This window comes from Micromys minutus (assembly GCF_963924665.1).
Source record: "Micromys minutus genome assembly, chromosome: 19".
Classification (NCBI taxonomy): domain Eukaryota; kingdom Metazoa; phylum Chordata; class Mammalia; order Rodentia; family Muridae; genus Micromys; species Micromys minutus.
The window spans coordinates 7628354-7688517 of record NC_137954.1 but is presented as its reverse complement, the minus strand read 5'-3'; the positions used below and the strand labels follow the sequence as shown (position 1 = coordinate 7688517).

General features: G+C 45.6%; 2 protein-coding genes across 2 annotated transcripts; both read left to right on the top strand.

Moving 5' to 3' along the window:
• The first annotated feature begins 3808 nt into the window (after positions 1-3808).
• On the top strand, positions 3809-49842 carry RFTN2 (raftlin family member 2). The gene is made up of 9 exons (XM_080932694.1): positions 3809-4396; positions 16519-16702; positions 18846-18957; positions 23509-23794; positions 25606-25815; positions 32815-32936; positions 33978-34081; positions 38757-38835; positions 48413-49842. The coding sequence occupies exons 1-9, from the start codon at positions 4258-4260 to the stop codon at positions 48683-48685; spliced, it is 1509 nt and encodes a 502-aa protein (XP_080788820.1). The 5' UTR covers positions 3809-4257; the 3' UTR covers positions 48686-49842.
• Positions 49843-55024: 5182 nt separating this feature from the next.
• LOC308433063 (small ribosomal subunit protein uS15-like) lies at positions 55025-55444 on the top strand (the record flags this gene model as incomplete). The annotated part of the gene is made up of 1 exon (XM_080932922.1): positions 55025-55444. The coding sequence occupies one exon, from the start codon at positions 55025-55027 to the stop codon at positions 55442-55444; it is 420 nt and encodes a 139-aa protein (XP_080789048.1).
• Positions 55445-60164: the final 4720 nt, after the last annotated feature.

Genomic DNA, 60164 nt, shown 5'->3' with positions numbered 1-60164 from the left:
AATATCATGATGATCATCCCCACTGTGTCAGACCATCTCTAAGTTGTACACTAACATTTAGTATTAAAAGTAAACACCCCCGCTGGTCAGCCTGTTGTGTTCAGGAACAATAACAAAAATGTGTGTACACGTTCAGTCCAGGTGCAGTTTTCAAAACACACGTTTAATATGCATTTGTTTGACTATCCAGAAGTGAAACCCACAAATAGGAGCAATAATTGTTAAGAGAGAAACATATGCCACATTAATACACAGAAATTATTTTCAAATATTGTTAAAAGTCTAACAAAAGTCTGCTCTTTTGCAATAAAAATGGCCTAAGTGTTATTCAGTTATGACCTTTAGAACCTACAGCTCCTCTTGTAATGATGCCTTTAGTCACAGAACTCTGGGTCTGTGAGTTCAAAGACAACCTAGTGGACAGAGTGAGCTCCAGGCCAGCCAAGGCAATAATGTGCTTCCCTTGCAAGCATGAGGATCCGTGTTCAATCTTCACAAGCAACATTTAAAAGAAAAGCTAAGCACGGTACAGTCACGGGGAGAGGTGGAGACGTGTAGCTGCCTCAGGCTTGGTTGCCAGCCAGCCTAGGCTGCTGGAGAGTTCCAACCAATGAGAGAAACCGGTGGTCTTTAAAAAACGGAGACGCTATGTGCTGGTGAAACACACCTTTGATCCCAGCACTCAGGAGACAGAGGCAGGAGGATCTTGGTGGGTTCAAGGCCAGCCTAGTTTACAGAGCATCTTCCAAGTCAGCCAGGGCTACACAGGGAAACCCTGTCTCAAAAAAAAAAAAAAAAGAAAAGAAAAAAGAAAGAAAGAAAGAAAGGAAGGAAGGAAGGAAAGAAGAAAAGAAAAGAAAAAAGAGGGACAACTCCTAAAATATGACACCTGAAGATAGCCTCTAGTCTCCATGCATACTCACACACACACACACACACATACATACTCGTACACAGTCACACATACACATATACTCACACACATACACACACATATACTCACACATACACACACACATACACTCACACACTCACAAATGCACACACATTCACACATACACACACAAATAATAGTAGTAAGCACACACACGATAATAATATATTATAGCCTAATAATGCATAATTATGGAATACTAACTACATACATGATAGCAAAGAGCTTCATCCAGTCAACATCAGCATCAGCTGAATTCGTCAGCCTCCTTTCTACCCCATCATTGTATTTAAAGCATCTTCGTCAGGCTGTATCAGTGATATATCTAATATGAAAGTGGATGTCCTTTGATTCCATTTGGCTATTTGATTCCCTTTTACCTGATAAAAATAAAAAGCCCTTAGCTTAGCCCTTTCCTCGTTCCCAGATTAGTTGTTTTGTTTTTGCTTTGCTTTCACATTTTGTGTTTCAGCAACAACCGCTTAGTGTTGTTTCTTTGTGCCATCGTGCCTCAGAAGTCTGGCTTCAGTTGTGCTCCTCTTCCAGGAGCTCCCCTCTCTGGAAGTCCCTGTACTCTCATCCTTGAAAGCAGTCAGGGACTGTCCCATGTGTTCCTGTTGAGTCATCTTTTGTAGCCAGTGGTTTTTGACGTGCCTGAAAATGGCAGGCACTTGATAAAGGTAACGGATGCTTAATAAACAACTCAGTGACTAGAGAGTCACTGTGAATGGTACCAGTGACAGCAGAGATCCCAGTGTCACTGTGACAGCAGAGATCCCAGTGTCACTGTAACAGCAGACATCCCAGTGTCACTGTGACAGCAGACATCCCAGTGTCACTGTGACAGCAGACATCCCAGTGTCACTGTGACAGCAGACATTCCAGTGTCACTGTGACAGCAGACATCCCAGTGTCACTGTGACAGCAGAGATCCCAGTGTCACTGTGACAGCAGACATCCCAGTGTCACTGTGACAGCAGACATCCCAGTGTCACTGGAACAGCAGACATCCCAGTGTCACTGTGACAGCAGACATCCCAGTGTCACTGTGACAGCAGACATCCCAGTGTCACTGTGACAGCAGAGATCCCAGTGTCACTGTGACAGCAGAGATCCCAGTGTACTGGAACAGCCCAGTAGCCCATGTTACAAAAAAGGACATGAAATATGGCAACCACGAATCTTTGTAAATAGTCAGATGAGTCACTCTTTCTGTCTACTGTCTGATTCATCTAATTTACCCAGAATTCCCTTCCATTGACTATGCCCATCCTTTCATGGAGTGGTCTCCTATACAAAACACTTTTGAGAAGTAAAATACTTAAAGAACTAAGAGGCAAAAGATGACAGTGATCTACAAACTAAATAATCCACACTCGCTCCCTCTGAGGGTTCTCGTACACAATGTGATGGACTAAAGTTTTTCTGCACACAGGCATTCTCCAGGTTCTCCAAGGAGATCAGGATTTCTTCTGTAAACAGTTGGAGTGCCAAAATGGCTTCTGTCCTATCACAGGAGCACACTTGATAACTGCTTTGCCTTCTGCAGGCAGAGGGCTAAGGCAGAAGATGGGGTTCTCTCTCAGACTTTAAAACCACCCTGTGGCAGACGTCCCACTGCAGACATTAAGAGGAAAAAATAAGTGGTACCCAAAGAAATGAAGTAACCTGACCAAGAGACATGTCTGTGGTGGGCATAAGGAGAACCCGCGCCCAGCAGTGCTTCCAGGGCTCAATGTGGCTGCAGCAATACTTGTGCATCGCAGCGGCTTCTTGCAGCAAATTACCGTTTACGTTACGAATAAGATTAAATGAGTCAAGTTGTCGACATTTGCTTGAGACCGGGAGAGCTGTGGTCAGCCACTACTGTAAGTCCTCTAATAGTGGGCACTGGGCTGGAGACCTGAGGGCACGGTGGTCACTTTGGAGGTGTGGTTCCAGCTCTCACATGGTAGTTTGTAGACTTGTTACCCCAGGTCCAAAGGATCTGACCCCCTCTTCTGGCAGCCAAGGATCCCTGTACCACACACATGCACATATAAACAAACCAAGAACGCTGGGGAAACCAATTCCTCATGTAACTGTCTCTTCTTTGCAATTACATTAAGATTTTTTTCTTTTAACTATTTTTTTTCTTTGTTCATTAGTGCATGCTAATTGAACAAAAGAAAAGAAAACCTAAAACCATGGTGACATTTCTATATGTGTATTCAGTGTACTTTGACCACAATCCTCCATTATCTTCTCTCCTCCTGAAGTCTTCATGGAATGTCTTACACTTTTGTACTTTCTTTATACTTGGTGGTTTTAATCAGTACATTTTTCCAGCAAAAAAAAAAAAAAAAAAAAAAAAAAAAAAAAACCTGCAAACCTGCTGTGTGGAAAGTTTTCAAAAGTTCCACCTAGGACTGAAGTGATTTTCTAAGATTCTCTCTGTCTGTCTCTGTCTCTGTCTCTGTCTCTGTCTCTCTCTGTCTCTCTCTCTCTCTCTCTCTCTCTCTCTCTCTCTCTCTCTCTCTCTCTCTCTCTCTCTTCCTCTCTTGTTCTTCTCTTGGATTCCAGGGTTTCCTCAGAAAGCTCACTTCCTTTTTGGAACTGAGACGTTTCCAAAACGTTGAGATAGTTGAGAATCTATCTCTCTGTCTCTGTCTGTCTCTGTCTCTCTCTCTCTCTCTCTCTCTCTCTCTCTCTCTCTCTCTCTCTCTGCCTCTCCCTGTCCCTCTCCCCTTCCCCCTCCCGCTCTTCTTTCCTCTCTTCCTCCTTCCCTCCCTCCCCTCCCTGTGCTCCCCTCCCCTCCCTTCTGCTTCCTTGGTAGAAGCAGGGAAGAGAGCTTCAGCACAGGACAGACCAGAGAAAACGGAAAGAACCGCATCACTTTGACTGACTTTATCTTCTGTCCGCAGATAATCACACCAGAGTTGCACTTTTGCCTCTGAGTCCGTCTCTGGACACCTCTTTTCCATTCAGCTAACTGGGTGAGACAAAGCCGATGCCCTGAGCCGCAGAACTCTGGTAGGGGGCTGGCTGGCGGTGAATTGACGTGGCATGGAAAATCTCCACTGAGTTGCAGCAGCCTGTGAGCTCCTCAGAGATCCTGGAGCTGGAGCTAAACCATGGGCTCCGTGTCCCTACAGAAGAATGGATAAAGTCCGCAGCTCCTCGCCTTGGATCCACCGCTTTCTCTCTGGTTACCTATCATTTCGCTGAAAACCAAATCAAAGCAGTTAGGTCTGTAACTTTGTTTTCGCAGCTTCAACAACAAAATTGACTGCTCTTGGTTCTCTGGCCCTTCCCTGCAACCTTGACTCCTCACAGACTTTGCCATGGGGTGCGGACTTAGGAAGCTGGAAGACCCTGATGAAAGCAGCCCTGGGAAAATATTTTCTACGCTCAAGAGACCACAAGTGGAAACAAAGACAGAATTTGCTTATGAATATGCACTGCTGGATTTTACTCTACAAGGTACTATTTATTTCCATTGTAGTTACTATGTTTCCAAAATAAGAGAATACAAATTCTCTGAAGTGTGGACCTGTGGATTCTTAAGCTCTTTCCCATAATGAAATCGGTCCACATAACAATGGACGCTTTGTTTCTTAATTATATTTGGAAAGATTTTGTTTTGTGTGCTTTTTTTTTTTTTTAAAACATGGCTTATATGTACTATACAAAATTAAGAAAACCACTTGGAAATGTTCCTTTCATTTTTAAAGCACATGGGACAAACGTTTGATTTCTAGGCCAAATTGCTGGAGCCTTAGTGACAGCTTGTGTTTTGAAAAGATTTGAAAGGCAGGGGCTGCGGGCTATGGGCAGTGTTACTTGCATGCGCTGAGGAAAACTCCACCGGGGCGATTCTGAGGTGGCCGTTGGGCTCAATTTTGTGTGGCTCATGCGATGCTTTTGACCAAACTAAAAGGTTGGGGGGGGGGGGGGAAGGAGTTGTTTTTGTTTTTGTTTTAATGGGGGAAAGTAGCCTACTGGAAGGCACTCCCTCTGGTGGGTGCTCCATCCCTAACAGAGAAACTCTGTTCCAAAAAGTTAAAAACACAAACAAACAAGCCCTGACGGCAGCTCCAGGAAGGGACTGAGGTGCCTCCTCTTGACCCAAGGTTTTGCCTCCCTCCCCTCATGGAAATTCTGAATTCATTTCCCTGACGGGCCATAACAGTGTGTAAAACAAGCCACATCTTTAGTTAGGATGTGCTAACAGAGAGAGAAAGAAATAAAATTTAGAGAAATTTGCTTGCTGCGTTTTCCAAATACTAGTATTAAGTTCCAAGTTTAATTCTTTGATGATACATTCCATTAGTTAATAGAAGACGGCACTATTTATCTGAATACTGTCTTTTGCTCTCCGCCGCCCCTGCCACCCTTTCCTCTCTGGAAACAGTGCATCTTTGTGAACGAAGCAAGAGCGGCCCATTTTTCTTTGTTAAAAATTGAGCTGGCCAGCAAGCAAAAGTCAGAGACACAGAAGATCTGTACCTGTTCTTCAAACATAGTCATCAACTATGTTGATCAAAGAATCCAAGTAAGGACCAGGCTGCCAAAAAGAAGAAAGGCTAATATTCTCAATTTTCTTCTGTGTCGTGTGAATTTAGAGTGGATTGAGTTAATGCTGCTGGAAAAGTAGCCAAACAGTCATAAGCTTTTATATGCCTTTTAAAAAGTCATTCGAGAAAATCCCTTGTGACTGGGTGCTTCTAAGCCGGGCTCTGGTCCTCGTCAATACGGACTGGATTGGGTGGAAACTCAGAAGACGTAAAAGCATGCCTTTCTTATGTCTTCGTGAAGCTTTAAGCCAAAACCATTGTCATGTGCACTGTAGGATCCCGATGCCCAGCTCACCTTAGGACTATAGAACTTTAAGGGGTTAACGTTTTTCTGATTCATGCCGTTCCAAAATGTTAGCGCCTCCAATAAATTTGTATACAAGCGATTACCTCTGAATCAAGAAGACACACAGCTTTTATTCAGCAGTCATTTTTGTTTGTTTTGTTTTGTTTTATCAGAAGCCCTTTTCCATGAAAGGAGCATAATTTTCACCTTCCACTCTAGATGTTGCAGTGAAGGGTCATTTCACTGAAAAGCACAGGCATGGGTTTGGAGTGCGCATGTGCACACTCAGGCAGGCGCAGGACTTTAGGTAGCATCTGCTTCCTATTTGGTTCAGGCGCCTGGTCTCCGGGGCCCATCTTTCCCAGTTCTCTCACATGTTCTTGTTTGGGGTTTTTGTTCAACCATTTGTTTTGGTCTTGCCTTTCTTTGCCTTTGCTTCAGAAGCCAGGACTCTGGGTACCAGCCCAGCTCCTCCCCCTCTTCCAGGCATAGTTAGCCCGCCTCTCTCTCCTAGGCTCTCTCAGCCACCTGCCTGCCACTCCAGTGTCTGTGATAGTGAGTCTGGGTGGGCTAACGCATGCCAGCCTTCTGCTTGGCACTGGCCATGGGGTCCTGGGACTGCTGGGAAGAGGAAGAATAGCGGCTGCTCCTAGGTGCCGGGCTACACCACAGTGAGAAACCTCGGTGAGAACAGAATGGCCTATGACAGCTGTGTGTGTCTACAATGAGCTTGTCTCTTACTTCCCTCAGTTCTGGGGTGGTTTGTTTTGTTTTTTTTTGTTCCCAAACAGAAGTCATGGAACAAAGAAAGAATCAAGTTTGAGGGGGAGCCTTCCAAGTCCAAGTCCCCATGTTATGTTACAGTTTACCTCGAACAAGTTGTTCCCACTCTGTTCTACCTTTCTCCCCTTCCCCAATCACTGCTTTGCAAATTCTGTTGTTCCAAGTTTCCATGATAATGTATGTGTCTTCGTTAGAGTTTTACTGCTGTGAACAGACACCATGACCAAGGCAACTCTTATAGAGACAACATTTAATTGGAGCTGGCTTACAGGTTCAGAGATTCAGTCCATTATCAAGGCAGGAGCATGGCAGCATCCAGGCAGGCATGGTGCAGGAGGAGCTCAGAGTTCTCCATCTTCATCCGAAGGGTGCCAGCAGAATACTGGTTTCCAGGCAGCTAGGGTGAGAGTCTTAAAGCCCACCCCACAGTGACACACCTACTCCAACAGGGTTACACCTTCTAAAAGTGCCAGTCCCTGGGCCAAGCGTGTACAAGCCACCACAGCACGTGCTGTAGCAGAATGAAATGTAGTTTTCATCACTGCTCAATGGCTCAGAGCAGCCCCTGTGTTATGGGTGTGCACCCTCTACACTGCCCTCTTCCCAACCTCTCGCCAAACATCCAGCCAGGGGCAGGGGAGTGCTCAGTCAGCAAAATGCTTGCTGTCCAAGCACACGGACCGGAGCCCCACAGAAAACCCAGGTGTGTCAAGTGACCCCAGGCTGAGGGTCAGGCAGGCAGATGTGTGGAGAGCACCTTCCAGCCAGCCGCTGTCTGTGAGCGCCAGATACAACGAGAACCCTGCCTGCCCCAAATAAGGGACAAAGTGGTTGTGAATGGTGACCAGCATCAATCTCTACCCTCCACATGATGTACACACACGGGCACACACACTCATACATACACGCATGCACGCATGTGAACGCATGTACACGCAAGAACACACACACCAGATCCATGTCCTCTTCACATTCTCTTCACTCTCCATAGCCAGCCATCCCTCTCTGCTTCCTCTGCCCTCTGCAGTGACTTCCCTTTTTTATTAAAGATGTATTTATTTCATATATGTGAGTACACCGGGGCCGTCTTCAGACACACCCGAAGAAGGCAGCAGATCCCATTACAGATGGCTGTGAGCCACCATGTGGTTGCTGGGAACTGAACTCAGGACCTCTGGAAGAGCAGTCAGTGCTCTAACCACTGAGCCACCTCTCCAGCCCCCTACAGTGACTTCTTTGTTTTTTGTTTCTGTTTGTGTTTGGTTTTGGGGGTTTGTTTTGTTGGTTTGGGGAGGGGGTCTTCCTGTCATTCCTCACATCTCAACAAGGAAAACAATAGCGTAGCGATTAAGGCACACTCATCTCCCACCCAGTGCTTCTCACCCTTCCTAATGCTGGACCCTTACCTCCTTATGCCGTGGGGACCCCAACCATAAAATCATTTCCGCTGCTACTTCATATCTGTGATTTTACTACTGTTATGAATTATAGTGTAAATATCTGATATGCGATGCCCCCCCCCAAAGAGTTGCAACCCACAGTTTGAGTCCCAGGTCATGACTTCCCGGGGTCATGATTCCTTTTAAGCTGCTGCCCAGACCCTTAACTGCAAACAGGGATTCTAACACTGCTCACACCAGAAGGCTGCTTTAGATATCAAAGGAAATGGTAGGAGAGTAGCCATGGGGTGGGGGGGCTCACTAAAGCTGCTCTGTCCCTCCTGTCAGAACACCTGTCTCCAAGGCACCTCATCCCTTTCCTTCTTGACACAGTTCTTGCTTCTTCTTGTATTCCTAGCTGGAAGTGATGGCTTGAGGGGCAAAGTCTTCAAAGAGGGGGCGTGGGCCCAGCCGAAGTGTGTTGGCCTGATCTGGGGCACAGCTGTAGAGAGAGTAACTCAAATAACACAGCAAGCCGAGGGCACGGGCTTAGTCCAGAAGGGGTCAGTTATGTGAGGGTTGGGGACAGTCAAGAATAGGAACGTCTCTATACAGAGAATGAACTGAAAGTCAGTAAGAGTTAATACATGGTCAGAAAGAGAGGTTTTTTTTTAAGGCTAGGCATGACGGCATAGGCCTGTAACTCCAGGCCTTAGAAGACAGGAAGGTTGTCTGTCTGACGCCAGCCTGAACTACACCTGTCAGAAACAGAGAAGCGGGGGAGGAGACAAAGGTGAAGAGAAATTTCACAAGCCAAGTTGCACTTTGTATAACTGTATCAATCTGATGAACTCCGGATGTCCCCCAGGCAATCAAAGGAGTCTGAGATGTTAAAGTGCTACTGGAGGTGTGGGGGGGGGGGGTAACTAGCAGTAATGGACGGAATCCTCTTACACATGGGCGTAATGTCTATTCTTCCTTTTACTAAGCTATATAAAGTGTTCCATTCTGTTTGAAATGGCGACACGGCCCACCTGAGAAAAATAACAAACCTCACAAACACAGACGATTGTGGGAAAGAATTCCATTCCGAGTCTGAAGAGGAAGGGGTCTCTAATAATAGCATCCAGCTGACCCACTTTTACAGCTGTCAAGAGCTTAGTCGAGTCTGTGCCTAGTGTGCATGAAGCTTTGGGTTCAGTTCTCTGCACTGCATAAAACAAAGTGTGAAGACACAGACCTGTAATCCCAGCGCTGTGTAAGTGGGGGCAGAAGGATCGAAGGTTCAAAGCTGCTCTTGTCTGCACGGCAAGTCTGAGGCCAACCTGTGCTACATGAGGCCCTGACTCAAAATCAAACCAAGAAGACGGACAATGCGCAGACGTTCCTGACAGCTTTCTTCGTCATCTCTGCGACTCCTTTTCCTGCCTGTGCTTGTGATGCTCGTGAGGGAAGAGCTCGCTCTCAGGCGCCTCTTGCACACACTCTAAAATCGCCCGGCTCCATGCATGTGAGCAGGCTGGCCCTGTAGGAGCTCCTGTGGCAGGAACCAGGCAGGAAGCATGCAGTCACAGTGTTCTTTCACACTGTGCCCTGTGATGCAGTCTGGGGCTGCAGAGGACCTGAGTGGGCAGGTCCAGAAAGGCTCTTGGGAGCCACCTCATCCAAGACGTGAAGAATGAGTGAGACTCTGCCCTGCGTGTTTAAACCACCACTACAAGACAACAAGGAGAAGACAGCCCAATAAAATAGACAAGAATCTTGACAGACAAACCAGAAATCCAAGTGGCCCAAAGACGTGTATTCTGGTCATCAGTTTCAGGAGCATGCATATTAAAACCACTATTACAAAACACCCAGAAGAGCTAAAATTTTGAAAGGTTGCCAATATCAGGTATAGTACAGTGTTACAATCATTTGAAAAACAATTGACATTTTCTACTTGACTGAAGATGTGCCCGGTGCCCACACACACCATGTGATGCACAGAATGTCCAAGCCAAGCAATCGGGAATCCCCAAACCACCTGCATGAGTGACACTGGGCTGCAGACATCCACTAATGGTTTCTGTAAAGGACCAAACTGTGGTAGGCTTCCTGAGCCGTGTGGCCCCAGTCACACCCGATCAACTCTGCACACCGTGCTAGAGCAGCCAAAGGGGATACACTGCTAAACTCTGTGGCCGTCCTTTGCTGACCACTCTCAGTGCAATGGAAGCACAACTCTAACTGTTCACAGGCAAGCCCAACACTGCGCGGTGTAGAGTGAGACACTGAGGAGCCACTGTAGGATCCCATCTCATAAGGCTCAACACATCCTCCAGTTAGCCTGGCAGTAGCTCAGGGGCAGGCTGCTCCTTTAGCTCATTGCCTCTGCTTGACCCGGAACTGTAGAGATTAGGGCTCTACTCCTAGTCTCCAGCACTAGAAGAACAACAAGGAGTGACTCCTGGACAATCGGGCTCCGTACGGTGGAGGGGGAACCAAGGTTGGAAAGGGCAGAATGGGAGGCCTCGGGAGAGCAGGTCACTCCTGTTTCCCATTAAATATCGTGACCTGAGAGCTGTATGCTCCGTGCTCGTTTCCTGTGTGCGCTGTACCCACCCCCGGAGAACAGCTGAAAGAGCGGATGGGGTATGGATGACGAAAAGACAAACAAGGCAGACAGGGCGACTGAGGGCCAGAAGCGGGGGATTCTGTGGCCTGAGGGACTCAGCACAGAAAGCCCAGAGGAGCTTCCGTACGTGAAGGAGAAAGCAGAGGCAGCTCACAGGACTCCCAGGGTACCATGTGTCCAGTGCCAAGCAAGTTAGCACGTACCTCTAAATCCAGCCTGGTGCAGGATGGTTGTCCCCATGTTCAAGGCTAGCCTGGGCTCCTAGGACCCTGTCTCAAAATACAAGGGGACAGAAAAGAAAAAGAAAAATTGTTACTTTATTTAATAATACTGAGTGACTTCAGCGGTGGCCGGTTTCATTAATAAACAAAAATTGAAATGTTATTTACATCATAGCCTGTTTCTTGGTTTCTTAAATCACCACATAATCCTCTTAATAGCCACATGTTAAGATACTTAACAGTCTGTCACAGTCTAAACCAGTAATTCTCAACCTGTGGGCCTCGACCCTTTCATAGGGGTCACATAGCAGATATCCTGGATACCAAATATTACCGTTCACAACAGTAGCAAAATTACAGATATGATGTAGCAATGAAATACTTTTGTGGTTGGGGACCCACCACAACAGGAGGGACCGTATTAAAGGACTGAAGCATCAGAAAGGTTGAGAACCATGTTTGGCTGATCTCATGTCTGAATTCACAAATCTTCAGCAACCGAGGTTCAAACCAATGACGTTTTCCTTCCTGTGGACATCTGAGCGCTCCAGTTCCCACATCCTCCTGCCTGGGTTCCAGCCAGCCTCAGAAGTCACTAACAACAAATCAATGTCCTAATCTGTCAGGCAGTAAAACCCACCATGCAGGGTCTGCTGGGACAAGAACTGGGTGTGACCTGTTCATGTAGGACTTGGTACTTGTAGAAATTAACTCTGTCCTACAGTTGCTGGGAGAACATGAAGATTGTCAGGCCATTACCCCCTTTAAAACTGTGGCAAAGTCACTTGCTGGAGTCTGCACATTTTGTTTTCACTTAAGATAACAATTCTAGATGCATTTCATAAGAACAAGCCAGTCCTCAGAGGTACGTTGGCAGACATGAGCATATAGCTCCCATAGAATTAGTCATCTGAGCCACACTTTCAGGGTTGAGCAACTGCTCGGCTTTATTGTGGAACATGGCTTTGTGTCTGTTTTCGTAATTTGGTTTTTTTTTTTTTGCCTCATGCTGTAGCCCAGCCTAGCTTGAAACTCATTTATACAACACAGGCAGCTTCAGAACTTGTGGCAATCTTCCTGTGGCAGCCTCCCAAATGTAGGGACGACAAGGGCGAGCCACCATGTCCACTGGCTGGCATTTAAAGGTTCGCTCTTTGAAGCTTTTAGGAAAGGAGTATGAAAAGCGTTAACAGATATTTCAGTTTAGAAGCTTTGAGAAGAGACAATGTTGTTCAACCCTCAACATGTTTTAATTGTAGCAATAAAAGTTCCCCAGCTTTGTATAAGTTTCAAAGCAACTACAGACTGCTCCTCACAGTCCTGTAAGATACAGCAAGGCTTTTACAGAAAGTGTAGCATTAATTTACTAGTAACAGCCACACCCACAGGTCATAAACACCGTTTGTTCCTTCTTCCAAAGCACTCGGCAAGCAAGAGAGCTGACAGCTGCTTGCCCACTGCGGAGTGCTGGCGACCGACCAGAAACAGCCACCACCTCCCCTTTAAGCCCCTGTGTGACATCAAATCAAAGGCTTGTCCTCAAAGGCTGTGCCTGTTGTAGATGCTGTAATTACACCACTTACTCCACTCTGAGCGCAGTTGAGAAGTCCTTGCTGGTGTGCCCTGCTCTGCCCTCCTCACCGTGAGAACAATGAGGCTAGAATACCTAACCAACACGGCTGAAAACATTCAGATAGAGGGGTGAGATGGAAAGAAGTTCTTCACAACACACACTCACACATACACATACTCACACACACACTCTCTCACACACTCACACACATACACACACACACTTACACTCACACACACACATACACACACACTCTCACATACACACTCATACACACACTCACACACATACACACACACTCACACACATTCTCTCACACACATACACTCACACACATACTTGCACACTCATACACACACATACACACACAGACTCACACACTCATGAACATACATATGCACACGTACACATCCATACCACATATATACATACGTGCACACATTTTACACATACACACACATGCATGTACATACACACCTAATTGACTCCTACCAAGCCAGCCAGAGAAGCAAGGCCAGCTTGGTAAAGCCTTTGGATGAAAGTCGGTGTCCCTCTTCACCAGATCCTGTCCTAGTTTGTCATCCTGCCACTATAGTAAACACCATGATTAAAAACAACCTGGGAAGAAATGCATGTGTTTCATCTTACACTTGCAGACATAGAAGTTACAGGCGCTCCAGGCAGAAACCAGGGAGGAAGATGCTGTTGGGATTCTGTAAACCCCACCCCTCAATTACCTGGCAGTAGACAGGTATGCTCCGCCCCCAGTGACCTGACACTATAAAAGGGGCTGCTTGCCCCTCCTCTCTCTCTTGTTCTCTTGCAGCCTTGCTCTCCTCCCCCTTACTCCTCCTCTTCCCCTTCCCTCCACGTGCTCATGGCCGGCCTCTCCCCCTCCACTCCTTTTTCCTCTTCTCTCTCTCTCTGCCTCTACTACCCTCTTAACTCTCCCATGACCTGAATAAACTCTATTCTGTACTATACCGTCATGTGGCTGGTCCCTCAGGGGAAAGGGATTCCCAGCATGGACCCCCAGAGGCATCTCCCTTGCCCCCAGGCCTCACGGCACCTCCATGGGCCATATCCTTCCCCCAACTCTTCATCCTTTTCCTAACATCGGTGCCGAAACCAGGGATGTCATCTTTTAACAACATTAGTGCCCCGTGACTTTTAACAACAGATGCTAACTGGCTTTCTGTCTCCCACACTCTCTGCTAAGCTTCTTATACAGGCCAGGACCTGACAAGGGACGGGCTAATGAGCCAGGTAAAGATCTGGAATTTGGAGTTGTTAATCTCTTTCCTTAGAACCCCTAAATTTCTCTCAAAAATATGCCCCACTTACTTCTACACACACATACTCACACACACACCATACTCACACACACATACACACACATACTCACACACACTCACACACACACACACACACACACACACACACACTTATATGGCAATGTGAGAATGCCGATAGAATCTTTTTTTTTTTTTTTTTTTTTGAGATAGGGTCTCAAACACAGCACGGTGTACACAGCAGAGGAAGGAATGAGTAACTTGGATATGGGAACAGAAAAGGGGACAAAGGCTTATTGTGGTAAGACACAGAGTGACAGATTCAGAACTCCAAGCTGTCACAGGTCAAAGTGAAACTGACAGAGCACTGGAGATTCTGTGTGTCACACTAACATCACCAACCCCTGCCCCATTGCCATGTGAGCCATTGAACGGCTGTGATTTTCTTTAAAACCGTGTACAACCAGCACCTAGCTCTAAAGATAACTTTACATTATATTTTATTCTCTGGTCCTAAGAATTTGTTCCACATTATTGTATAGTTCCCCGGCTGCTTTCTTTTAAGAAGTCAGGGTTTGTAGACCAAATGTTTTAAAAGAATCAGGAAGCTTGCCACACAGACAGACAGGGCTGGATGTTTACTCGGAGACCAGATGTTTCTTCAAAGTTCAGGACTGTTCTCTTTGTGTTCATGTCTGTTCATTATGATGAAGAAAAATATTTTAGATGTAGGATATTAGTTGAAGTCCAAAACGGAAGGAAATAGATCTATGCTGGCCTACATATTTCTCATTTGAGAAGCTGGGGTGAGTGCTCGCTTGTGGAACTGTTCCATCACGTGAGCGCTAGTGTGAGGGCGCAGGTACTTCCTCTGACCCTCCTGACCTTCTTCCTCATCTGCTCCTTAATCTTCTTCCTGTACTCAGGCAACCAGAGACAACTGCCGTGCAGAGCCAGTGCAGGGTCAGTGCAGGGTCAGTGCAGGGTCAGTGCAGGGTCAGTGCAGGGTCAGTGCAGAGCCAGTGCAGAGTCAGTGCAGGGTCAGTGCAGGGTCAGTGCAGGGTCAGTGCAGGGTCAGTGCAGGGTCAGTGCAGAGTCAGTGCAGAGCCAGTGCAGAGTCAGTGCAGGGTCAGTGCAGGGTCAGTGCAGGGTCAGTGCAGGGTCAGTGCAGGGTCAGTGCAGGGTCAGTGCAGAGCCAGTGCAGAGTCAGTGCAGGGTCAGTGCAGGGTCAGTGCAGAGTCAGTGCAGAGTCAGTGCAGAGCCAGTGCAGAGTCAGTGCAGGGTCAGTGCAGGGTCAGTGCAGGGTCAGTGCAGGGTCAGTGCAGAGTCAGTGCAGAGTCAGTGCAGAGTCAGTGCAGGGTCAGTGCAGAGCCAGTGCAGGGTCAGTGCAGGGTCAGTGCAGGGTCAGTGCAGAGTCAGTGCAGAGCCAGTACAGAGTCAGTGCAGAGTCAGTGCAGGGTCAGTGCAGGGTCAGTGCAGAGCCAGTGCAGGGTCAGTGCAGGGTCAGTGCAGGGCCAGTGCAGAGTCAGTGCAGGGTCAGTGCAAGGCCAGTGCAGGGTCAGTGCAGAGTCAGTGCAGGGTCAGTGCAGAGTCAGTGCAGAGCCAGTGCAGGGTCAGTGCAGGGTCAGTGCAGGGTCAGTGCAGGGTCAGTGCAGAGCCAGTGCAGGGTCAGTGCAGGGTCAGTGCAGAGTCAGTGCAGGGTCAGTGCAGAGTCAGTGCAGAGCCAGTGCAGAGTCAGTGCAGGGTCAGTGCAGGGTCAGTGCAGGGTCAGTGCAGAGTCAGTGCAGAGCCAGTGCAGGGTCAGTGCAGAGCCAGTGCAGGGCCAGTGCAGGGTCAGTGCAGGGTCAGTGCAGGGCCAGTGCAGGGTCAGTGCAGGGCCAGTGCAGGGTCAGTGCAGAGCCAGTGCAGGGTCAGTGCAGGGTCAGTGCAGGGTCAGTGCAGAGCCAGTGCAGGGTCAGTGCAGGGTCAGTGCAGGGTCAGTGCAGGGTCAGTGCAGGGTCAGTGCAGAGTCAGTGCAGGGTCAGTGCAGGGTCAGTGCAGGGCCAGTACAGGGTCGGTGCAGCCATTACCTGGAATGAATTTCATATTCTCTTAGTAATCAACTCCAGGTCTCCCTCTGGATAATAATCCCTAATTGTCCTTCTTAAAATGAGAAGAATCACAGAAAGTGTGCATTCTTACAGAGTTGGGGGGGGGTGCATTTCAATTACATGGCAATTGCTTCCAAAGTGGAAGGCTATTATTATCTTAAGGGCTGTGTTGTTGGGGCCATCCACCGTGTCATACAACCTTGGGGCAGCGCCTCCCAGCAATTTGTCTGTACAGAGCGGTGCTGTCCCGGTTGAAGCCAAGACTGCCTCTGCCTCCCTACTTGTGGGATTAAAGGAGTACACACCACGGCTGGAAGAGATACATGATTTCTTAAAGATACAGTCTCTTTAAGTTTAAAAACTAAAAGGGGGAGTAACTGTATCTGCTGGACAGAATCATTAAAGGAAAGAAGGGAAGGAGACGTAGATGAAACTGAAATGTCATGTAACTCACTTAAGTAAAACCCTACATAGCAATGCTGTTGGTTGAAAAGGGAACATTCCAGGCATTCCAGTTCTGGACATGTTCACATCACTGTGAGCCTCTCTGTCGGGTCTGTCACCTTTGTCACCTTTGCTATTGTCTAAGACAGGTTCAGTCTTCAGCCGCACTACCCTGAACACATCTGACCTCACTTGAAATAGGAAATATATAACACACGTTAGTGTCTTACTCTAAGCTGTGTGCCTGTCTCTCCTGTTCACTAATATAATCACATACGGATAGAAATAAAGTAGAATTCAGTCTCACCAATGTGCAATTTTCTCTTCATTCTTGCTGTCCCAGCTTCAACAAATCCAGAAGTCATCAAGATAAATTCAGTCCTGGATATAGTTGCCAAGGTGGAAGACTATTATCTTAAGGGCTACGTGGTTGGGGCCATCCACCCTGTTATACAACCCGTGGGGCAGCGGAAGCTCCTCCCAGCAAGTCACCTGTACAGAGCGGTGCTGTCCCGACTGAAGCCAAGGTAAGAACAGCACGGGAGAAAGGTCATCTCAGGGGCAGTTGAGATGGCGTTCTTTTATATATATAGAAAATTAAATATTAAAGAATTTAAAATATATATACACATATATGTATATATATATTGTGTTGTTGTTTTAGAGACAGGATTTCTCTGTGTAGCCCTGGCTATCCTGGAACTTACTCTGTAGATCAGGCTGGCCTCAAACATAGAGATCCAGCTGCCTCTACCTCCCAAGTGCTGGGATTAAAGGTGTGAGCTACCACCACCCAGCAGGGTTTTTTTTTCTTTCTTTAAGTCTAAAAGAAAAGAAAATCTGAAAGAGTGCTGGAGGACAATGGAGGCTGATTCGAGGCACACTTTGTGGGGTACACTTTGTGGGGTCGATGCATGTGACCCCAGCACTTAGGAGGGTAGGTGAGGCACTGCTGTCTCACATAGAAAGATTCTAGTTCAAAAGAAGAGAGCCAGACCCCCCCCCCATCGTTGTCTTTCCTCTTTGGAGGCAAATACCAAGGGAAGGTAAGAGGGAGCAAAGGGAAGGGGAGATGGATCCAAGAAACACCAGTCACTGCTAAAGAAACCACTAGATGATAAGGATCAGCCATTAGCCTAAGCAAACTGGCCAAGTCTAGGCAACCTTTCTCAGAGTTCCTCCAGCTACCAGTGTTCTCATTAAGAATGGCAGCTGAAGCTAGCCTGCCTCCTAACCCTTTCATAGCAGAAAGAACTACCACACCAAGTTCCCATAAATTAAATAGACATATTGGCAACATTTTCCCTAAATAAGATGGGGGTAGGGATTCTTGAGATTGAAGCAAAACGGGGTGCTAAGGTCCTCCCTTTTGGGATGAGTCTGAGGTTCTGGCACACTTGTGCAAGACCCTGGGTTTGAGTCTTAGTTGCACAAGAAAACAGCTGTCTTACTGTTCTATTGCTGTGAATAGACATCATGACCAAGGCAACTCTTTGAAAAAGAAACTTTAATTAGGGGGTTGCTCACAATTATTACCAAGGTGGACGCACACAGTCTTGGTGCTGGAGCAGGTGCTGCAAGCAGAGGCAGAAGAAGAAACACTGAGTAGGCTTTGAAACTTTAAAGCCCTCAGGCAGTGACACACCTACTCCAACAAAGCCACACCCCCTAATCCTTCCTAGTTGATCAGGTGAAGACTAAGCAAGCGCTTGCCTAGCAAGTGGGAAGCGTTGGGCTCATTTTCTGGTACTACAGAAACCAGAAATAGACTCACACATCTGTCGTCCCAGTGTTCAGGAGGGTCAAAAGATAGCCATTCTCTACTGTATATTAAGTCTGAGGCCTGCCTGAGACACATAAGTTATGCATGCCTTTAGTCCCAGCACTCAAGAGGCAGCGGCTATCTCTGAGTTCAAGTCCAGCCTGGTCTACAGAGCAAGTGCCAGGACAGCCAGGGCTACACAGAACAAGCCTGTCCTGGGGGGCAAAAAGCAGAAAGTCTTGAAGGTTGCATTGTTCACTGCTAGAGATCAAACCCAAGATCTTGCACATTCTAGGCAGGTACTCTACCATCGAGCCGTGTCCCCAGCCCCTTTAGTCTTGTTTATAAGAGGCAGTAACTACACACACACACACACACATATACACACAATTCGCGAACACAGGCACACACAAGTGTGTATGGGCTTCAGCCTTTACTAGAATACAAATGTTTCCATTCCAAGCATTACTAAGCAGGCTTTTTTACATTTTACACTGTAGCAATGCTTATGTCCTGATATTACGAAGTTCAATGATGGTGTATGAATGGCCTTTCCTGCTTTTAGTGTTGTATGAGCTTAACAGTGGCTACAACTTGGCAATGTTAGAGAGCAGCAAAGAGAAAGGGGGAAAGACAGCGAGTTAATCTGCGCTTAAATAGGACTGCCTGCTTCTGCACTTACTAGTGTTTCTGTTCAACAACAGCCTCTCCAAATTAGGAGAAGCTTAAATTAAGGAAGTGCAAGGTTACAGAAATCACTGTGTGTCTGTGGCACTTTGTTGGAGATAAACATCGGGAATGAAATAACAGTGATAGCCTTGACCTTACTTCCAGTAGCTCAAGGCTTTCCTATGACGTAGCTGGAAAGCAGTGGCTAGCCTCTGACTACGCCCCCGTTCTCCTTGCAGCCCCAAGCATTCAGCAGCAGGCGGACAAAGGCGCGCCAGGCTTGTGATAGAGGAGTGTCCACTAACTTGTGAGACACAGGCGAACGACTCAGCAAAGGAACTCATAGACAAGGTACTGCGCGAAAAAGAACTGAGAGCACCTTCCTCGGGGCAGCTAAGAAACAATTTCCTTTCTTACCTGAAAACCATGGGGAAGCTAAGCATAGCACAGGCCTGAAATCCTGGCGCTGCGCAAGGGGAGGGACCATAAGTGTAAGGTCAACCTCAGCTACCTCATGAGTTCAAAGCCAGCCTGGGCTACATCGTGAGCTCCAGTCAGCATGGGTTACAGAGGAGGACCCGAATGATTAAGAAACCAATGATGACTTATTCCACAGAATTTAAAATGTAGAGATTGTGAGCCGAACTGTACGGAGCCTAAACTGCATTAGCCAGGATCCTATGGAGGAAGAGCGTGTGGAATGAGAGAGAACCGAGGGGGCTGTCGGGTTGGGTTACGTACCACAGTCTAAGCAGGAGAGCAATGGCTCCCTTCCCACTGGCGCTGCTTCATACCCAGCAGCAGCTCCTTCCGCAAGACCAGATGCCTCAGCAGTCCTAGCTGGATGCTGAAGGTCTGGAAGATTCTGCAAAGCCACTGGTCTTCAGTCCCTTTTTGAAGGCTGGAGAAGCTGGGTTTTAGTGGCAGCCAAAAACTAGCAGCCAGAATTTGCTGCCAACATAAATGAACTTATCATCACATGAGGGCAAGAAGGCAAAGGGCAAAAAAAAAAAAAAAAAAAAGTGTCTCCATTTTATCCGGGCTGCCAGCAGAAGTGAGGCCTAATTTAGGGTGGGTCTCCTCACTTCCTGAACTGATCAGAAGTCCTCATAGGGGTGCCCATCAACTTGATTACTGACTCAAGACTCTGGCAAATTGACAACCAAGAAAGAGCACATAAAGAGCCAGCAGAACAGACTAGAGGTAGCAGAAGGGAGTTCAGCAACACGAGAGAAGCTTAATGACAAATGTAGCAGCAGGAAATGCTAAGAATACCTTCATTGTCGTCTGCGTAAGGAAGCAGGCAATTGTTCTGTGGAAAGTAGATTCCAAAAGTTTCAGATGAGATAAAAAAGATTTTCTGTTTCTTGATATGAAAAAAAAAAAAGTAGACACATTCAATTGTGAATGGAGGTGTTAGCAAAAAAAAACAACCTATGTTTTTTTAAAAAAAAATATTGGAAAGAAATTGAGGGAAGATTACAATAATGTATACTTTGGAAGCTGCATAAATAAAAAAAATTAAACACTAAATGTAGATTAACTAAACCAAAAAAAAAAAAAATCTATATGTCCCTAAGTATTCTAAATTGATAAAAATTTTTTGTTGAAAGTTATTTTTAGTCACATTGGCATCCTTACAAGTCCTTAGCTTTTATTTCTCTTTTGTTGTCTTTGGTTTTCATGGAGTTTTTGTTCATTTTATTTTTTAAAACAGTTTCACTGTGTAGCCTTAGCTGCCCTGGAACTCTCTGTGGAGATCAGTGGATCCCAACCTTCCTAATGCTACAACTCTTTAATACAGTCCCTCATGTTAGGACGTCCCCAGACAGAAAATTATTTTTATTGCTACTTCAAAACTTTAATTTTGCTACTGCTATGAGTCATATTAGAGATACAGGTTTGCCAAAGAAGACACACAGGTTGACTTTAGACCAAATTGGCCTTAAATTCACAGAGATCAGCCTAGCTGTGCCTCTGAGTGCTGGAATTAAATCAGAGAGCAGCACACCCTGCTAGCCTTTATTTAATTGAAATATGTAGTGTTAAGAACCCAAGGCGTTAAATACAGAGAATATCCAATAAAAAAAAAAAAAAGAACCAAGGCTCTTTCTTTCAGGTAAAAATTGTGAGACTGGAGAGAGGTGTTCACACTCACATCTACTGTGAGGTGTTCACACTCACATCTGTGAGGCGTGCATACTCTCATCTACTGTGAGGCATGCACACTCACATCTACAGTGAGGTGTGCAGACTCACATCTACAGTGAGGTGTGCAGACTCACATCTACAGTGAGGTGTGCACACTCACATCTACAGTGAGGTGTGCACACACACATCTACAGTGAGGTGTGCACACTCACATCTACAAGCCTGTGAGCATGTAAGAGGCTGAGGCACTGAGACTCTGGGTTCTAGACCAGCCTGGATTATGAAGAGAAAAAGAAACGGTGGAGTTTGTTTCTGTGCTGACTTCAAGCTGTGAATGCCCTGTGGTTTGTGTTTCCCCACTAACAGCTAAGGATTTCCCAGTGAGGTACAAGGTTACCGTTCAGCTGTGCCTTAGGACTCTATGCTTTACAGAGTACACAAGAGTACACTGCTACTATTCTGGTTTTGCTTTATTTATTTTTCCTTTCTGGGAATAAATCCACTCCAGACAGCTTCTTTTGAAAAGGAAAAAGAAGCTACTAATTGAGTCTTCATAGACAACCATCAGGGCACTTGTTCTGAAGCTAACTTCCTGGACACAGTTAGAGAGCTACTCACACAGGGAAGCGTGGCTATCTCAGCGGTTGGAGTGATGGGTTCTTCTCCACGTGAGAAGCTTCAGGGAGCACATACGTGAACTATCCCAGCACTGCCCTGGGCATGCAGAAGAGCAACTGGTGAATGCCAAATACCGTTTCTGAACAGCCATTTTGTGTGAGCACTTGGTTGTTGAGCCTCTAATGTTCAAGTCAAGCTTTAACAATATATCACTGTCTCCTCTGTTTTCTGTTTCCTTGTCTGTGGTACTGAGGATTGATGCACACTGGTTATCCTATCCCGCCACTGGCCTGTCTATTTTTAATATTCAGTTTGCATTTTTCCCCCCTTGGGATTTCAAAGCACCACATTTAAAAATATCCGTCTTCCAAGGCAGGCAAGACAGGCCAGGAGATAAGGCATGGCTCCCAAAGCTGATGACCGGAGTTCAGTCTCTGGAACTCACGTTGTAGAAGAAGAGGACTAACTCCTACCAGTTGTCCCTTGAACGGTACATGTTTATCACAGCATGGCACCTGCATGCGCACACACAAGCACACACAGAGGTAGATAAATGGATAGATAGATAGATTGATGTAATTAAAATTATTCATCCCCTAAGTTAAAATGGAAAAGGCATCAATATATCTGTATGTGTTACAGGAAGGAAAACAGGGTTAGTTGAATCCCTCCACTGAACCAATACCTAGAGAGAACATTAACACAAAATTTACCCTTCCTACTTCCAGAACGCCAGGCCTCTCATAGTCCCTCTTTTCTCCCCCTACACCTGGAAGAGGGAAGTGTACAGTCTAAGCATCCACACCGTTAACTCTCAGAGGAGCGAGGCAGGCCAGCATGGTCCAGGGCTCCGGCTGTGGCAGCCTCCACCATCCACCTGACTCCCAGAAACTCCTTGCCTTGCTTGGCATTTTCCTCCATTCTCCTGCCTTGGAAAATACGATTTCCTTCTGTCAGGGTTTCCATATAACTCCGTTTAAATCAGTGACCATGAAAACCCAACACCAGGCACGGCGGCGCACGCCTTGATCCCAGCACTCAGGAGGCAGAGGCAGGCTGATTGATCTCTGAGTTCCAGGATAGCCTGAGCTACACAGAGGAACCCTGTCTGGAAAAACCAAACAAAACCAAAAGCCTCTTCATTTTCACTTATTTAATGAGTATTTACAAAGATGGCAAAGAAGACAGGGCCTTTGCCCCGGGGCGTACTGCCAACCGTACACAGGAGAGCACTGCCACCCTTAGGCCTTGGGCATTGTGTGCGTCCAGGAATTAAGATGATAATGTCACAAGCATGAGAGTGAACTGCACTGGGCATGGAAATCACCCTCACTAAGACCTCACATTACTTCACTGATTTCAGCCCACCTGCTTCAGAGACTGTTTCTTGACTGACAAGATAAATCTGATTGTGTGTATTTGGCCCAAGTCAATGGCAGACATCAGGCACATGCAGACTGGAAGCTTCCTGACAGCTGACACGACCTGGACTCACGCTTTCTATGTGCATATCGATAAGAACTGAGCTTCTAACATCCTTCTGTGTGCTTTTTTTGCTTTTCAATTAATGTCTTCTTTAATACTGAGGTTATATTTGTTTCAGTTATTTTGGGAGTGTTCTGGAATAGTCTTTAATTTTACTTCAACTAGAAAGACTTATTTATTTCTTATATATAAGTACACTGTAGCTGTCTTCAGACACACCAGAAGAGGGCATCAGATCCCATTACAGATGGTTGTGAGCCACCATGTGGTTGCTGGGATTTGAACTCAAGACCTCTGGGAGAGCAGTCGGCTCTCTTAACCACTTTCTGTAGCCCATGGGAAGATCATTGTTAACAGCCTCCAAAAACTATGCTATAAAATTACTAGTTCTTGCCAAATGTGGCAGAATTTCAGGGGAAAATACCGTCCTATTTTTATCATTTCTAAACCTTATCAGTTCTGTTTGACAAGTCCTGCTGGCACTAAGACCCGATCTTGGAGGTAGTGTACTTCAAGGGTTCTCAGTTGGCTTCTGGGTGTGCCTTGGTTACTAGTCAGCTTATTGCCTTCTAAATGGCCTCCTCAGAGACTGAAGGTTAGTTGGCTGGGTCATACCTGGGCTTTACCTGCCATCTCTTTAAACCTCAGATTAATGCTGCTGCTAAAAGAGGGATGAAGTTTGTTGGATTCCTATCACAATACCACTTGCCGTCTAAGCTCTGTAACGGAGCCAGTCATGACGGAGTTGCAAAGTCCCGGCTACACATGAGACCCGGCTCACAGGACAGCTGCAAAGGCTGGAATGAAGGTGCCCTCGGTGGACATGGACACTCATCGGAAAGTGGAGCGTTGGAGGAACCTCAGCAGGAAAGTGGACAGCATCAGACAGAGGGGAACAGCAGCCCCAGCTGCTCTAACCCAAAGCGGGGAGAAGGTAACCGCAGTGCAAGGGAAGAGAACGTTCCCCAACTCAGAGTTATTTTAAAAAACTAAAAGTCAGAAGATCACAAGGACAGTGAGCTAATCTAAACCTGTGGGTCGTTTTTCCGTTATTACAGCCAGAAGTAGGGCAGGAGAAACAATGTTTCAGACATAGGTTCTCCCGGAGGCCCCTTTCTCCAATGAAAGCAGTGACTTGACCAAGGAAGCAACTTGGTAAACAGCATGTGACAATTTTAGGGCAGGCCTTTCCCAGTTTCAAGCATGCTTTTCCCTTGGAAACCAAGGGACTGGCTTTGATCATAGCAAGAATGTATGACAATGGGACATGACAATGAGCCCGTTAGTGTAACAATAGTGCCCACAGCCAGAAATAACCACAGACAATAGTTTTATTCTTCTCAGCCAAGTCTTAAGTTTTCCCAAGAAATTTAGAGTATTTAGCTCTTTTATTTTTGACTGCGTAAAGTTTCCTGACATCTTTGCAGGAATTTTTTTTTTAAGCAACATCAAAGAAAACTAAAGACTGTGTAAACTGTGAGTTACTGTGGGCTCTGGAGAGGAACGCCTCAATTTCTTTCTAAAAGGAGATGTTTGCAGAGCCTCTCTCACAGGCTGTAAAATGGGAAACAACCCAGTACCTGACACAAAAACTCCAGCAAGTTGACAGGTGCTCCCACTCCAGCATCAGCCCAGGGTGCGTGGAGTCTGGGCTTTCTGGTTCTGAGAGTGTCCAGTGTCCTGTTCATACATTTGAGCACTACCTTCTAGAAAAAGAACAGAAGATGAATTGAAACAGTGTATTGTTAAAGTTGTGCTGGGTTGGCTTCTTTTTGTTTTGTTTTGATTGTTTGTTTTAGGTTTTTTGGGTTTTGTTGTTGTTGAACCCAAGGCCTAATGCTTGGTAGGCAAGTGCTCTACCACTGAGCTAAATCCTCAATCCCTCTTAAAGAATTTTTCATCCTTTTTTTATAAAGATTTTACTTTATTTATATGATTACACTGCAGCTGTCCTCAGACACACCAGAAGAGGGCATCAGATCTCATTACAGATGGTTGTGAGCCACCATGTGGTTGCTGGGATTTGAACTCAGGACCTCTGGAAGAACAGTCAGTGCTTTTAACCACTGAGCCATCTCTCCAGTCCCTAAAGCATTTTTTAAATGGTAAAATATTTATACAGTAAATAACTTCACATCTAAAAACTAAAAGCTTTCTTGAGAACAGTAAATACCAAGTTCATCCTGGCAGTTACTTCAGAGATTGGAACTGGAGATTATACACTGCTGGGCACACACTACATAGGCTCCACTGTGCCCATTGTCTTATTTCTGCGAAGAAATGTTAACATCTGATTAGACTGAGTTGTGCTGAGGAGGATGTAGAGATGGCTTAATCAGTAAAGCCCTTGCCCCACAAACACCAAGTCTTGAGTTTGGTGCCCATTTACCCCATAAAAGTAAGATGAGAAGTGCATGCTTGTACCTCAGTGCTGGACAGGTAGACAAGATGGCCGAATCATAAACTCTGGGTCAGTTAGAGACCCTACTCAAAACCTAAGGTACAGAAGAGCTGAGACAGCTACAACATCAGCCTTGGGTCTCTGCGTGTGTTTCTGTACCCAAACGCAGGAACACAACACAAACATGTACACAGATACACATACACACACACTTTTTAATTGAGCAGTGACTATTTTTATTATTTTTTATAGTTATTTATAGGTTTTAATGTGTCGTGAAGGACAAATTAAGAATTTCAATCAAAATGTAAAATTATATTCTTCCTTTTTCTCTGAATGCCTAGCCCCAGACAATAAGCTGTACATGGTCTTCAATGCTTTTGAGGAGGATTCGGCCAGCTGGACCTATCAGGAAGGCGTCCTGTCCATGAAAGTGACAAGGAAAGGAGCTGTCATCAGCACGCTGGATGCCAACTGGCTAGAACTAACTACATTTTATTATAAGCAGGGCTTCTCCTTAATTGACTCTTTTGTGTGCTGGGAAACACCTAAAGGTGAGTTTTCCATTAGTAATATATTTCTATGTAAATAATCTGGATCAAAAGCACTGAAAAGGTTTTTGCTTTTCAAGTTTTTTCACTAGAAGGATGGATATAATTCCTTAAAATTATATATATATATTTTTTTTCCCAGTCATTGTACAACTTGACTTTAAAAGCTTTGTCTAGCAAGATGGCTTAGCAGGTAAAGGAGGTTGCAGCCTGAAGCCCCAGATCCCACGATAGAAGCAAAAAAGCCAATTCCCCAAGTAGAGCTCTAACCTCCATGTGGATGCGGAGGCGTGCACATGAAATACCTGTGACCCCATATACATACAGCTCTTTTGTTGTTTGGTTAGTTTAGTTTGGTTTGGTTGGTTGGCTTGGTTTGGTTTGGTTTGGTTTGGTTTGGTTGGTTTGGTTTGGTTTGGTTTGGTTTGGTTTGGTTTGATTTGGTTTGGTTTGGTTGGTTGACTTGGTTTGGTTTGGTTTGGTTTGGTTTGGTTTGGTTTGGTTTGGTTTGGTTTGATTTGGTTGGTTTGGTTGGTTTGGTTTGGTTTGGTTTGGTTTGGTTTGGTTGGTTGACTTGGTTTGGTTTGGTTTGGTTTGGTTTGGTTTGGTTTGGTTTGGTTTGGGTTGGGTTGGGTTGGTTTGGTTTGGTTTGGTTTTCTGAGACAGTGTCTCTCTGTGTAGCCTTGGCTCTCCTGGAACTCACTCTATAAAGTAGGTTGGCCTCAAACTCACAAAGATCCTCCTGCTTCTGTCTCCACTGCCTGGCTAATTTTTTAAAAATTTTTAGGAAAAGTTTTACTGTTGCTGGATGGTGGTGGCTAGTCAGGGTTAGTAGTGAGATCCTGTCTTTAAAAACATTAGTAAGACAAACCTGCTGTGGTGGTGCACACCTTTATCCCAGTACTCCTAGGCAAAGACAGGAAGGTCTCTGAGTTCCAGGACAGCCAGGGCTACACAGAGGAACATTGTCTCAGAAAGAGAGAGAGACAGACAGAGAGACAGAGAAACGAGAAACAGAGAAAAACAGAGACAGAGACAGAGAAAGTTTTACTATCCTTAAGACCAAATGGAAAGCCTGTGCAGGTGTAGAATTTTAATGTAATATTTGCTATTGCGTAGGAACCATTAGGAATACACACACCATGGAGGGACTGGCCAGTGAAAGTTTCAGTGACTACAACAGCCCGATCAGGAAGCATCCCGTAGTTACTGTCCACATTTGATGTATTATCCCGGTTTGTAGCAATAGGCACAATGCGTATTGTTAGTGAATTTCTGGCTCTCTATAATTTGTGCAGAGAATAATTCAGAGATACAGACCCATTCTTTTGTTTGTCTTTCTCTTGGCTACAATGTAGTACAAAGCCAGTCTTATCTATCACTAAAACAATGAGTCCCCCCACAGTGACTTTAACAGAGATTAGTGTTCAAAGAAATGTAAAACCAATATCGGGCAGCCTGGGGAGAAAGCACCTCAAGGTGGGGGCCTAAGGCTTAGTGAGGTCAGAGCAAAGGGTGAAGGGGAAATCGGCCCCAATGTCGTGAGACCACTCTATTCTTAATCCAGCCTTCTGATGCCTTCCCTGGTGGCAACAGACGGTGGGGTGGAACTTAGTTGCCCAGGAGTCACGTTCTAGACGATCCTTTAATGCTAAAAGCCATGCCCAAGGACTGTGTGCCTTAACCAAGTGCCCCATAGAGATGCCAGAGACACAGCAGGTGCTCCATAAATACTTCTCTGTGTTTTCTGGTCAGTGGAAATATGAGTGGGCTGACGGGGGAGGGGTGCGGGTAATGGAATTCACTTCCTGCTGCTTCGAGACTTTAGTGAGCACATTAGTGATTCACGGAAGCTACAGGTTTCGGGTCATCTCTTTGGAAACTGGTTTTTACCCCTCACACTATTTCTCTCCCTCTCTTCTCCCTCTTCCTTTTGCAGTGTCTGAGTTGGAGATATTCCAACTTTGAATTACTGACAAGCTGCCTAAAGAAAAACAAAAGTATTCTTGTCAGTCTCTCTCAGGCATCCCTGCCTTGGGCCTGGTCTGATAAAAATAAAATTAGCTACAGCAGTTGCTTAGCCACGGACATCTGGGGCTTTATCTGAGGCCTTAGTTCTTGGAGCCCAGGGAGGCTCTCCCTCTTTCTGCAGCTATGGAATGTCTTGTCAGACATTCTTCCATGCGATCTCTGCCAAACTTCTTCTCACCCACCTCAGTCTGTGAGGTCTGGATACTGGTGTGTCACCCAGGGACACTGAAGAGGGGAGAGTGACCGGTGTCTGTCACTGTGAGAAGCCAGTGTGAAGCAGGGAGGAATTGGACTCTTTGTTTGAATGTGTGACGCCTGCCGTCCCAAGCACCCAGGGACAGCGCATATTTGCTACGTCTTGCTCTTCTGCCTTTGTCCCAGACATTATCAGAAATCGATTCTCTATGGAGAAATGGAAGTACAAGCATTGCCCAGAAGCTTAAATACAAAGGTTACACCTCCCTGAGCGTGTCAGAGCGAGACACCACACTGTAAGACCCTCCCCTGCAGTGGCCTTCCACACACCCTCAGTCTTTTCTGTTTTGAATATTCCCATGGACACCCTGGAGAAGGGTCATCCTCAGATACAGTCTCCCTCTCCACTTTATGTGCCTCTGCTTAGGGCTCCCCTTAGGGCTCCCTTTGATTGATTGTGGATTCTATCCTTTCAAGGTACTTAAAGAAGTACAGAGGGGTGATAAAGTCAAAAGGCGTCTATCTTTGTTTATGCTCAAAAAAAACTATACACATACACACACACACACACACTTAGGTGTATCATTATGTTTGCAATAAATGAGCAAATGTGGGTATCTCCCAAACCAGAGTTCATGATCTTAACTACCATTCAGAATATTAATTTCAATTGAATAGTTGAAGATTTAAAAAGGATTCATTGATCTGATTTGCATTTTTAAAGGACCTCTCTGGCCCCATTTTGGGACATGGACCATAAATGGCAAAGGTAGAGAGGCTGATATTTTGTTTCTTTTCTGTTGCCATGACAAAACACCATAACCAAAGCAACTCATAGATAGATAGATAGATAGATAGATAGATAGACAGACAGACAGACAGATAGATTTTTCCCCCAGGTGGGGATGGCGGTAGCAGCACACACCTGTAATCTCAGCACTCATGAGGCAGAGCAAGTAGATCTCTGTGAGTTTGAGACCAGCCTGGTCTACAAAGCTAGCTCTAGGACAGCCAGGGCTTCACAAAGAAATCCTGTATAGGAAAAAAAAAAAAAAAACATTGACATTCAAGAGACCTTTGCTTGCTAAGACTTCCCTACACAGAAGCAGAGAACAAATGCATTTGGCCAGTGTTGGAATTGGGGGTGGAGAGGAAGGGAGAGGGAGAACAGTGAGTTAGGCTTCAGTGAGTGAAGCTAGGGCTTCAGAACATGTGTAGATAAACGTTTCCTGGCAGGAGGGAGCGCCATGGATGTTGACAGACATGAAACCACCTCCACTCCCCAAAGAAACTCGTGAGCATGGGCTGGTTGATTGGGAATCTCTGGGTTGTGCAATGTTAAGGACCAACGCTGCAGGCAGAACAGTGCCTAGGAAACTGTGTGCAGTGACTCCTCCCCGTTACCTGGAAATAATTGGCCATCATTACATCGCCACAGCATCTTCCCTGCTGCTCATCCCTGCTGCCAATCCTTGCTGCCACTTCTGTTGGTAGAATGCTTCAGAAACTGAGAACTCGGTTCCAGAACTATGTCCCTAGTGTGACCCAGAGACCCACCTAGGGTCTCATTCTGTAGCCCAGATTAGTCTGGAAGCTGAGCAGGCGTTAGCTACCCCCCACAGCCAGGTTGTTTGTAGTCTTTTGTGTCTGGCTTCCTTTGTACAACATACTTTCTTTGAAATTCACTAACAATGTTGCATTACAATGAGTCTCGCTTTAATCTCCTGCTGTTTGGATTGTTCTTGCTTTCTTTTAAACCGGAAGGTTTAGAAATGGGTCAGTGGGATGGTTCTCTGAGTTAAATTGTTTGTAACTATGCCTGAGGGCTGGGATCCACACTCAGGGAAAGAAGAGACTTGGTTTCCCCAAGTTGTGCTATAACCTCCACAAGCACCATGGGTTGGACACACACACACACACACACACACACACACACATACACACACCAGATAGATAGATAGATAGACAGACAGACAGACAGACAGACAGATAGATAGATAGATAGATAGATAGGTGATAGATGGAGAGATAGGATAGAGATAGATGCATGTATTTTTTTTTTTAATTGAAGCTTATATCTGTGCTTGGTAGCAACTGCCTTTTAACCCAGAGACAGATCTCTGAGGCCAGCATGGCTTAAGAAGTTCCCGGCTACTTTGTGTCCAAAAAAAAAAAAAAAAAGTTATGAGTACTATCTCCCAACAGTGAAGGCAGGAAAAGTAGCTTTCACACTGTAAAGTCCCAAGGAAACAGAGGGGCAGGTTGTAACTGTAATACTGCAATATAAAATTGTTTTAAAGTACACATCCCCATTCAAAAAAAAAGAAAGAAAGAAAAACCTTGAGATAAGGAACTCTATTTCTCACTTCTAATTCTACTGGTGATTGTGGTGCGCAACAGGCCATCGGAGGAAACGGGGCTCATACTGCAAGTAGAAAGCAGTTCCGATTAGTAAATTATGCTTTACTGTGTTTCTACAAACTGTCTTTAAAAAAAAAGAAAAAAGTTGCATTCTGCCGTAAATGTAAATAGTATTAAGGAAATGCAAATAGTATTAAAGAAAAAAAAAAGCAAGCCAGGTGTGGTGGCACACACCTTTGATCCCAGCAGTTGGGAGGCAGAGTTAGGCTGATCCGTGAGTTCAAGGCCAGTCTGATCGAGTGAGTTCCAGGACAGTGGGCTACACAGAGAAAACCTGTGTGAACCTCCCCCACCCCCAAAATAAAGCAAAATTTGCAATCAAATTTTACTCTCTTAAAAAAATTAAAACTATGACACTGAAATTAGCTTTTCTTTATCTTTAAACGTAAAATAGCATCTGAAAACTGTCAGCCTTTATTATTCAGAGAACTATTAAACAGGATTTTTTTTAAATAACAATTTTTAATGGAGATGGTGACAATGAAATAAAAATTATTGTGATTATAAAGTAGATGATTATTAATAAATTATTGATATAATTATAGATGATGATAAATAAATTGTTGCTTGATGAATTAGATAATATGTTTCTTAATAAAATGTAAACATAAGGTCGGGGGCCGGGGGGCGGTTTGTTTGTTTGTTTGGTTTGGTTTGGTTTGGTTTTTTCCAAAGCAGGGTTTCTCTGTGAAGACTTGGTTGTCCTGGAACCCTGTAGACCAGGCTGGGCTGGAACTCAGAGGTCCACCTGCCTCTGCCTCCTGAGTGCTGAGATCAAAGGTGTGCACCACCGCCAGGCTCGTTTTGGGGATGGTGGGAAAGGAGAATATTTATTTTAAAATTAATATATTCATTAAAACTTCTGGCATATGGCCACATATATCTAGGCAAAAACAAGTTTCTTCATTGTGATTCTTGTATACACATTATAATTGAACCGAACGGTTCTGTTTCCTATGACCGGCAGGGAAACTTGGCTGTGACACGTGCTACAGAAAACCCACACTGTTTACCTCGCACAGGACCATGAGAAAAAATGTCTTCTACTGAAAAATAGGAGGCAAAAGAATTTCCATTAAATCCTTTAGTTTAGGCCAGGTGGTTATTGTTAACTATTCAAGAAAACCGCAGAGGGGACTTCCCTTACAACATCCCCCCCAGCAGGAATTCTGGGACAATGGCTTCTGTTGGCGGCTTCCTGTCACTGCCGTGGGGACTTGGGATTTTTTAATGCATTGAAGTAAAGAATTGTTAGGTGTTTATGATGAGTGTGTGTGTCACATGTGACTCATATGTGTACTTGCCCAAGCATGTGCATGTGGAGACTAGAGGTCAACATGTAGTTCTTGTCCTCTGTCACTGTCCACGGAGTCTCTCCCTGACCCTGGACACGTCATTTTGTCTAGTCGAGGTCAGCAAACCCTGATCTGCCCAGGGCTCTGCTCCTCTGTGATGCTGAGGATTGATTTCCTGCCTACACTTGCACAGCGAATACCTTACCCACTGAGCCACCTCCCAGCCCTGTGCTCATAGTTTTTAAAGCTCTGGTTTTAATATTAGACCTGCAAGTCCAAGAATTAACATTTTTCATGTTTCATGGTTTGTATCCTACAGACCAGAAACTAAATTCTATCCCAAGGTGAAGGTCATTTCCTCTTGGATTGACATTCCATTCTTCTCTTTGTTTAATTTTGCTTTTGCTGTGGGTAGTTTTATGTGACTGTTTGACTTTCATTCAGTGACTTATAAAACTGTCTTTACCTATGGAGAAAAAAAAAATCTTAAAACAAAAGGACTCAACCAAAATAATTGTGTTTTGTTTAAGTGGGTCTTCTCTATAAAGATTTTGTATTTATGTGCGTGTGTCTGTGAGTGTTCATTCGTGGGTACTATGTCTGTATATGTGCAAGTGCCCATGGGATACAAATGGGGGCAAAGGATGCCCTGAAGCTCGAGCCACAGGTAAGGTTCTGGGACCTGAACTCCATCCTCTGAAAGAACAGCAAGCACACCTAACCACTAAGCCATCTATCCAGCCCATCTTAATGTTTCAAAACAGCATTTCATGATTCCCAGGCTAGCCTCAAGCTTGCTGTGTAGCTGAGGATGGCCTTAAACTCCTTACCCTGCTATCTGGACTTGAGAAATCCTGGGGTTACAAGTGTGAGTCCTTTGCTTCTGTCGCTGATGCTGGGACTGAACCTGAGCAACACACCCGGGGAAATGGCTTCCAGTTAACAGATTTTTCTCTCAGCCTGCCACCACAGTTACCCTAAGATAACTGTGATTATCTTAGGTGATCCTTAGAAGCAACTGTAATCGTCATGTGACTCTCCTGTATCCTTTTCCCCACAGGGGACCAGTTACATAAATCTTTGGAAGGCTTTTTTATCTATGAAGAAGAAGGGTCAGGAGTCCCAGGTTCTGACAGGAGAGGGAATGATGCCATTGTGGTAGAGCAATGGACAGTCATTGAGGTGAGTTTTCCACCGTCTGCCTTCCTTTTGTGTGTGGTTTTTATGAAGGCTTATTACTGTCGGGTAAGGCATCCTCAAACACAGATGGTCCATCCTCACCAGAATCCTCAACCAAGAATCGACAATCTTTCATATGCTTTACCCATGTTTTCAAACATTTCAGTAAAATAGCAGAAATAACTGTCCGCCTAAACAAAAATAGGTTCCCCCAAATCTGAGATTCTAGCCCTAGACAGAATCCCTAGGCTCAGGAATCCTCACTACCAATGCCTTGGCAACCGACTGGAAGTGATAACTCTGCCTCTCCTCCAGCCTTCACCTCTGAGCAGCAGCGTGGCCTGTTTTAAGTAAAACATCCAAAGGTTTCCTCTGGCCCACCAGGCCAGTGTGCGCACACAGCGCTGTCGTAATCATTGGTGGTAACTGCTGGGGTTGTGCATTTATGAATTCAGATGTCATCAACCGCTGTCCTTGGGGTAGACAAACACCTCCGGATACCTCTGTTGACTGTACAAGGTCCCCACAGACAGGGTCTTCCAAGGAAACATCTTGATTTTCTGGCCTTACGAAGATCATAAAGGACAGAACTTGTTTTCAGAGAAATTGTAAGCCTCACTGAGGGAGTGGGGAAGGCGGGTGATAAGTAAACCTGCAAGCAGGGGACATACACCGGTGGGGCAGAACAGATCCTCACAGCCGGCCTCTGCTTCCCTGCCCCCTCTCATCCTCCCACCCCAGTCCCTACTTAGTAAGCGGTGTGGACACCCTGGGGAGCTTTTAAGATGCAGATCCCAGCTCTGCATTTTAGTTCTGGGAACTGTGGCTTTCCCAGGACCAAAGAAAGACCCGGATGGCCACTGTCCACTTGCTGTGGCAACAGTTGTAGAAGATGACATTCTGGGGGCTGCATGGGCCCTGACACTGTTCCACTGGATACAAGACACACACACACACACACACACACACACACACACACACCGCTCGCTACTCTGTGGCTCCGCTGTCTTTGCCATTAGACTGTGAGCTCTTTACTTCACACAGGGCTGTGAAATCAAGACAGATTATGGCCCCCTGCTGCATACCCTGGCTGAATTTGGATGGCTTCTGACCAGCGTGTTACCCACACCTATATTGAGACACGACAGGTAATGCCCATGTATCCTCACCTACAACATCTAATCCAAGAACCTGCTCACTTGCGAGATGAATTAACCAATGCTGACTTAAAGCCTACGAGAAATGGTTCTGGTGTGGTTTCCTGGGATTCGGGGGGTCAGCAGATCCAATCCCTCTGCTTACAGGGTGGGTCCCTTGCTTTGGCATTGCCCCAAGTGCCTCAAATACACAGACATTTTTGAAATCTGCAAGGGCTTCTGAAAAACAAAAGAGTTCCTGTGTCTGAGTCACGGGTCTGCACACACTGATCCAGCCACACACTTCCTCAACAACCTGTGTGTCTGTGCCTGCAAATCATTTTCCATTTGTCCTGCTTGCTTTTGAGTCAAGGTCTCTCTCTATAGCTCCGGCTAGAACTCACTTTGTAGACCAGGCTGGCCTTGAACTCACAGCTATCTACCTGCCTCTGTCTTGAGTGCTGGGATTAAACATGTCTGCCACCATTTATGGCTGCTTTCTCTGTCTCTTTTTGATGTTCTCCTAGACACATTTTGGTCAATACAGCCAGAATTACAGACCTTCTGGATAAATCCTGAACCTCTCCTTCCTCTTCCCCTAAGGAAAAGTATAGTCATTCCTTGCCGTTCATTCAGGGATCGCAGCTGGGCTCGCTCACTATTTCCCACAGTCCTCTGAATGAATGGCAGCCAGCCCACTTCTGCTGAGCTCCAGTGGCATTTCCTGTATCCGGTCAGGATCAGTTTAGGAATGGCAGGACGGAGCCTAAGGCTGGAACTAAAATATATTGTGATTCCCAAGAATACCTTGAAGTGGAAGTAGGCTATGAAACATGGGGCCAGACTCAGGCATTTTGTGCCCAAACTTCATGAGTTCCTACCCCGAAACCCAGTGCTTTGGAGACACCCTCAAACACTGTATGAGTTGCTCTAGAACAAAGGGAGGGAGAAAGGTGCCAAAACTTTACCACCGTGCAGATTTCTCCTGAGCCCCAGATCCGAGAGGCGCTATGGAACTGTTTCTCTTACTGTCCACAAGAACTTATCTCTAAAGGCTATTAGAATGGCAAGGGTTACTGCTCACTAAATATGCATTGCTGTAGAACCCCGTCTGTGTAATTGCTAAAGATCTGGGGGCTTGGAGGTCTGGCTCAGTGGTTATGAATACTGATACTCTTCCAGAGGACCCAGGTTTGATTCCTAGCTTCCATCTGGTGTCTCCAGTTTCAGAGGATCTGATACCCTTTTCTGGCTTCCTCGGGTACTACACGTATTTACCTTACAGATTTAAAAAACAAAAAAAATGTCCATAGACAAAAAAATAATTTTTAAATATTTAATTTGTTAAGGGATTTTAAAGATAAGTTTGAGGACAATGTTAGAGAATAATCAACTGTGTAGATTTCAAATGTGTCTAGCAACCCTTGGACCAGCTTCAAAGCAGTTCTAGAAAATATTCAGTTCTGGAGACTAACTATAATCAGGAAAGGGGGAGGGGCTTCTTTGCTTCTATTCAGTTTCTTATTATTTACTGTTTTATAATAAATTGATTCTCTCAGAGACTTTTTAGGTGAAATTAAGAAGAAAAAGTCTATCTGCCAGTGAAAAGCATCCCTGGTGTCTGGTGCTGACGTCATTTATGAGAGCCATGTACACATTTCAGTGGTGCTAACACGTAGCCAGGGGCTTGCGTTCTGGTTGGGGCAAGTCAATCTCATGAATCCAGAATTTAATACAGTAATTAAGCAATGAGGTGCTTTCCATGGGTTCCAAGGAAGTATTAAAGAAAAGAAAGATTGTGAATATAAAAATAAAACTTGGTGCTCATGTCCTGAGATTAAGGAGCAGCTTCACTAGTAAGTAAATCCTTTCCCGAGAGTCTGCTGCTGGTCCTGCACAGAAGAGATGTACTCGGATGGCAGTCGCCCTGTGCAGGAAGTGTGGCAGTGTCCTGCTCTCTCCCAGACGCCAGGAGCCTCTGAGTACCCATGAGTCACTTTGTCACTATGACAGTTTGATGAGTCTTTTATTAGTTATAGTCCAACTTTCAACATGTCTGTAACTTGTCTTTTTACTCCTTCCTCTCTTTATGGTCTGTGTCTGTCTGTCTGTCTATCTGTCTTTCTGTCTATATCTATGTCCCAGGCCTGAGGTATGCTTAGCAAGGACTACAGCTCCCAATCACATCTTCAGCTCTATGATATCCCATAAAAATAATTTCAAATTTTAAGTATCCCTGAAGGTATCAAGCTATATTTAGGACTTTTCGGTTTGAAAGTTTTTGATGGTAGTGTTATTTTGCTTTCTTATGTTTACATAAAACATGCTGTTTACTCTCGTGCAAACCTGAATTCATTGGAGTTTGTTTGTTGTTTTGTTTAAAAAACATTTATTTATTATATGTGAGTACACTGTAGCTGTCTTCAGACACACCAGAAGAGGGCATCAGATCCCATTACAGATGGTTGTGAGCCACCATGTGGCTGCTGGGATTTGAACTCAGGACCTCTGGAAGAGCAGTCAGTGCTCTAACCACTGAGCCATCTCTCCACCCCAAGTTCCACACTTGTGTTTCTTCTGGTGGCTACACAGAGGAAGATTCTGATCCTTCTCAGGTCTTTTAAACAGTGGAGAACATAGACCATAGGCTGTGGGCACTGTGGCAGGGCTTGGATTTGAACCCATGAACTGTGTGGTTCCCAAGTCTTCCAGTGTGGCCTGTGACTCCCAAGCACTGTCCCAGTCTGGTCTCCATGCTGATCCCGTCCACAGCCCCTCACAATTTATCCCAAGTTACACCGTCCCAGTTCGTTCTGACAGGAGATGCACTCAAACTGGAATGAAGCTAGACCATAGGAAATCTTTAAAAAATAAAATTGCACCCATCTCCTTCTAGCCTCGGGGGAAGATTTCTAACTTTCCCAAATTTGTGGCACCCATGTGTTTGCAATGCTCTGCTAAATGTCCCATTGACACAGCTGTAGGGACCAAGCTTCAGTCCCAACCTCCAGTGACAAAGAGCACAGAATCAACTGTGGCTAGGAGAAAGGTTTTATTGGGTTCTTTGCATAATAAAAGTTGTTAATGAGCAACTTTCACTACGCTGCTCTCCACAAGCCCTGGGAGACAGGGAAGCTCTTGAGAGGAGGCCACCCTGAGATGACTGCTAAGTAAGGGGAGTGCTGAGAGGCCGCTTACAAAGGGGCATCTGCAGTGAAGGAACCGGCTCAGTGGAAAATACAGAGAAAAATTCCCCATGTGGCTCCCCAAATTGCTCTCTGATTGACGATGCATACCAAGAAGTTTAAATCAATACTTTCACTGCTGATAATGCATCTCGGGAAATAACCCATAAGAGGAAATATGTGTGTGTTCTAATATATAAACATATAAAACGTGTGTGTGTGTGTGTGTGTGTGTGTGTGTGTGTGTATCACAACAGCATGATTTAGAACTAGCAAGACACTTTTTCTAAAACAGAAGGGTCTGGTGTCTTCATTATTTAAAGACTCTAGATATCTATTAAAGGTACCACCACACATACAAGAAATACAGGGACATGTAAATGCATGGGGTCCTGGTATGGAAAAAGGCAGGCAGGGGCTGAGAACAACCAGAGAGGAAGCAAAACCATAAAAATAATTTTCTGAAACTAGTTTCACAAAATTATATTTTTTTTGATATATTTTGAGATTGGGGGGGTCAGGGTTATAATAACTATATTGCTTTAAAAGAGTTTTGAATGACCTTAAAATTTTTGTTTTATTTCATTTATGTGTACGTATGTCTGTGTGAATGAAGGCCACATGTGTGCAAGTGCCCAGAAGACACCAGATCCCTTCAGGCTGGAGGCCTGGGTGATTTTTAGCCACTTGATGTAGGCGCTGGGAAATGAACTCAGTCCTCAGCAAGACGACCTCCCCTTTTTAAAAAGCCTTTTAGATGTATTTTAAGGTGTGTGAATGTTTTCCCTGCATTTGCGTGTACCATCTACTTGTATGCGCTCAGAGGCCAGAAGAGGGCATCAGACCCTCCAGAACTGAAGTTACAGGCAGTTGAAGATGTCATGTCTGGGTTGGGAATTGAACCCGATCCTCTGGAAAATCAGCCGGTGCTTGTAACTGCTCCGCTGCCTCTCCACCCTTAATCACAGAGCCAACCCTCCAACTCCTTACTTAGCTCATTCTTATGTGTCTGATGTTTAGCCCGCATATTTGTCTGTCCATCATGTGTGTGAGGGCCGGATGCCAGTGGGAACCAAAAGATGGCACTGGATCCCCTGGAACTGGAGTTACAGCCCTAGTGAGCCACCACGTGATTGCTGAGAATCAAACCCAGGTCTTCTGGAAGAGCAGCAAGTGCTCTAAACCACTAAACTCCCCTCCCACACACCAATTAATTTTTTATTAGGCTTTTTCCTTTTTGTTTTTCCAGTGCAACTTACAGAGCCGTGTTTCATAATTATTTTGGGATCAGAAGATTACCCCCACAAAGGATATATATGGGCCAACCTAATTAAATATGGAGAAAATTACAAATTCACCAGAACAAAGTACAATGAAACATGTATATGAAAATGCTGGAATGAAATCCATTTGTTGGTATCCTAACTTAGAAAGTAATTACAGTTTCTGTAGGATTAAAATCCCTAGTTCACCAGTACTAACGGTGCTGTTTTAACTTTCAGTGAAGGGAATCTGGCTACCAAGCAGGTCGTATTTCTCCAAAGGCCAGCTACGTGGAACTCAGCTGCTCAGACCCCAGAAGTGAGTAAAATTCACCAATGTTGACGTTGGGAAAAAGTCACCATAGTAACGCATTTACTCCTCAGGCTCTCTGCATCTTTCTAAAGATGAGGGGAGGATAGGACCCAGGTCCACCATGGTACAGTCTCCTAAAGAAAGATGCAAAAAGGAAGTTGACTGGTTTCCCCAAAACCCACTGTAGAAGGAGGGAACTGAGCCCCAAATTGTCCTCTGGCCCATGCATATGTCACTGGCCTGTGCGAGCCTACATTCGCGCATGCATACACTATACATACTAATCCATGATAAAATAAAAGTTGTAACAGTTTTTTAAAAGGATGACACAGTTCCAAAAACTAGTAAAATATGCTGTCCCGACACACAGCACGTTGGTATAAGGACCATTTTGAGCTGCAAGCAACTGAGAAAGAGCAGACCCAGGAAGTGTCTGCCCTCTTATCTGCCACAGAATGGCCTATCTGTCGCCTCAGAGGTGGCAGGTTCCCAGTCTATATCCACGTCTGCTAAATGAGATAACCTGCTCCCTCATTATTCCTCGGAGTCTCTGACATCGCTTTCTTTGCTCCCAGCCCGTCAGTCTCTCAAAAAGCTGTGCTGAGAGCTCATCTTCCACACCATCACTTTGACGTTTTCTTCTTTACGACTAAGTCCCAGTGTGTGTACAAAATAAATCTGTGCTGCTGGCCTGTCCTCTGCTGTAGTTCCAGCCCCTGCTACCTTTATTACTGTTCTCAGTTCTGTGAGTCCAAAGTGCAAAATCTGCAGTTTTGGTTATCTTGGCCTCTGAAAACATGCAGCACTTCTGTATTGTCTCAAACTGACACCGCGCAGCCTGTTTTTTATTTTATTTTTTTTTAATGGGGAAGGGGGTTAGACAGGGTTTTTCTGTGTAGCCCTGTAGCCCTGGCTGTCCTGGAACTCACGTTGTAGACCAGGCTTGAACTCAGAGAGACTGACCTCCTTCTGCTTCCTGAGTTCTGGGATTAAAAGCATGCACCCCTAGGCCTGGCTGTCCTGCCTTTTACTGAGGTGGAATATTGAGCATTGGGCTTCTCACTCTTGTGGTTTTGAAACTAGAACAATATTCTTTGACCAGAGGAACGCTGTATTGATAACACCTAACTTACAAGAGGACCCGCACACAGCCATAATTCAGCAATTTAGCCATGCTGTGTTGGCTTTGGAGCTGTGGGTTGGGAGGTAGGAGAGTCACCATCTAGTCCACTTGTGAGCAGTGTGCCCTCTCCTCAGGGACAATGACCCTGGCTCGTGAGTTTGTTACAGAGTATTCTGTGGAGAATTTTAACATTCTCCGGATGGTCCTCGTTTTTAGGAAGGGGCACACTCATCTTGCTCATTCAACTGTGCAGTTGTGTCTGAGCCCAAGTCTGCTACCTCACCGTCTTTTCCACTGAGAATTGATAGCAGTTTCTTGACACTATTTAGACTCTGTCCTCAACTTAAATTCCAGAGCTGAGGCTAGATCTCAGGGGTAGAACATTCACCCGGGTAGACTGCATGTAGCTCTAGATTCAATCCCAAATGTTAAAGAGGGAAGATGAGAAAAGACAAGCCTTCCGGGTCACCTGAGGGATGTGAAGCTTCGTCTCTGGGATGCAGTAAAGGAAGAGTCAGTACATACTGCACTCAAAAGGGAGAGGAGAGGAGCTGCCCGGGTTCCGGTGCCCGGGTTCCCGTGAATGGGTTCCCGTGCCTGGGTTTGTGAAGACAACTGGAGAGTGTGTGAGGAGGAGGGCGGTCAAGAGAAAAGAGAGAAGCCAGGGTGAGAATTACAACGTTCTCTCTGCCCCCTGGTGAGTTACAGCCCCATTAATTAAAAACTCTTTTAAAACAATGTAAGTTCCAGGACAACCAGAGCTACAAAGAGAAACCCTGTCTTGGAAAAAAACAAAGTTGATAAATTATATTTTATCAAAATTAAAAAGCGCGTGCCCTGTGACCTACACTAGTAAAAGAAGGAGCCGCAGACCACAGACACCTTAGCTCTCACATCAGGAACAACAGGCTGTAGCCAGAATACACCAAAACCTCAAATATCAACAGTAAGAGGACAACAGTTATTGGTGAGGATGTGTACACAAGAAGTAATACACAAAAGATGCTTTCATTATTAGTTGTGAGAGTGCATATGTAGCTCATGATGAGATACCACCATGCACATATTACAAAAGCTACATTTTAAAATCAGACAATAACCAGAGCTGAGGAATGGCCAGCAAAGCAGTCCTCACAAGGAAAGACGCAAGCAACCAAGCAGTGTAGACGGTCAGCACTTGTTATGACTTTAAATGCACACATATGGCTCAGCGATCCCCTCCCGGTGTTTATGTTGGAGAAACACACACATCTGTGCACAAATGTGTGTGTACACAGTGTATAGAAAAATAGTTAACTTCGCCATAATTGTCCAAAGCAGGAGAAAACCTATGTCTTCAATGTGGATAAGCAGTGATAGTACAGTCTTGCAGTTAAGTACTACTCAGAGTGAGAAATGTGCTGTGGATTCGAACAGTGCTGTGGGTGGAGCTCATGGGTGTTAGGCTGAGTGAAAAGAGTCAGTATCCAAAGGCTACGCTGGATCGCTCCGTCCACATCACAGCCTGGTGAGCCGAGCATGGGAGGACGGACAGACTGGGAGACGACAGAGCTGCTGTAGTGTCTGTTAAATTATGTTTACTAAAGCCCATAGAAATACATACCCAAATGTCAGTTTTATAAAACCCCAGGCCCAGGGAAATAGTTAGCAAATAAAGGTGTTTGCTCCCAAGCCTGACAGACCATCTGCGTTTGATTATGGTCTGAGAAGAGAACTGACTCCCAAAAGTTGTCTTCTGACTGTTACTCAACTGCTGTGGCACATATGCAAGGGCACATGCAGGTGCACACTCGCACACACACACACACAAACACATAAATAAAACAAGATTCCACACTAGGCATGTGGTCCATGCCTGTAGACCTAGTGTCCTTCTTTGCCTTCTGTTTCTGTGGGAAAACTACTAACCAAAACCAACGTCAAGTAGGAAGTGTTGATTTGGTTCACTTCAGTGACACAGCACATCACTGGGAGAAGTTCCTGCAGGAGCTCAAGGAGGAACCAGGAAGTAGGGTCTGAAGTAGAGGCCATGGGCAAACTCTGGCTGGCTCCCTCTGGCTTGCTCAGCTGCCTTCCGTACATGCCCAGTAACAGTGCCTCCCACGTGGACTGGCTCTCCCACATCAGTTAAAGGAGCTCCCTCCCAGACCACCCACAGGCCAGTCCCATGAAGCCTCTTCCCAGTTGTGTCAAGTTTACAAATCAAGCTACCCACAACACCCTACGCCTTGTCAATCTTGATACACAAACATGTCGCTTTAAACCATAACCTTTCCCTTCTTGTTTGTCCTCCAGATCATGTTAACGTGATATTATGATATAAAATGCAACGCAACTTGAAAATCCCACCATTAGCCAGGGGTAATGGCATACATACACTTTTAGTCCCAGCACTCAGGAGGCAGGCAGGTGAGTCTCTGTGCTTGAGGCTAGCCTGGGCTACAAAGTGAGTTCCAGGATAGCCAGGGATATATAGTGAGACCTTGTCAAAACCAACAAACAAACAAACAAATTGTCTGATTTAAAAGTTCAGTGTTTCTGGGGCTGAAGAGATGGCTCAGCACCTAAGAGCACTATCTGCTCCTCCAGAGGACCTAGGTTTAATTTCCAGCACCCTCATGATTGTTAACAACCATTTCTCTAGTACCAGAAGATCTGGCCTCTCCCTCTCCCTCTCCCTCTCCCTCCCCCTCTCCCTCTCTCTCTCCCTCTCCTTCCCCCTCTCCCTCTCTCTCCTAGAGTTCCTGGCTGCCCAGGGGCTCACTCTGTAGACCAGGCTAACCTCAGACTCAGAGTTTCACTCTGCTCCTTGAGTGCTTGGGCTAAAGGCCTACACCACACATCTGGCCTTGCTGTCTCTTTAAAATATCTTTAAAATGTTAAACTCTGGAAAACATAAGATTGTTAAATACTCTTTAGTCCAAAGGGAAAGCACCAGGCACAGTTACTGCCAGATCAAAGTAAAAACAAAACCCAACATGTAAGGAGCTGAGAGTTCAGCATCCTCCAGCTATTTCTAAAGACAGACAGGAGAATCATCTGAGCCTCAAAGCTTAGACTAACCTACGAAACAGAGTGAGATCCCCATCTTTAATAAATAACAGAGGGGTTAGAGAGATGGTTCGGACCCAGGTTCAGTTCTCAGCACTGTAACCCTGGGTACTGCACACATGGTGAAAAGACACACAGGTATGTAAATTTTTTAAAAAATTAAGTAAAAGAAAGAAAATTTCAGAGGAGCATTTGCTTAATAAATTACATAGATTACATTTTCCATGTGGTATTATTCATGAAGCCTTTCCTTGGGGCACGAGGTTCTTAGGAAGCTAGGTGCAATGGTTAGCCTCTTTTCCCTGCATGGGGCTCCATTAAGCTTCTTTCTTTCCGTTTCTCAATCCTATTTTTATTGTCGTATTTTGACAGATGCCTCCAAATAGATTCCAGGAAATGATAGTTCTGAGGGGATGAGGGAGTCTGATCAAAAGCTGTACCCTATAATCCCAGACTTTGGCCGGGAGGGGAGGTGTTGGGGAGGATCAGGGCTACTCTGGCCTGCATCAAATCTCTGCTCAAAAACAAAACAAAACAAACAGAAAGGGATTTTTCCCCCTCCATCTGCTAAATTTTGCTTTAAGATTTTCCTTCTTAACTTTTTGTTTTTCCTTTCAAACGTTAAATAAAACCCACAGATTTTTTAAATTATCTAAAATTGTCTATTTCCGTTTTTAAAAAATTCTGCCCATATCATTTATAAGAAACAAAGGGCCACTTAAAAGTGTATGGTTTCCGGGCCTGAGGAGAGGCCTCGGTGGGTAAGAGCACTGGCTGCCCTCCCAGAGACTGAGGTCCAGTCCTTACCGCTGCTCTGGGCAGCCCATGACCACCTGTAACTCTACACACATGAATCTGACCTGGGCACCTTTCTCTTTTAAATTTTCTGTATGTTTAGAACTTTTCATAATCAGAAAGTTGGGGGAAATTAAGTGAAAAATACTAGTTATCAAGAACATTTTTCCATGTTAACTGATAATTAGTAAATAACTACTTACTAAGCTGTTCCAGCGACAGACAGTTTACATGGTCATCGAGGTAGCGTAGGGGTAAAGGCATCTGCTGCCAAATCTAATAGCTTGAGTTCTGTCCCTGAAATCGATGAAGTCAAGGGAGAGAAACTAAGCCTGCATGTCTTCCACAGGACACATTGCACACACATGAATGAGCAAACTAACCCGCAAACATTGACTAACTCATAGGAGATGAGTCCTGCAATCCCTAAAGGCGGGCAGGCACTCGGCGTGGGGTAAGGGTGGGCTCTCCCCTGTAGAGCCTGCGTTGCTCAACCACTGAGATACAGGAAATTGGAATCCCAAGTTCCACTGACTTTCTCAGGCAGCCACATCTTCTGTTGCTTTGATCTGAACTGCTCTGTCTACATCACTTCCAAAGGAGGCTGGAGACGTGGTCTGTGTTGATACCACATGTTCAAACACTGAGAGGTTGGTGGGAGAAAGTTTTGCTGTTTAAGAGACAAACAGAGAGACCGGCCCCTGGAAGACAGGCAGTGTTTCGGTTTGGTTTGGTTTTTGCAGTGTGGATGCATTTTTATTTAAATTCATTTTTAAGTGGTACATACATTTTTTTTCAAGATTTATTTATTTTATGTGTATTGTGTTTTGCTTGCAAGTATGTATGTGCATGCCTGGTGCCAGGAAAGCCAGAAGAGGGCATTACAGACCAATTCTAGAGGAGCAGGAATTACAGACAGTTGTGAGCCACCACATGGGACCAACCACTGGTCCTCTGGAAGAGCAGCAAGTGCTCTTAACTGCTGAGTCATCTCTCCAGCCTCTGGTACATAAAACATTTTAATTGTGCGTGTATTTGTGTGTATGTGTGTGCATGTGTGTGCATGTGTGTCCATGTGTGTGTATGTGTGTGTATATGTGATATTTCAATGAACATATACATTGTATAATTTTTAAATCAAGTTAGCACGCCTACTTTTTCAAATACTTATCATTTGTTTATGGTGAAAACATTGGAATCCATTTTGAAATCTAGTGGACACGCTCTCCCCGACTGGGCCACAGCAGAGCAGAACTTCCTACCTTAACTGTAGCTGTGTCCATTGGTTAACCTTCCTCCATTCTTTTCCCAACCCCATCCCCATTCTCTCAAGCTTCTGGTGGACACTGTTCTTGTAATTCCTGTGGGATGAACTCCCCACATTCTATGTGTCCCAGAGTGTGGCTCCTGTCGTTCTGAGCCTGGCTTGCTCTCCTGACACCAGTGGCAGGTGGAAGCGTGTCCTCCCCTTTAACCACTCACCGGTGATGTGCGCATAGTCAGGATGTTGCCACTCACAGGTCTTGTGAAGAGCAGGGCAGTGAGCGTGGAGTGAAGCTATTGACATCCTGACTTCATTCCCCCAGCCTTACTCAGGAGTGCGAAGGTGGGATTACAGGGTGGCTGTCCTTCAGTGCTCCATATTATTTCCCATGATGGCCACGCTAACTGTGGTGGTTTGAATGGGAATGCGCACTCCACCCCATAGACCCGTGCTGAATGCTAAGGGAGTGGCACTAGGAGGCATGGCCTTATTGGAGTGGATGTGGCCTTGTTGGAGGAAGTGTGTCATTGGGCTTTGGGGTTTCAGTTACTCAAACCAGGCCAGTGCTTCTCTCTGTCTGCTGCCTGTCAATCTGGATATAGAACTCTCAGCTGTCTCTCCAGCATCGTGTCTGCCTGCACACGGCCATGCTTCCCACCACGATGATAATGGACTGAACCCCTGAAACTGTAAGCCAGCCCCAGTTAAATGTTTTCATTTATGAGTTGCCTTGGTCACGGTGCCTGTTCACAGCAATGAAATGAAACCCTAAGACACAGACCCACCCTGAAAGTGGGCAGCATCCTTCCCTCCTTGGTCTGAGTCCCGAACTGAAGGCAGAAAGTGAACTGAGCACCAGCATTCAGTACTCTGTTTCCCAAGTGTGGACTCGGTGACCTCCTCACCGTGACAAACAGAACCCTCAAACTGAGACAAAAGAAAGCAGGCCTGAAGTTGGTTTTGTCTGGTATTTTGACACTGCATCAAGAAAAGACACTACTAGAATGAGTCAGTCCCTTTTCTTTTAAACAAGAGTGTCACGTTAGACGTTTATTAGGGTGGCATTGGATCTGCAGCCACATCAGCAGAATTGCCTATCACCTTAGAGAAAATGTCAGCGAGAGGCAGGAAAGGCCGTGAGGGAGCCTGGAAAATAACAGGGAACTGCAGTGGAGCTCCGTGAGAAATGAGCTGCACAAACGGGCTGAGTTTTTATGAACCACTTATATGCAGAACGAGAAAAAGACGAGGGAGGGAGGGAGAGGGAGGGGGATGAGACAAAATATGTCAAGGTTCTAACAATAGCGTTTTTAAGAGGTAGGATGAGCTTTCCTTTTTGCTTTGTTCCACCTGGTTCTCTACTCTGTGTGTGTGTGTGTGTGTGTGTGTGTGTGTGTGTGTGTGTGTGTGTGCCTTACCCTTCACAGGGACCCCTGAAGAATGGGGGGACTGAAGTGAATGGTCTTCCAGGATTGGATGAGCTCAGACTCCAGCGTTTTGCACTATTAGGAAATCACAAATTGGCTAATTGTAAAAAAACATTCCACGTGGGTGAGGTTGTGTGAGAGGCAATATCATTGCGAAAGACATATTAACCAAACCCCTAGTCTTGAGCGAAGGTGTGTGTTCTGAAGTGTTTCAGAGACAGAGCTCACTGTCGGTGGCATTCAGCTTTACAACTGATGGCTGTTTACTTATTAACAGTTATCTGAAAGTAAATCACTATGAATAGCGCACTAACGACTATTCCGTTTTTTATTAAGGAAATTCTCATTGCAGTGAGAGCGGCCTCTGTTATCTGACACACAATAGTGTATTGCAAAAGTCACCTTTGTCCCTGCTGTAGCCAAGGGTTCCAGGGCTCCCTGTGTGAGTCAGACTGGAAGGTTGAGGACAACCCCAGGGGATCTTTGTGCCCCTGGGAAAGCCCCCTCCTCCCCACCTCTCGGGCCCCTGTGAGAACTCAGCTCAACACATTTTGAGCAGGAATAAAGGACAAAGGTGGAAGGTCCACGGTTTACATTTGCTGAGGGTAAGGGTGTGCCAAGTGGAGATGAGGCGAGAAGTTTTTGCCTGGGAAGGCAGTGTTCTCTAAGAGTTTCATAACTTTAGCTTTTTCACACAGTGAACTATAAGCTTACTTCCCAACTAACACAGAAGTGGATGTGGGTAATTTGTAAGAATCCTGTGACTATTGGTTTGGTGTTTAAATCCTTGCTCAGCCTTACAGAGACGTTCTGTGATCAGATCCAGGGACACAATCTCGCAGCAGCCCAGACACCCACACACTGTCATGTAGAGTTCTCTAGACCTAAAGTCGCATAGAGACTTCTTCAGGAACTGCAGAGTCTGAGTCGCTGTTCCGGTACTCACTGTGGAAGGCAACTCTTACAGAAGAGACCATGAAAGCCGGGCCTTCTCACAGTTTCAGAGCCTTAGTCCCTTATCATCTTGGGTAATGAAGTGGGGGGGGGTCGGAGAGGAAGGAGAAACCTCAAAGCCCACCCACAGTGACACACTTTCTCCAACAAGGCCACACCTCCCAGTCCTTCTAATCTTTTCAAAGAGTTCTACTACCCGAAAAGTAAGAATTCAAATATACGAACCTATGGGGGGTATTCTTACTCAAAAGCCACACAAGGACACTGCTAGCCAGCCTCTTCATGTTTATCAACAAGCCCACAGCTTACTGTGGCAGTGAATGAACTGGCTCAGACTCAGAACAATTATCCTTTTTGTAGCCACACAAGGAAAGGGGTCTGCTGTGACCCCTTAACACAGTTCCTCTTTTGTGGTTACTCCCAACCATAAAATTATTTTTATTGCCACTTCATAACTGTAATCTGGCTACCTTTATAAATGCAAATGTAAGTATCTGTGTTTTCTGAAGGTTTTGGATGACCCCACCCACAGGTTGAGAACTGCTGTTCTAAAGAAACACTTAGACCGTGTTTTTTCCAGGACACATTGGTGCCTCGTGACACAGACAAGAAACCCACTTAAGTGTATTTTCTACAGTGTAGTCACCATCACCAACAACAAAAACAAAATGCACCCATTTGTTTCTTGCTTACTTTGTTTCCCAAGTACAATTTAACTCATTTTTCTCCTGAGAAATGTCGACACAACTCACCCACCATCAAGGACAAGCCAAGAGCCGGTTTTCAAGACAGGCAGAGAAGGGCAGGACCAAGGTGCTGAGCATGAAGCCAGGGCCACATAGGTAGGGCTCCAGCTCTGAGCTACACCCCAGCTCTTCTAGCAAGGAGGGGAAGTGCCAGGTTGAGAGGAGGTGGGCAGAGCTGAGGTGTGCATGTGCCAAGCCTGCTTGACGATCTCCTGTGTTTCAGAGGAAAAGCGGCCGGATGCTGAGGGCTGAAGACAGAAACAAGGTTGGCAGCAGGAGCACAGGCCTGGACACCAGCGCGTCCCAACCTACAGGAGGCCGAGCCCCTCTTGAGGAGGGTCCCCTCTCTCCCTCCAGAGAGTGTTGGACCAAGGAGGAGCAGCCCACACAGAGCGACAGCTTCTCCGGGTTCAGCAGCAGCAACAGTGTCCTCCGGGAACTAGATGACGGACAGTTTGACCAGGAAGAGGGCGTGACACAGGTCACTTGCATGTGAGTTGCCAGGTGGCCACGTAGAAGGCCTTGTAAGTACTTATTAAAATGGCTGCCAGCTGATTTAATTTCACTACTACTATCTTCATTTATGTAAGTATTTTTTAATTTCCAGGCTCAGCCTTCCCCTAATCTATGTAAACCTTGGCTCAACCTCTGAGACAAGGAAGAGTAACCAACTATTTATCAATCTAAAAGCATGCTTACATTTCTCTCAACTAAAACATCTGTGTAAACAGATGTCTCATCTGGCCATTCAGCAACAACCTCGTTCACTTCCCCACAAATGGACAAAAATCAGTATTTCTAATCAGGCCTACTCAAAAGGCTATTTCATTTCAACCAATTAGAGCCTTCTCAGGAAGCTACAGCCTCGATTAAACGGAAAATTAGCCTTTCCTCCCTATTTCTGTCCCTCTCTGCTATGGACACAGACTCGTGAAAATTCTGTTCCCTGCCTATAGCAGCTAATCTAAATTTTGTCTCTTACTGTTGTATGTCCATACAAAGCAAGCCCCATTTGTCAAAAGTCTTCAATTTTTTTTCTTTCCTTTGTCTTTTCTTTAAGGGCCACCATGTGGCCCGTTCCTCAGGGAACCATTAACTTTGGCATTGTTGGTTCCGAGCCTACCAGTGGCTTTAAAGTCAGTCAGGAAGAATTCAACAGGCTGAATCTTCATACCCTGACTGAGAACTGATGTCCGTCCGATACAAGGTGACTGACAGGTTCATGTTTAAAAAAAAAAAAAAAAAAAAAACAAGTGATTTAAAGGAGTAGATCTCTGTGAGTTCTAGGACAGCCAAGGCTACACAGTGAGACCATGTCTCAAACAACAATCAACAAAATTTAACTTTCTTTAAATTTTCAAACACCATTGAAGAGAACAAATATCAACCCCAAGTGGAAGCGTGCCTGCTACAACTGCTAGGTTCAAATCCTGTTTTTATCTTGACATGTTAAACCTGGAAAAATGTTACAACCTAGAATTCTCAGTCCTGCAGGAGTAGAGGGGGCTCACAGCCTGTGTGATGTTTGCTATACTGACCTATTCCATGGCCACCTTCCTCCCGGTGCCAGGGAGGCTTCCATCTTGCCCGGTCTTTACCCAGTTAAGATTCATCTTCTACAGAACAGGGGCCTTTCATTTATGTATGAAAGGCTGACCTCCAAAAGAATTATAGTTGACTATGCCATTAAGTAATTCACATATTATATATTTTTATTGGCTTGATGCTGACATTGTCATTTGAATAATAAACTTTCATTTGTTGTTAGACTACTGTCTGACTAAATACAAATATGCCTGTTTTGTTTTCTATACCTGGTTTTGTTGTTTCTTTTTCTTTTTGTTTTGTTTTTGGGGGAGGTGTTGGCTGGTTGATTGGTTGGTTGGTTGGTTGGATGGATGGATGGTTGGATGGCTGGATGGTTGGTTGGATGGTTGGTTGGTTGGTTGGTTGGATGGTTGGTTTTTTAAAACAGGGTTTCCCTGTGTAGCACTGGCTGTCCTGGATCTTCGCTTGGTAGACCTGACTTGCCTTGAACTCAGAGATCTGCCTGCCTCTACCTCCCCTTCAACTCCTGAATGCTGAGTGTGCCACCACCATCTCATTTTGTTTTTTGAGAAAAGTTCTTGCTACATATAGCTCTGAAACTCACAGCAATCCTCCTACCTCAGTTCCCAGAGTACTGGGATTACACGTGCTACCATCTAGCTTCTGTTCTGTATTTATTATGTATTAATTAATATGTTCTGTATATATTATGTATTATTAATTAATATGTTCTGTATTTATTATGTATTATCAAATACTTAGATGTATCCAAACTAAGCCGCTTTCCATGAGTTTCTGGTTAAGTCACAAGAAAGCCCCCACATCTGCTGTGCTGAAGCCTCTGGAGATTTACCACAACAGTCCACAGTGCCTGCTACCCAGACTTCTCTGTAGACTTCTCTGTCAGCGCTGGAGGGCAGGATGGTGGGGGTTGCCAGTAGGTAGGTAGGGCATAGCGGTATGCACCTGCAACTCCAGGACTCAGGAAGCTGGCACAGCACAGTCTGAGGCTAGCCTGAGGCTAGCCTGGGCTATAGTAAACAATTGGTGGACTTCTGATGAAAATAGAACATTACTTTAAAACGCTGCAACATGCCCAGAAGCTCTGAAAAGAATATGGGGACGTGCTCAGAAAAATGGGGCAGTTCCCCTGACAAGAGTGACGAGGTAGGGGAGAGGCCTTTATACTTCTGTTGCTGCACAGGGAGAATCTGAAACATTAGGAACAGAGTGTGGAAGGAGCAGTGTGTGCCAGGATGGAGGGGGGGGGGGGAGAGTATGCCAAAATGAGAGAGATGGACGGAGGGATGGACTGATGGATAGTGGATAGACAGAAGGAAATGGGGGCTGGAGAGATGAGTCAGCAGTTAAGAGCAAGCTCTGCTCTTGCAAGGAAGAGTGTTCTATTCCTGAACCTACATTAAGCAGCTCCCAAGCACCTGTAACTCAAGGAAGAGAGTCGGCGCCTCTGACTCAGCACATCCACACCCTGACCCAGACGCCTCCTGAAAAGGTTTTGAAACTTTAAGTACAGATAAAGCTGGAGGTGTGGCTCCACTGGCAGAGTACTTGCCTAGCATGCATTAAGACCTGGATTCAGTCCCCAGCACCACGTAGAAGTAGGCATTTCCGGGCTTGGGAAAGTAGAGACAGCAGAATCCTGGGTTAAAGGCCATCCTTGGCTACATAGCAAATATGAAAACAGGAGAGTCAGGAGTCCAAAGTTATTTCTAATGAGTTCCTAAATTTGAGGTTGGCCAGCCTGGGCTACGTGAGAAGTGATATACATATGTCTTCTCCCCTCTGTGCTCATGGCCGGCCTCTACTTCTCTCCTCTCCTCTTCTCTCTCTCTCTGCCTCTACTACCCTGTTAACTCCCCCCATGATGTGAATAAACTCTATTCTATACCAAAAAAATTGCCATACTCATGAGACTACCATAAAATTTGTTTAGCTTTTTTCATTTTTCTCATTCCAAAGGAACTTCAAATCTGTCTTGTTTTGAGATGGGCGGGGTCTCACTATGTAGCCCTGGGTAGCCTAGAACTCACCATGTAGATAAGGCTAGCATCAAATGCACACATCTGCTGCCTCTGCCTCGTGCATGCTGGGATTAAAGATGTGGGTCCTTAAAACCAAACTTCAAACAAGCTTTACTTTAAAAAGATGAGCACTGTTGACGCTTCCCCAGCACAGCTGTAGCCATCTGTCCCATGTCTGTCAGTCATTCCATACTGTTACTGACACAGAAAGACTGCTTGACTCAGGGCAGGGCCACGCTGACCACGGACATGTTCTGTATGTTCTCACGTTTGCTAATCTTAAAACAGTCAACTGTAAGCTCCTCTTAGGACTAATCAGAATGAAGTTCAGCTAGAACTGTTCTGTCTAGTTAGCCAAAGTAGCCTGGGTCAGAGCTGACCACTGAGCAGCACTTCCTGCACCTGCACATGAGCTCACTGTGGGGTTTGCCTATGTGAACTAGCCCTGAGGAACATTTGAGGACAAAGTCTAGCTCCCAGGTCTAGGCTGTGTACCTGACTGATCAGTCTCAGGGCGTGTGACTACATTTTCACACGTCTGGCTGCCCTGGAAAAGAACCTGGGGCCTATAAATGTCTTAAGATCATTTGATTTGGGTGAAATGGTTCAGTATTTGTCACCAACTCTAAAGGTCCCAGTTCAAATCCTAATACTTACTGACATGGTGAAAAGAAACACACACACACACACACACACACACACACACACACACACCCCATGTAGGCATGGTTGGCATACACCTTTTATCTCAACACTCAGGAGGCAGAGGCGGGTGAGTTTAGGGCCTGCTCTGTACATTAAATTCCGGAACAGCCAGGGTTACCTACTAAGACCTTGACTAAAAGCAACCAAACAAAAATACTATTTAAAAGAAAATCTTCGGGGGCTGGAGAGATGGCTCAGCAGGTAAGAGCACTGACTGCCCTTCCACAGGTCCTGAGTTCAAATCCCTGTGGTAATGGGATCCAATGCCCTCTTCTGGTGTGTGTGAAGACATAACAATGTACTCACATACATAATTTTTTTAAGTCTTCATTGACTTCTCAGTAGCCAAGCTATAAATACACCCATGGGAAACCTTCTCTCTGAGTCTGTCTCACTGTGCTGCTGGTTTACCTAATCTCCTTCCCATCAGCCCCGGAGGAGCAAGAGCTACAGCCACTATATTCAAAAGCAGCACCATGCTTAAAAACCTTTGTCTTTATAAAGACAGGGTCTCACTGTTTAGCCCAGGCTGTGTACAGACTCAAATCTCTTGCTGAGATTTCAACAAGGGTTTTTTGTGAAGCAAACGGTCACACCCAGGCTGTTGTTTCCTTGGTAAACACCTCTGTGAGGTACAACCCCAGCCTTTAAAAAAAAAAAAAAAAAGGAAAGAGAAAGACAGACAGACAGACAGACAGACAGAAAGGGTGAAGTAGTAAGTCAGAGCCAGTGAGATGACTGAGTAGGTAAAACACCAAGCCTGATGGCCCGGGTTCAATTCCCAAGATCCACATGGTAGAAGGAAAGAATCAACTCTTGCAAGTTAACCTCTGACCTCCATATGTATCCACAGCATGTGTATGACCTCCCTCCACATATAATAAATACATATTCTTTTTGGGATTTTTATAGGATTTACTTTTAATTACATGTGCATGGTGGGTAGGTGGAGTATGGCACAGGCCCCCAGAGTCAAGAAGGGGATGTCAGGCCCCCGCCTGGAGCTGGGGTTGTGGGTGGCTGGGAGCCAGCTGACATGGTTCTGAGACTCTTCCTCTAGAAGAGAGAGAACTTTCTCAACATCCCTGACTCATTTCTCTAGCCCCTGCCTTCTTGTTTAATAATCCTGTGCCAGGCAAGGTGATGCGCATCTCTAATCCCAGCACTCAGGAGGCAGAGAACTTCAACACCTTTCCTTTGTCCTCAAATGTGGACAGGCACTCACCATCACGCCTGACCACTACTCTATCCTTTTGAAGTCACAGACATCATATTCTATTTCTTCCCCATAAGTCAACATTGTTAGGGACACTGAGGGCTCCTACAGTCCCACACCCTCCTTACAGCTTCCCCTCTCCCACTAAGGGCTTTTGTGGTCCCACACCATCCTTATCCGGGCAGCCCTGGAATGTAGGGCATAGGTCCTTAGACACAACCCACATTGGCAGCAGTCAGTCGACTTAAAAGAAAACTAAACCCACCAATGCTTGCATACCTGGTCACCAACACTGTAGCTCACCCGTTACCAAGTGTATAAAAACTGTACAAATGGATAGCAGGGGTCACCTTTCCTTGGGATGTAGGCCACCCCAGTGCACTGAACTAATAAGCCTCTTGCTTTTGCATTGATCCCCAACCTGACCTCTTGTCTCATTCATGGGAGCCTCAAATAAGATTCAGTTTGGGTCCTACAGTTGTAGCATCAAGACTGCCATCATCTGCATAGCCATTATCTGAAGCTTATTTTCAGATATGCTTCTGAAATCATAAATCTTCTTTAAGATGCTTGCTTGGCTCACTTACCTATCCTGATGCATATTTCTGACCAAGAGAAAATTCTGCCCTGGGGAATCATTCATAGAACACAGTGCTCCCACACTGAATTCACAATGGCTTGATTCACTCGCTCACTCGTTGATCTGGACTATGACAGACTAGATTTCTGCTGGGCAGTGAGCTAAGGTTTCATCTTCATATTGAATCACTCACGGCATAAACAGAGGGCCAAGGCCAAGTGATGAACGGCTTCCATGCCAACTGTGACTCACGGAGACTCACTGGGGTCCAACTTAAAGAATCACCGAATTAGTGTTTGCCTGTGTAGGAAACTCAGAAGAATGGCTACATTGTGAGATTCCTGGCACACTTAGAAACTAGCCAGTGTGAGCTAAAGGCAGATGGGACTACAGCCAGTTAACGACTGGCCTATTTTTAATTTAGAATTGTAAGCAATAGAAAGGGGCTGTTTATAATCAGCCAAAATCAGTCTGATTCACACAGGCCCTGGAAGTCAAGGCTCTGGAAGTCCCGAATACCCTGGCAGGCTTCATACTGGATTGACCACTGCCAAACTCTAGCCTCCTCCTGACTCAGTGACTGAATGTTACACTTTGGCCTCAAGAAACAACGTGGCATTCAAAAAAAGGATCATGTTGTTTTCCTGTTGGGATTGCAACATCTTGCAAAACTGCAACTTACCTGTGGCTGTTTAAAACTTGAGATCTGCTCTTTGCTGCCAGACCTCTGCCATCATAGATTGCATGCACGCTCCCGGGAAGGGCCTCTCCCAGTCGGCAATGCCCTACCGTCGTCGTCGTAGCGTCCCCACGTGGCTGAAGTTGACGTCTGACGACGTGAAGGAACAAATTTACAAGTTGGCCAAGAAAGGCCTGGCTCTCTCTCAGATAGGTGTGATCCTGAGGGACTCACATGGTGTGGCACAGGTCCATCTTGTGACTGGAAATAGTATCTTGAGAATCCTTAAGTCCAAAGGCCCTGCCCCTGATCTCCCTGAGGATCTCTACTGTTTGATTAAGAAAGCAGTTGCTGTCCGAAAGCACCTCGAAAGGAACAGAAAGGATAAGGATGCTAAATTCCACCTGATTCTGATAGAGAGCAGAATTCACCGGTTGGCTCGCTACTATAAGACTAAGTGGGTGCTTCCACCCACCTGGAAATAGGAGTCATCCACAGCCTCTGCTCTAGTGGCATAGATGCTGTTGTCTACACAAGCAATGAAATCACTTTGAGTAAAAAAATAAAAAATAAAGAAATAAAACGTGAGATCACTTCTGCCTCACGTTTGTGTGACGGAAGGGCTGGGCACGGCTTCTGAGGCGCAGTGTGGAAGCTCTCACACTCTCGTCCATGCCTTTGATGGCTCTGCAGACCCAGCTCTGCTGCTTCTACAGGACAACCTGGTCTACATGGTGAGGTCCAGGCCAGCCAGGGCTACACTGTGAGACCCTCTCTCCAGAAATAAATGGTTTTTATGAAGAAAAGAAGAGGTGGGGCGAAAGGGGCTGGGGACATAGCTCAAAATCCTGGGTTTAATCCCAGCACCATGTAAACTGGGAGTTTAGAGTCATCTAAATTCAGGAAGTGGAAGCAGAAGGGTCAGAAATTCAAAGTCACTTTTATCTAGACCAGACTAGGCCAAATGAGACACTACCTCAAAAAACAAAATTAAAATGAAGAAAAATGCTCACACACACACACACACACACACACACACACACACACACAATCTGTCTCTCTCCCCTCTCAGCCTTCCCTCAGTACCACCAGAACTAAGTCCCTTTTATCTATTTTTATCTATATAAGTTACCAATGTACAAGTGAATGCCTGGTTTCTTGGCTTTGGGGGACAACATGAGGTCTCAGACTCCCAGACTCTGGTTGATGCAACTGTTACCCAAGTAGCTGGACTTCAGTACTAACTGCCGTTTCAGGTTCAATTCCTCCCCAAAAGGCAAATCTGGGCTAGTGAGAGGATTCAGTGGGTACGGGTGCTTGCTGCCAAGCCTGCTGGCCCGAGTTCCATCCTTGGGACCCTCACAGTAGGGAAAGAACCCGGTCCCAAAAGTTGTTTTCTGAGCTGCACACATGCATGATGGCAGGCATGCACCAGCACACACAAGCTAGTATGGTCTTGTTTAGATTTATTTCACATGTGCGTGTATCTCGCTGGCTTGTACGTCTGGGCACCATGTGCAGGCCTAGTGCACACTGAGGCCGAGAGTTATGGATGGCTGTGAGCCACCATGTGGGTGCTGGGAATTGAACTCAGGAGCTCTGGAAGAGCAGTCAGTGCTTTTAACCGCTGAGCCGTCTCGCCAGCCCTTTGTTTTTTGTTTTTTGTTTAAAGAAAGGCTTCTGTACAGCAAAGGAGAATAAGACAATTTACAGAAAGTCAAAAAAGTATTTGCAATCCCACATCTGATAAGTTACTCTCCAAAACAGATACAGTAATGCAATGGTACAAGAGGGAGGAAAAGCCCCAGTTTAAACATGAACTGAGGAGGGGGTGAGGACTTAGTCAGTGGTTGAGCGTTTGCCATGAGCTGAGGAGCGGAATAGACATTCATCCAAGGACAACTCAGAAACAACCAAGAGGCGTGTGAGAGAGTGTCCAGTGTCAGGGAAATGAGGCTCACTCCTGCAGGGGTGGCTACTGTCCACAAATGGAAATGATGTGGAGAAAACGGAGCCTTCACTCAGCTGGTTGGGGGATAACTGACAAGAGTGTGGAGACTCCTTAAAAATTAGGAACAGAAGCACCACACTATCCAACATCCCTACTTCAGCCTTCTAAAAGACAGTGAAGATCTTGAGAAGGGCAGGAGATGGCTCGTCAGGGAGGGGAACTGGCTGCTCTCCCAGAGGACTGGGCTGGGCTCACACACCCACACAGCTTCTAACAGCTATCAGTAACTCCAGCATTCACATGGTGCACAGACTCACATGCTTAAAGGGAAAGGGGGCGGGGACTCAGTATATGGTAACATGGACGCACTCAAAGGATGCAATGTTTGCTGAGAGAAGCTAGCCCCAAATGCTGCATAATGTTACTCAGTAAGCCACCTCACTCTGGAATGAGGCTCCTAAACTGGACAGAATCACAGTAGAATGGTAACCAAGAGCCAGAGAAGGGGAACTGTGCAGTTATATGTCAACTGACAATGTTCCAAACACAGATGAGTGAGCTCTGGCCGTCTGTCACCCATGATGCACCCACTCACTGTTACACACGTCCGTGTTCTTCCCACGGAGCTGGGAGTACCCAAACCATCCTGACTGAAGGCCAGTTCAGATTCCACAAAGCCCACCAGTCCACAGCGTTTCTCATGGCAACAGTCAATCCTCTAGACAGCAAGAAAGAATGGATTCTCCTCTGAGGCAGGAGAGCCAAGTTACAGCGTTCCTCTGACAGCCTGAGGGATGTAGTCCATTTTTTTCAGCATTTTGGGGGATACCTTAAATGTTATTACTGTCTGCAAACAGGCCAAGGCCCTTTGAGCTCACATCTGTATCTGGCTGGGTTACACTGTGGTCCAAGCACGCTGACTCTGGGTCAGAACACAAAGTAGAAGCAGCTGGAGAACCTGAGAGACAATACATGTTTAAAAACATAAGGGCTGGCAAGATGGTTTGGCAGGTAAAGGCGTTTGCCATTAGGCCCAAGGACCCGAGTTCAATCCCTGGAACTTACTTAGACAACTGACTTCAATAAATTCTTCTCTAGCATGCACACAAACACATATGAATAAAGTAAAACATCTTTCATGTGTGTACGAATGGTGAATATATGGTATGTGGTGCCAGTGTGTATACATACACACACACACACACACACACACACACACACACACAGGATATGTACCTGCCCAGTTGTGAATCTGTGAAAACCAATGGCAGACTCCAGGTGTCTTCCTCTAGAATCCCTTCAGTTTTTGGGGATTGAGACAGGATCTCAGTATGCATCCCATATTGTTCTCAATATGTATCCCATATTGTCTCTGTGTAGACCACCTGCCTCTGCCTCGAGTGCTGGGATTAAAGGCCTGCATCACTGTACCCAGTCTCCATCTCATTTTTTCAAACAGCATCTCTGAACCTGCATCTTGGCACCTGCACTGCAGTGAGCCATCTATAGGGCTCTAGTGTCTCTGCCTCCGGGTGCTGGCATCATGTGACACTAAAGCCAGCTCTTCAGTGAGCACTAATCTGATCTAGTGTCCTCATGTTTGCACCGCTTCCCGAGCCCTTGCTTTGGAGACCACGTAGCCTCAGCTGGCCTGGAATTCTCAACCTTCCTGAGGGCTTGGCATGCGTCATCATATTCTGGCTTACTACAGGAAAGCTTAGCCATGGGCGTGCGGTGGGGCCATCAGGTCTACTGCAGAATTAATCTGACCAGTCTGTAAATGTCTACAATGCAGAATTGCCAACAATACAGACATGGTTTTCTTATTTTACTTAGATATTCAAATACCAAGTCATTTAAGAATTTAACTGAGGGGCTGGAGAGATGGGTTCTTTTTCAGAGGTCCTGAGTTTAGATCCCAGCAGCCACATAGCAGGTCAAAACTGTCTGTAACTCTAGTTCTAGAGGATCTGGTACCCAAAACAGACATGCAGGCAGAACAATGCATAAGCTAATTAACCAAGAAGGCCGGGCAGGCAGTGCATGCACCTCATCCCAGCACATGGCAGAGGCAGGCAGACCTCTGTAAAATGACAAGTTCCAGGACGGCCACAGCTACAAAGAGACCCTGTCTCAAAAAATGTAGGGGAGGGGGGCTGAAAAATGGGACAAAAGGTGGGGGGAGAAATATGGTATGACTTGGCAAATACAGTAGGGTCATACATATAATACATACATACATACATACTTGGGAGGTAGAGGCAAGATGATAGGAAACTCAAGGCCAACCTGTGCTACATGAAACCTCATTCCCCCCACCTCCCCCAAGAATTTAACCACAAAACTCTTCTAGAAATGAAAATTTAACATTTGAAGCCAGTTAAAACAAAATGGACACACCCAAGTGTTACATGGGAACACAAATGGTTAAGACAGAGGAGAAAGGATGAATTGTCTGTTTTCTTACGCTTGAGAGTTTTGCCTACATACATGTATGTAGAGCAACTTTATGACAGCTGCCAACAGAATTTGGAGTGAGAAATCGTATCTCTTGAACTGGAATTCGGGGTGGTTTTGAGCCACGATGTAGTGCTAGGAACAAATCTGTGTTCTCTGCAAGGGTAGTTAAGTGCCCTAACTACTGCCCCATCAACATGGTCTGTACAAAAAGAATAAATAAGGCTTTTATTTTTATTTTTGAGACAGTCTCATTCTGTAAGCCAGGCTAGCCTGAAACAATATATACAGCTCAAGCTAGACTTGAATTTGGAACTTTCTGCCTCAGCTCCTCAAGTTCTGAGATGTCGGACACTCAGCCATCATACCTGGCAGGAGAGTCCAGCCTTGACTTCTCAGTCTCTGTGCAGGCTCATTACTATACACCAAGCCCACTGTGTGTACTGTCAGAACACTGACTCTGCACTTCTCATAGGGCATTTACTCGGTAAGATCGTTTGCCAGAGCCAGACTTGATAACCTTGTGTGTGCATGTGAAGGTCCCTCAGTAGCATGTCACTGTTTCTATGTGTCACTGTGGTTTCTGGCTTTGGCCAGTGATTATTACTGGCCTGAAACTTACCAAGTAGCTAGGCTATCTAGCAAGGATCCACCTGCCTCAGATCTGCTTCCTCCACGACAGATTACAAGCATGCTACTGTGGGTGCTGGGGACCCAACTCAGGCCCTTATGTTTGCAAGTCAAGTACTTCACCAGCTGAGCCACCCCTCAGCTCTTTAATAATCTTTCAAGGTTAC

Excerpts from the sequence above, each read along its gene's own strand:
- RFTN2 (XM_080932694.1), top strand. The coding sequence starts at position 4,258 with ATGGGGTGCGGACTTAGGAAGCTGGAAGACCCTGATGAAAGCAGCCCT. Across the intron at positions 18,958-23,508 it reads CAAAGGAACTCATAGACAAG|ATTAATGCTGCTGCTAAAAG; the intron begins GTACTGCGCGAA and ends TTTAAACCTCAG. Across the intron at positions 25,816-32,814 it reads GTGCTGGGAAACACCTAAAG|GGGACCAGTTACATAAATCT; the intron begins GTGAGTTTTCCA and ends TTTTCCCCACAG.